Source organism: Equus caballus, chromosome 17 (assembly GCF_041296265.1).
Source record: "Equus caballus isolate H_3958 breed thoroughbred chromosome 17, TB-T2T, whole genome shotgun sequence".
NCBI lineage: Eukaryota > Metazoa > Chordata > Mammalia > Perissodactyla > Equidae > Equus > Equus caballus.
The window spans coordinates 19,429,176-19,501,264 of record NC_091700.1 but is presented as its reverse complement, the minus strand read 5'-3'; the positions used below and the strand labels follow the sequence as shown (position 1 = coordinate 19,501,264).

Sequence of the window (72,089 nt, the reverse complement as noted above, 5' to 3'; positions counted from 1 at the left end):
GTTCTATTGAGGCAACTCTGGGTGGGCTCCTGGATGGCTCCTGGATGGGGGCTGGTCACCAGAAAGACAGAGCCATGACTAGAAGCTTGGAATTTTCAGCCCCAACCTTCATCCTCCAGAGAAGGGAGAGGGGCTGGAAATGGAGTTAATAATTATCACGCCTAAGTGAGGAAGCCTCCATAAAATCCAATAGGCAGTTCGGAGAGCTTGCAGGCTGGCAAACACATCCACACCGAGAGAGCAACACAGCCAACTCCACGGGGACGGAAGCTCCTGCACTCAGCACCCTCCCGGACCTCACCCTGTGTGTCTCTTCGTCTGGCTGTTCATCGGTATCCGTTATCCTTTAATAAACCGGCAAACAAATGTTCCCTTGAGTTTTGTGAGCCGCTCTAGTAAATTAATCAAACCTGAGGAGCGGGTTGTGGGAACCTGCAATTTGTAGCCAAATCAGACAAAAGTTATAGGTAACCTGGGGACCTGCTCCTTGCAATTGGCATCTGAAGTGGAGGGCAGTCTCGTGGGACTGAGCCCTTAACCTGGGGATCTGCCGCTGGCTCCAGTAGACAGCGTCAGGATTGAGTTGACTTGTAGGACATCCAGCTGGTGTTGCAGAGAATTGCTTGGTATGGGGAAAGACCTCCACACGTTTGGTGACAAGAAGTGTTCTATGTGAGTAGTAAAGTGGACACACAGGAGAGAAGTATGGAAGGGAACAACTGGGTTTTTCCCTATATGGAAAGAAAGAAAGCTGAGTTTTTTCCTAAACATAAGGCTAGTTGTCTGAGACTTTTTTCAAAGCAGTAAATAAGGAAAACCAATGTCCATCAATAGGAAATTGGCTAAATTCTGTTACTCTCATCTAGAGACTACAATGAAACCATTTAAAAGAAGGTTTTGTATAGCTATATTCATAAAAACTTGAAGTATCTCCACGGGAATTATCTTGAGGACATTAAGTGAAAAAAATCAAATTGCAGCAATCCACATAGATAGTATGATCCCACTTAGGGGTTAACAGTACATGTTTTGTATGTGTGTGTTAAAACAGCCTACTTATTGAGCACCTGCTCCAGAGGATGGGCGAGTGCTGCCACAGCCAGCCCTGCCTTCCAGGGCTGAGCCAGGAGTGAGGCAGCAGCTGCCCCTGACACTTCCAAGCCCCTGGGGGCACATGGGCACCCCCCCACCCCCAAGCTGAAATGGTGAGATAAAGTCCTCAGGCCCAACTTTGCCAGGCCCAGGCCACCCTTGAGAGAGCCCAGGACATCAGCAGGCCAACAGGGGCCTCTGGGTGTTCTTGGTACAGAGAGCAAAATCTCGGGCTTATGATGCGCCTCATTTGGCCACACGGAATGACGACCACCTGTTTGGAAGATGTACCAGCTATAAACCTGTGCATATAATATGGACAAGCCACTGTAAGCTTTTTCCTCAGCCTTTTAAAATAAACTTCAAGCCCTTGTTTGCAACATTTAGCCTTTCTAGATGCAGAGAAGTCAATGAATGCTAAAAGTACAATTAGAAAAACTACTTGTTTTGTAATCATCTTTCTGTTAAAATTCACTGGAGAGAAACATGATCTGGAAATGACTTGGAAATGCAATCTCTGCATCACTTCTTGGGCTCATGTCCACGTTTGTTTCCAGAGTTGGAGGGGAGGGCAGAAGGCAGTGAGGGAGGGGGACCCTTCCCAGAATGTGCATGTTAGGACCATTTTTCCATATGTGCATTGTTACTCAGGACTCCTGTATATGTAGTGTATATACTGATTAAACTGAAGTCCTTAATTAAAATATCTAGCTTTTCTAGACATTTAGACGTGCTCACCATATGTTAAAAGTAGATGTAGTAAAATACGGTTAATATTTTCAGTATTCTTAAAGAGGCTGTATTTCTAATATAAATGTTCAGCCGCTCTGAAAATACGTTTATCTGTACTTTTCACTGAGTAGATGAAGGAGAGAAGGGAATTATACACATTCACTCTAATGTTGCTGTATATGTAGTGTATATAATAGAAAAGTGCATGTCCTAATTTCATGACAAATATAGTTAGTAGATACATTTTTGTACACACTTTTGGTTAAATTCATAAGAAATAATTTTTTTTTTTTAGATTGGCTCTGAGCTAACATCTGTTGCCAATCTTTCTTTTTCTTCTTCTTCTTCTTCTCCCCAAAGCCCCCCAGTACATGGTTGTATATACTAGTTGTAGGTCCTTCTGGTTGTGTTCTGTGGAACGCCATCTCAGCGTGGCCTGATGAGCCGTGCTAAGTCCTCGCCCAGGATCTGAACCCGGCAAAACCCCGGGCTGCCAAAGTGGAGCATGTGAACTTAACCATTCAGCCACGGGGTCCCATGAGAAATAATTATAAACATTACTTTTAAGAAGTGAAATTCTTACTCTATCTCTGTAGTACAACCTGCCTCTATTTGTCCCTTAGGTAGGTGGGGAAGATAAAAAAGTAAGAAGGAAAGAGTTTGCCAAAATATTCATATTTAGGAGACACTTGCAGATTATAACCATTATCTACTATGCATTTTATTCCAAACAGCTGTGTGTGGAGTGAACATTTTAGGTCCATATTTTAACATCTAGTCTTTCTAGAGGCTTTGAAGATATTTGTTACAAATAGTAAAATAACGTTTTTTTATACTTTTTGGGGGTTGTTAAATTCAAAACCTAGTGTCCTTTGGTGGGGTTTATAGAAAAGGACTGTCTTCTGGACCTGATGTTGTTAATCCGTCTCTTTGAGCTACATCACATTTATGAACTCTTTACTGGAAAAGTTACAACAGAAAGTATAAAAGGAAAGGTTCTATGCCAGTCTGTGCGTTTTTAGAAAATACTCCAAATTATACTTAGTTCCATATGTGTATTTTCCTTAACATGCTTTTGTTTGTAGTGGATGAAATTAATTTCCTTGTTTTGAAACATCTGGGGATTTTAGATGTTTTGAGGTGAAGACGTGTTATAGATAGTAGAATAACATTTTATAAATATTTTTGTTTAATTTTATATGAAATTGGAAAAACATTTTATAGGTGGAATAGTTAGACCACCTTTGAGAAGTGCACATTCAGTGCCTGTCCACTGGTCTGTGGGTGAGGGAAGAGACGGCATGGGGGCAGAGTTATGCAGTGCGATCAGGTTAGATTGTAGCTGCAGATCGAGCTATGCCCGCATTTTATACACTGTACTATGTAGAGACATCATGAAACAGTGAAATGGAAAACACGCTTTATTGCTAATACTCTAGTAGTATAGATTAAATAATGATGTCTTACAAGCATTCAGTTATATATTCTGTGCTTTATTGCTTAATGTCTTTTTTATACTGATTATTAAGAGAGAAGCTTATTTTTGAGGAAGACTGGTCCTGAGCTAACATCTGTGCCCATCTTCCTCTACTTTATATGTGGGACGCCTACCACAGCATGGCTTGCCAAGTGGTGCCATGTCCACACCCGGGATCCGAACTGGCAAACCCCAGGCCGCCAAAGCAGAACCTGCGCACTTAACCACTGTGCCACCGGGCCGGCCTCAAGAGAAGCTTTTTTAATTGAAATATTTCCATAGGCCTGATGCTGTTTTCTGTTTTTAAGATGAAATGTTTTGCCTCCAGAGACTGCTAGACTCCCTTTCTTTAGTGACTGGGGGTAATGCTAACTCAAACTAACAGAAATACCAGTGCTTTTGGACTTTGACGTAGGGAATTATGCATGATAAATGAAAAAGCAGGTGCAAACCCACATGTATGATCTCAGTCATATAAGGAGTATCCTGGATACTGTGCTCTGGTTTTGTGATTTTAAGTGGATTTGTTTTATCTTTTTTTTTTCTATGATAAGCACATATTATTCTAAAAATTGAGGATAAAAATAAACATTATAAAAGCATTGAAGGAGACTGCAAGGAAACACCAACATGGTGGGAGAAGGGGGAGTGGTAAGTGGACTGGTGGCGAAGGGATCTTTCATGTTTTGCCTGTATGTTATATATTACATGAATATTTCTATTCATATATTCATATGTGTATTCATATACATAAAAATAAAAACCAGACAAGAAGCAAAAAGACCAAGTTCTTTGTGGGAAAAGCTTGTAACACTCTCTCATTTACCATTATACCCCAGTGCCTATAATAGAGCCAGACCTGTAGTAGATGCTCAGTAAATAGTTTCGGAACGAATACTGTAATTCCCTACATGTGAAACAATAACTATGCAGACATAGAAATTTGGAGGGATGTATACCAAAATATTAACAGTAGTACTTTCTGGATGGTAGACCTTAGGGTAATTTACTTTCTCTTATTGTTTAAATTTTCTACTGCAACCACATATTATCAAAGATAATCTTTGTTTACAAGGAGAGTAAACAGGAAAAAAAAAGTTCAGTAGTACGTTCTAAGAGCGTGAGTGTGGTGGTGTAAATTGGTACAGTCTTACTGGAAAGTATTTTGGCAATACCAGTGCCTACCCATTGACCCCAGTTCCACTTGGAGGAATACAGATATAGATACAGAGAGAGAGATAGGGCTGTACACAGATACACATGGCAGCATTATTTGGGACTGGACAAAGAAACAAACTAAATGTCCACAATTAAAAGATGTTAAATAATTAATGGATAAATCCATTCTCTGCAATCTCATGCATCTTCTAAATAAAAAGAAGTAGATCTACATAAACTGACGAGGAAGATCCATGATAGATTGCTGAGTGAAGAAAAGCAAGTTCAGACTATTGACACATGCGACAACTCAAATGGATCTCAAGAGAATTATGCTGAGTGAAATAAGCCAATATAAATAATTCCATTTATATAACATTCTTGGAATAACAAAATTATAGACATGGAGAATAGATTAGTGGTTGCCAGGGGGTGGGAAGTGGGGAATATAGTTGTAAAGGGGAATATAGTTATGAGTGAGCCTTGTGGCGATAGCACGGTTCTGTACCTTAATTGTGGTGGTGGTTACACAATTCCATGCATGTGACAAAATTGCACAGAAAACTATATATACACACAAGTGAGTGCATGTAAAACTGTAAAATTGAAATAAGCTCTGTAGATTGTACCAAGGTCAATTTCCTGCTTTTGATATTGTACTATAGTTAAGCAAGAAAGCAAGATGTTACCATTGGGGGAAACGGTGAAAGATACACTGGATCTCCCTGTACTTTTTTTGTTTGCAACTTCCTGTGGATCTATATTTGAAAATAAAAAGTTGGGGGGGAAAAGCAAATTGCAGAATAAAGTGTATAGTATGATTCCATTTTTTAAAAGTATATGTTATACACACGTGCATATGTGTAAATATATGTATGTATGTAATTTTTATATACATAGAAAACTATCTAGAAGGATACCAAATTGTTAGTGCTGCTTACCCTGGGTGCAAGGAGGGCGAGTGGAAGTGGGCAGACGGGGGGGAAACCTTAGTTCTTTCTCCACATGTTTGTACACTGTTTAGAATTTTTTTCTCAGTGAGCATGTGCTACTTTTATATTATTTTAGTGACCAATAAGTGCTTGTCAGTAGTGGTTTTTAAACAGCTGGAATAGAGGCTGTAAGAATTCATGTAAGATTCACTACCATGAATTTGTCACCTCCCTTTCTAAATAATGAAATCTCAGCATCACAGCAGTCAGCTCAATTAAATTCCTACGGCTTTAAAATAAATACAGAGTAACATCTGCTTCTCAGAAATTTTAACAAACTTTAGTTGTCAAAATAAATGAAGAGCACAGTCAATAAAAAACCTCCCTCAAGAGTGGAGATAAAGCTGCCTGGCAGGAATCAGCCCCACGTGTCCTGAGGCTGTCAAGATCGTACTAACACCACAGATGAGTCTTTGATTTCAGTCAGGGATAATTTATTGAACATAATTTAAAAGTAATTTAAGATTGTGATTAAAAATAAAGTTAACACGAAACATTTAATAATATGTGTGATCTTTATTGTGCTGCTCCTACAGATTACTTTCACATGGGCAAACTGTCCATTTTCAAGCTAAGGTATGAAGAAGGAAAAAGAATTGTTAACCCAAAAGAAGTTAAGAAAAGAACTGACACGCACACACAAAAAATGAGGCTAATAGAGAACAAATAGCAGACCTTACTCCTAACTTAAATGTAAATGTATAAACACTACAATTCAAAGGCAGTGGATGTCAGATCAAATTATTTAAAGAGAAGTAAGACCCCATTATATAACTATATGCTGTCTCTAAGAAATCCATTTTAAACGCAAAGACACAAACAAGTTAAAAGTAAAAGGATGAAAAAAATATAATGCAAATATTAGCCATCAGAAAAAAATACTTTCATAATGATAAAGGATCAGTACTTCAGGAAGGAATAACACTTGTATATTTGCCTAATTACAAAGCTTCAAAATACATGTAAAAAGAGAACTAAAAGGAGAAACAGACAAACCTTGAGTCAAAGTTGGAACATTTAAAATCCCCCTCTTTATAATTGATAAAACAGCTGTATCAAAAATCAGTAAGAATGTAAAAACATTTGAATGACATTATCAACCATCTTGACCTAACTGACACCCGGCAAACCCAACACCCATTAACTGCAGAATGCACAGTCTTTTCATTAACACGTGGGACACTTTTAGGACAGACCACATGGTGGACCATTAAACAAATTTCAGCAAATTTCAAAAGACTGAAATATTTTTAAGTGTTTTTTGACCACAACAGAATAAAATTAGAAGTCAACAGCAATAAAATATCTAGAAAAGCCTAAATTATTGGAAATTAATAGACACGCTTGTTAAGTGAAGGGTCTAAGATGCTAATCTACTTGCACAGTTACATATTTATATAGAGGAATTAGCAGAAACAACAGTCACCTTGGCCAGAGATCAGACTAATTCACATCAAGAAGAGCCAGAGTAACATTACAGTGTCAGTCCTCCATGCCTACACCTTGCAGACAATGCAGTAAAAGCCAGACTCCATAAACTTACACATGTATGGTGGGATTGTACTGTTGGAAAGGAATCCCAGAATATGAATTTGTCCACTTATATAGAAGTAGGAATATCCACCCCTCCGCCTAAGAAAGGAGAAAGGATCCTGTGTCCTTACTCTTTGGAATGTAAATAAATCTCTCTGGAGAGGAAGACTAGTGCCTGAGTTTATAATTCAGGATTTTCTCTCTGAAATATAAACACATAGGAAGATAATGCTCAAAATCACTCCTGAGGTCTCTGGGTTACTCAGTCACCCTTGTCATTAGCCTAGGTCCCTCCTTTGGAATGTAACCATTTGGCTCCCAGGGATATAACAGAAGATGTATTATTCTTCGGATGGCAGTAATTAGCTCTACCTTTAGAGGACAAATGGCTGCAAAGTGATATTGAAAATCTAGTGTTTTTAGGGGAATTAAAAGCAAGCATCTTAACAGATCATTTTCACAGCTCAGGAAGCCAAGACTTTGCAAGAACACTGAGAAATTCAGGAAGGATTTGTCTTTTCATAGCACTTCTAAGTATTAATGGGTCAAAAAAGAAATCACAAAGGAAATCAGAAAATATTTTGAACTGAACAATAATGAAAACACAAAATACCAAAATTCGTCTTGTGCAGCAAATGCAGAACTAAACATGTAGAACTCTGACCACCATCCAAGGATAATGAAACTGCCTTCACCCCGTCCACAGTTACATGAGAGACTATGGGGGAGCAATAATGAGGCAACAACCAGAGGTGTTGTCAGCGAAGACATACTGGTGATTTCAAAATACCACCTCTGCCCAACAGTAATGAGGTACCTTCTCTCCCCACTGGAGTCTCAGAGGAGGCCAAATGCAAAACCTGGACTTTCACACCCATTTGGCAGAAATGAGATAGCCACCCCCCCGACCCCCGTGGGGACAGTCTCAGAGGAGGGCTGCTAAAACAGAAGATTTAAATAAGACCCAAGTTTTCATAATACCTAAACTGTCCAGGATACAATAAAAAATCAATCATCATACCAAGAACCAGGAAAAGCCCAAATTGAATGAGAAAATACAATAGGCACCAACACTGAGATGTTGGAATTATCTGACAAGAATTTTAAAGCAGCCATCATAAAAATGTTTCAATGAGAAACTACAAACATGCTTGAAACAAATGAAAAACAGAAAGTCTCAGCAAAGAAACAGAAGATATAATTAAGAGCCAAATGGAAGTTATGGAACTGAAAAATACAATAACCAAAATTAAAAACTTACAGATGGGCTCAACAGTAAAATGGAAGGAACAGAAGAAACATTCAGTGAGGTTGACGATAGAGCAATAGAAATTAGCCAATCTGAACAACAGAAAGAAAACAAACCAGAGGCAGTGGGGGAGAACAGAGCCTCGAGGACCTGTGGGACTACAACAAAAGGTCTAACATTCTTGTCATTGGACTTCAAGAAGGTGAAGAGAAAAAGTGTGAGGCTGAAAAAGTATTTGAAGAAACATGGCTGAAAATTTCCCATATTTGGCAAAAGACATAAACCTACAGATTCAAGAAGCTATGTCAACCCCAAACAGAATAAATACAAAGAAATCAAAGCCAAGACCCAGTTAGTTCTGAAAATTAAAGACAAAGGAAAAAATTCCTGAAAGCAGTGAAAGAAATGACACCCTACCTACAGGAGAAAACCATTTGAATGACAGTGGATTTCTCATCTGAAAACACCAGGTCAAAAGGAAGTGGCAAAACACTTTTCAAGCACTGAAAGAAAAGAACTGTCAATGGAAAATCCTATATCTGGTGAAAATATTGTCCAGGAAAGAAAGGGAAATCAAAACTTTCTCAGACAAAGGAAAATTAAGTAAATTCATTATCACAGACCTACCCCAAAAGAATGGCTAGACAGAAAAGAAATGATACAATAAGAATTCCTACAACATCAGAAAGAAAGAATAGGGGCTGGCCCCATGGCTGAGTGTTTAAGTTTACGCACTCCACCTCGGCGGCCCGGAGTTCGCCAGTTTGGATCCTGGGCTCAGACCTACACACCACTCATCAAGCCATGCTCTGGTGGCATCCTGCACAGAAGAACTAGAATGACCTACTACTAGGATATACAGCTATGTAGTGGGGGTTTGGGGAGAAAAAAAAAAAGAGGAAGATTGGCAACAGATGTTAGCTCAGGGCCAATCTTCCTCACCAGAAAAAAAAGGCAAGGAGAGTAAGTGAAATGCGTAAAGAATAGAAAAAGTAAAACTGCCCCTATTTCCAGATGATGATTCATTAGAAAATTCCAAGGAATCAGTAACAATGAAAACTACTATAACTAATAAGCAAAGATTAGCCAGGGCTCAGAGGACAAGGTCAATATAAAAATGAATTGTTAGGGGGCTGGCCCCGTAGCCGGGTGGTTAAGTTTGTGTGCTCTGCTTTGGTGGCCCAGGGTTTCACCTGTTCTGATCCTGGGCACAGACATGGCACCGCTCATCAAGCCATGCTGGCATGGCATCCCACATGCCACAACTAGAAGGACCCACAACTAAAAATACACAACTATGTCCCAGGGGGCTTTGGGAGAAAAAGGAAAAATAAAATCTTTAAATAAATAAATAATAAAATAAAAATGAATTGTATGTCTATATTCTAGTAACAAACAAAAAAATTTTATATAGATATTTACAATAGTATCAAATGCATATAATAGCTATACTAAGTTGAACAAAAGAAATGAAAGTTTTCTACACAGAAAACTACAAAACATTGCTGAGACAAAGATTAAACAAATGAACAGATATATTAGTGGAGTGGAAGACTCCGTATTTTCAAGATGTCAATTCTCCCCCATATTTATTTATAGGTTCAATACAACACCAATTGTAATCAGCAGGCTTTTTTATTTTTAAGAAACTAAGAAGCTGATTCTAAAATTTATATGGAAACACAAAGGACCTAGAAGAGCCAAAACAACTTTGAAAAAGAACAAAGCTGTAGCAGTTACACTATCTGACTTCAAAATTTACTCTAAAGCTAAAATAATTGAGACAGTGTGATATAAGCTTAAGGATAAACAAACGAATGGAACAGAATAGAGTCCAGAAATATACCCACACTCACATAGTCTATTTTCAACAAAGATGCAAAATCAATTCAATGGGGATATTTTCAACAAACCGTACTGAACCAACAGAGTATCCAAACGCAAAACAAAAATGAACTTTGATCCCTATCTCATACTAACCCCAAAGGACTAGGAGACAAACCCTGGAGCTAAATATACAAGCTAAAGCTAAAAAGCTTTTAGAGGAAAACATAGAAGAATGGCTTCATTATTTGGGTTCAGGTAAAGATTTTTTAGGATATAAAGCAATACCTCCCACCCAAAACAAATGATAGACTGTCAAAATTGACAAATTCTAACCAAAAAACTGAAGAAAATGAATTGACAAGCCTCAGTCTATGAGAAAATAGTCACAAAATCATTCTAAGAAAGGATTTGTATCCAGAATATATACTTTAAAAACTATAACTTATCAACATTTAAACAGGCAAAAGACTTGAATAGATACTTCAGAAAAGAAGCTACACAAATAGCCAAGATGTGTGTTGACATGCTGAACATCATTAGTCATCGGAGAAGCACAAAGTAAAACCACAAATAGATACTAGCACCCAACCCGCCAAATTGCTAAATGAAAGAGACTGATAACTCCAAGTGTTGTCAAAAAAGCATAAGCAACAGTAACTCTGATACATTGCTGGTAGGAATGTAAATTGCTTTAAAACACTTTAGGAAATATCTGGCAATTTTTAAAATTTTATTAGGGAAAAATTGACATACCATAGAATGAGCATACATAAAAATGTGCATTCTGATACGTTTTGACATATATATACAGCCATGAAATCACCACATCAATATAACAAAAATATCCATCACCTGTAAAAGTTCCTCATGCCAGTGTGTGCGCCCTCCCTCCTGCATCTCCCTGCCCATGCCTCCCTAAACCCAGGCAACCACTCATCTGCCACTATAGCTTATTTTGCATTTTCTAGAATTTTATGTAAATAGAATGTACTTTAGTGGGTCATCTGACTTTCACTCAGCATAATTATTTTGAGATTCTCTCGTTACTGTGTTTATCAGATCATTCATTTTTATTCATTTGCATAGATATACCACAAATTGTTTATCCACTCATCAGTTGAAAGTTACTTGACTTGTTTCCAGTTTTTTACTATTACAATTGACCTGATATGAACATTTAGGTATAGGTCTTTTTGATGGACACAGGCTTTCATTTGTCTTAGGTAAATACCCAGGAGTAGAATGGCTGAGTCATATGATAATTGTGTGTTTAACTTTTTAGGGAACTTCCAAACTGTTTCCAAAGTGGTTGCACCATTTTACATTCCCATCAGTGGTATATAAGAGTTCCAGGTGCTCCATATCCTTCATAACACTTGGTATTGTCAGTCATTTAAATTTTTAGACATTCCAATGGATATGTAGTGGTATTTCATGGTTGTTTTAATTGGCATTTCCCTGATGACTAATGGTGTTGAGCACTTTTTCATATGCTTTTTTGCAATCCATTTATTTTCTTTGATGAAGTATTTGTTCAAATATTTTACTCATTTAAAAAAAATTAGGTTATCTTATTATTGCATTTTAAGAATGATTTATATATTCTGGATATGAGTCCTTTATTAGATATTTTTCTTCCAGTCTTTGGCTTTTCTTTTCATTCTCTTAACAGAGTGTCTTTCAAAGAACAGAAGTTCTGAATTTTGATGAAGTCTAACTTATCATATTTTAGTTTTATAAATCATGATCTTGGTACATATTTAAGAAATCTTTGCCTAACCCAAAGTCACAAAGATTCCCCCCCCCCATCTTTTCTATGAGAATTTTTATATATGTTTTAGGTTTTACAATTAGTCCATGATCCATTTTGAGCTAATTTTGTATATGGCATGAGATACAGATCAAAGTTCATTTTTTTTTTTTTGCATGTGAATACCCATCTGTTCCAGCACCATGTTTTGGAAAAGATTATCCCTTCTCCACTGAATTACCTGTGTGTTTCTGTTGAAAATTGATGAACTGTTCATGTGTGGGTCTGTTTATGGACTCTCCATTTTATTCAACTGATCTATTTGTCTATCTTTGTGTCAACACCACACTCTGTTGATTACCGTAGCTTTACAATGTCTTCAAATCAGGTAGTGTAAATCCCCCAATTTGGTTTCCTATTTCAAAGTTGTTTTGTCAATTCTAGTCCTTTGAATTTCCACATGAATTTTAAAATTGGCTAGTCAATTTCTGGGGAAAAAAATGCCTGTTGGGATTTTAATTGGGATTGCATTGAAACTACATTGAAATTAGCTTTGGTAGAATTGGCATAGTTATCATATTGAGTCTTCTGACGGATGTACACAGAATCTCTCTCCATTTTTTTAAGATTTCTTTCTCTCAGAAACATTTTGTAGTTTTCACTGTCCTAGTATTGCACATCTGTTTTCAGAATTATCTCTAAGTATTTCATATTTTTAATGCTACTGGAAATGGCATTTTAAATTTCAATTTGATTGTTCATTGATAGTATATAAAAATACAATTGCAACCTTACTATTTTTGTCATTTTCTACATAGACAAATTTTCATCTGTTAATGGACTATTTTCTTTCTCACTTTCCAATCTGGATGAATTTTATTTCTTTTTAGTGCTTTATTACACTGACTATAACATCCAGTACAATACTGAATAGAACTGGTGACAGCAGATGTCCTAACCTTGTTCCTGATCTTAATGAGAAATAATTAGGGCTTTCAGAATTAAGTAAGATGTTAGCAGTAGGTTTTCCACAGATGTACATTGTTAAGTCAAGGGTTTCCTTCTAACCATACTTTTTGGAGAATTTTTGTCAGAGTTGGATGTTAGATGTTGTCAAGTGCTTTTATCTATGTCTAATGAGATGATCACAATGTTGATGTGGTAAATTAGAGTGATTTGTAAATGCTAAACCCAGCTTGCATTCAAGGGATAACCCTTTGGTCTTGAGGTATTAATGTTTTTATACACTGCAGGGTTTATTAAAATTTTCTTCAGAATTTTTTCATCTATGTTCATGAGGGATATTATTCTGTAGATTTACTTTCTTGTAAAGTCTTCATGGTGTTGTTCTCAGGGGAATACTGGCTTCATACAATGAGCTGGGAAGTAGTCCCTCCTCTTCAATTTCTTTGAGTTTGTGAAGAACTGGTGTTATCTCTTCCAAAAATGTTTGGTAAAATTCACCAATGAAAACTGTTCGGGTCTGGATTTTTCTTTGTGGAAAGGTTTTTAACTACAAATTCTATTACTCAACAGATAGAAGGCCACTCAGGTTATCTATTTCTTTTTTTAAGCGAGCTTGGTAGTTTGTGTCTTTCAAGGAATTTGTCTATTTCAGGTGAGTTATCCAATTTATTGGCGTAAAGTTGTTCATAATATTTATTATCTTTTTTAAATTTGTAGAAACTCTCTGGTGTCATCTTGCTAATTCTTGATGATGGTAACTTGTGTCTTCTCTTTTTTCCTGGTCAGTCTGGCCAGAGGATTATCAATTTTAATGATTTTTAAAAAGATCCATTTTCTCCATTGTTTTTCTGTTTCCTATCATTGATTTTTGCTTACTTTAGGGATGACAGCTCTTTTTTTTAACTTTCAGTACTTTAAAAGTGACATTGCACTGTCTTCTAGCTTGCATTGTTTCCAACAAGAAGTCTACTGTATTCTTATCTTTAATTCTCTGTACATTTACCCTTTTTTCTGACTTCTTTTAAAATTTTCTCGTGATCGGTTTTAACCAGTTTGATTATGATGTGCTTAGTCTAGTTTTCTTAATATTTTTTGTTTGTTGGGAGTGTAGGTTTATAGAATTCATTACATTTTTGTTTTTATTTTTTGCCACTATTTTATAAATATTTCTTGTGTACCTGCTTCTCTCTCTCTTCCTTTGAGGTCTCCAATTAAATGTATAATAGGCCACTTGAAGTTGTTCCACAGATGACTTATTCCTTTTTAATTTATTTTCATCTTTTTTTTTTCATTGTTTCATTTTACATTTTGGGTAGTCTCTGATTCTGCGTCAAGTTCACTAATTTTTTCTTCTGCTATTTCTAATGAAGCTATTGATTCCACGCAGTGTATTTTTCATCTCACACATTGTCATTTTCATTTCTAAACATTCAACATATATTTGACAAAGGACTTGTATCCAAAGTAAAGAACTTTTATCACTCATTAATAAAAAGACAAACAACCCAATATAGAATAGGTAAAAAAAACTTCAACAGACACTTCAGAAAAGAAGATACAGAATAGGTGATAAACATGTGAAAACATCAACAGTCATCAGGGAAATGCAAATTAAAACCACAATCAAGTACTGTTACATAATCATTCAAATGGCTAAAATTTAAGAGACTGACAATATCAAGTATTGGAGAGGATTCAAAACAACTGGAAAGGCGGTATAGCTCAGGGGCAGAGCATTTGACTGCAAAACAACTGGAACTTTCATACATTGCTAGTGGAACTAAGAAAGGATAAAACCTCTTTGCAAAACAGTTTGTCAATTTCTTCAAAAGTTAAATATACACTTTCTATCCAACACAGAAATTGAACTCCTGGGTTTTTACCAGGAAAAACGAACACATATGCCCATACAATGACTTGTACAGGAACGTTCATTAACAGCCTTATTCATAAAAACAAAAAACTGAAAGCAATCCAAATATCCATCAATGGGACATTGTTAGATAAACAAATTGTGACATATTCATATATTGAACTACTTCTTGGAAAAAAAGAAAAAAGAATAACTACTATTACACAGGAACAGGGATGAATCTCAAAGTCATTATGCGGAGAGAAGCTACATATAAAAATATACATATCTTATTATTCAATTTATATAAAAATCCAAAAAAGACATCTAAGGTATAATATCAAAAAGCAATGAATAGTTGGGACCAAGGTTTTTTAAATATATATATTTTTTGCAGGAGTGGGGCAATGAGGTTGAGGAGGGATATAATTGACTAAGAAAAGGCAAAAGAAACCTTCTTAAGTGATGGGCGTTTCCTATACCAGGATTATGATGGTTACATATTTGAGGTCTCACTGAATTGTACAAGATAATAAGTGAATTTGATAGTATATAAATTATACCTCAATAAGGTAAGGTTGATTTAAAAATCTATTCCAGCATTTTTAGTTGTTTTCAGTGAGTAGGCCTTGTCTGTCATAATTCCAGAAACAGAACATCCAACATAATTTTTTCATTTCTTTTATTATGTATGATACTACTTCCTGATTTATCTGTTTTAGACCTTATTCATGCGTTTTCCACCATGGTAGTTACCCCCATACAGCTACCTTTTCACTTCCCGTCCCCCATCTCAACATAACTATCGCAATTTAAAAAATCAAATAGTGTTTACACCATTTATGACTATGCAAATGTTGTTCAATGCTACAAAATAGAGTACTATTATCACAGCTTCTTTCTTATGCAATGTAATTGTTTTTCCTCCTGTTAATACTTGCCTTTCATTTTCATTAGCCTGGTTTTCCATGTATCTAAGAATTATTTTTCTCCAAAGTTTGGACATTTCTGCCATATGTATATCATTGATATTCTCCATAAACTCAAACACATAATTTCTACTATTTTCCTGGAGACCTCCCTTCCTGAATCCTTCATCTTTCTGCTCCAGTCTGGACCCATTGACTTGGAGACTTCAAAGCAGTCGTGTTGGTACTTCCCTTCTCTGCTCTCCTATCTTTAGTTCCATGCCTTTCTCATTCTTGTTTTACTCTTCAGCTTTGGGGGAGTTCATCATCCAGGTGCCTCCCATTGGAGCTTTTTGGGGGGCTCTTTGTCTCTCTTCTATATTTAGACTACAACTTTCTTCCCTTTATTACGTCAGACATCTCTCTTTTTTTCTTCCAAAATATTCATTGAAATCTCGTCTATTGTTTTCTCTCCCTTTCTTGTCAAGGGTTAGTAATTTAAAAAATCTTTTTACTGTCATCTGACCAAGGTTTCAGGAGAGGGAAGAGAAACCTATGTTCTCAATTCATCATTGTAAACTGGAACCCAGGCATGACATTTGAAATGAAGGACACATTCTTGATTTTAACAAAGGAGAGAAAATGAGTACATATACAGTAGATTTGGTGCTATGAAGATGAAGGGATTCATATCAATGGGCTTCAGTTTTATCAGTGAAAGATGAGGCTAGGTCACTAGCTCAGGGTGATGATGAAGGAGGGCCTGTAGGCAGAAAGCTTCTGGAGAGAAGAAAATGTAAGAGTCATCTTACTGAACAGAAAATTACACCCATCAGAGAAACATATTATGAGCTAAATTGTGTTCTCCCCAAATTCATATGTTGAAGTCCTAACCCCCAGTACCTCAAAATGTAACCATATTTGGAGATAAGGTCTTTAAAGAGGTAATTAAAACGAGGCTGTGGGAGTGGGCCCTAATACAATATAACTGGTGTCCCTATAAGAAAAATTGATACCACGTATGTGCAAGCACAGCAGGACAACCAGGTGAAGACACAGTGAGAAGGCAGCCATCTGAAGCAGGAAAAAGAGGCCCGGAACAGATCCTTCCTATGACCCTCAGAGAAAACTCACCTGCCAACACATTGATCTTAGACTTCTAGCCTCCAGAGCGGTGAGAAAATAAATATCTCTTGTTGAAGCCACCCAGCCTGTGGCATTTTGTTACGGCAGCCCTAGCAAACCAATACACACAGTAATGTTGCTGTGCAGTGTTGAGTTCTGAATTGGGGTTGTGGCCAGAACTTTAAACAGAAACTAACAACCCTAACAATGTGCTTTTCTACAGCAATATTCAGCAGTTAAGTGGGTTTCAAACAAGAAAAGGCAAATGGTAGAGTTCATCCAGAGGATTTTCCAGTGAATACATGGGAGACAAAGACACTGAAGGTGAATGCATTATCCTAAATAAATCATAAAGCACCCTCCACCCAGACATCCAAGGCTGAAAATTAGGAGTCATACAAACGGTCACAAACCTCTGTTGATTCTACCCGTTAAACTCTCTCCACCCCCACCATCCAAATTCAATACCTAGCTGGATTACTATAATAGCCACCAGGTCTCTCCATTCCCAGTCTCTTCCTCTACCAAGCCATTCTCCACAATGTTTGTTTTGTTTGTGAGGAAGATGGTCCCTGAGCTAACATCTGTTCCCAATCTTCCTCTACTTTGTCTATCAGACACCACCACAGCATGGCTTGATAAGTGGCATGTAGGTCCACGCCTGGGATCTGAACCTCTGAACCCAGGGCTGCTGAAGCAGAGTGCACCAACTTAACCACTATGCCACTTGGCCAGCCCAACACAGTGTTTTCCATTATTCAACTAATTAAAAGTTTTCAATGGCTCCCCGTTACTTATGTGACAAAAGCCAAACTTAGTGTCACACAAGATCTTTCATGTTCTGGTCCCTGCCTACCTCTTGAGCCTCATCATCTATCACTTCTCTTCCCCACTCCCAAGTACCCTACACTGCAACTAAACAACTGGCAATTCCATGAATTATCACTAGACTGTTACTTCCGCCTGCAATTCCTGCCACCCATTTGCTTGACAAACAAAGAATCTGCTCAAGGATCACTTCTTCTGAAGCTTCTCTTGCCTCCTCAGGCAAGGGTGATAAACGGCCCTTTCCCTGGATTCTTTTTACAACCTGTACTTATATCCATGAAGTCAATCATCACACTGTATTACTTATGCTGCATGTTTTATTCAGTGAAACAGTGAACTCCTTGAGGTTAACACCAATAGCATCAGGTCTCACTGAAGATAGACCCTCTATAAATATTTGAGAAGTGGACAACTGCTTGAAACAGAGCCCCAGGAGCTGTATTACAGATATAAGTCAAGGACCGTTCATAATGCAAGGTTGGCACAGATATATTTTATTACACATGTGATTATTAACAGTTCTGTGGCAATGAGCTTTGCTTGTTGGTGAAAAAAAGATTAACTGTATGATGGCTGTGGTGGTAACAGTTGCAGAGTTTTAAGGAGAAAAGTCAAATGTTTCAACAGTGTTGCCTTGGCCAAGAAGTGACTGAAACAAAGCTACAATCTTTTATTTATAGTAGTTAGTGTGCTATATTGAAATGAATATGGTCTTCAAATAAACCTAGTCCTGAATTCTGTCTTTACAGAGTTTATTAGCTGTGTGAACGTGGAAACGTTGCTGACATTTCTGAGCTTGCTTCTAGTTTGTACAGTGGGGATATCTATTTCGCAAGATTGTTTTAAAAATTAAATATGATTAACTGTGCATTAAAACACCTGTCTCCTCATGAATTGCCTTCCATTTCTTCAGATTCAAGGTTTTAATATCCTTCTGCTTCTCTGAGATTCAAGTTACCATTATTTTATCAAACTCCAAAGTCAGACAGCTTCTGAGTTATACAGAGATCAGAGCAATAGAAGTAGTTGTGGTATTAAGCACGTCCCCTGTGCCTTCTTTCCTCATCTTTCTCCTAAACAGTGTTGGCGCTCACCATTTCCAGGTATGAAAATAAAAGTTCAGAGATACTAAGTTGCCCATATGCACCAGAGACATTTCTGTGAGCTATAAAAAGCATTCACCAGGTACTTAAACAAGAATATGACCTACCAACAACATAGTTCAGCTTGGTTAGTCAACTGTCATGTGTCAGGAACTGTTAGGTGCAACAAATAAAAAAAATCAATGTCTGCACCAAAGCCTACACATACCAGTGGGAGATACTCAAAATGTGAACCCTGTAACTAACAAAACATGGTATTTTTTGTCAATGAAAAGAACATTCAATGAAAACATTCAGTGTAGGCAAATGAGATTGGCACTCATACATCAGTCTTGCTGTTTTACTACCTTCGTGGAAAGCCATTTGGCAACGTGCACCACGAGCTTTAAATGGGGAGCTTTGGGCACTAAATTCTACTTATCCATGTGACCTCAATGTATTTTCAAAAAGTATATGACTAAAAGAAAAAATATACGTGAATGAGGATTATCTCTGGGTAAGGGATTGAATTTTTTCTTCTACATAGTTTGAAAATTTTCTCTTAAAAGCGTTTAAGTTACGATTTCTGGACTATACAGTAATTCAAACCCAAGTCGCTCTCATTACTGGGAGTGGGGTTTTAGACAAGTTCCTGAAATGTTTCCTCACATGTAAAATAGTCCCAAGCGATAAGATTACTGTATTTGGTAACAAATGTAAAGCGCTTGACTATTTTTACTATCTTCAGAAAAAGGTTATTTGAAAAAACAAACAATTTTCAACTGATGAATTGTATGGTCTGTTTATTATATCTGAATAAAGATTTCTTAGAAAACACCTTCATGTAGCAATTCTGTCCACTTTAAGTAGCAAATCCCAGAAAACCCCGCTATTTTTAGGAGTAAGTTTAACTGGAAAAGCTCAGTTTTTCATTTACATGAGGCCATCATTGTCGACAGATGGAAAGCAAACTAACATTGCAAGACGAAGCTCCCAGCAGCAGGCCCGCTCTGAGGCTCGGGGCTCGGGGCTCGGGGCTCGGGGCTCGGGGCCCGGGGCCCGCAGCCCGCAGCGCTCCGCGCGGCCGCCGCCAGGACGCCCAACTCCCGCCGAGCGGCGCCGCGCACGCGCACGCGCTTCCGGAGGCTCCGCGCTCGGCTCCAAGCCGGGGACAGAGGGGCAGCCCCGACGGGCAGAGCCGAAGGGGGCTGACCGGGCTTAGGACCATTTCTTGGTGACGTTGAGGTGGCTGAGCTGGTCGACGACAAGTCTGTGCGGGGGGAACCTGGACACGCCGGCCGCCTTGATGGCCTCGAAGGCCGCCGCCCTGCGGCCCGCGGCGTGGCCGAACTCCTGCTCCGCCGTGAGGTAGGGCGCGCTCAGCCAGTAATGGTTCTCCGCCTCCGTCTCCAGGCGACGGCGCATGTTCTGTTTCGCGTGGAAAGACACAGCCCGCGGCCGCCGGTGCTTCCCGATCCACTGCCGCCCAGGAATGCGATTGCGGCGGAGCAGGGCGGTCAGGAACATGGCGCCTGTCGAAGGGGACAGAAGCCGGGAACGGCTGGCGACGAGCCGGCCGCGGCACCTGGCAGCAGGCGCGCGAACTCCGCTCGCTGCCACGCGCCATCCCGAGAACGCGCACCGCCCCCGACCCCCGACTCCCGACCCCCAACCCAGAAGGCCGCGGTCAGCCCACCCAGGGTGGACTGCCGAAGGAGCGGACGCCAGCAGCGCCGAAATACACCCACTCACTCACCACGCGCGGTCCTGAGGAGCCCCGCGGCGCCCCGCACGCCGGCCCACACGACGCCGGAAGTGCGGCCGGTGCGCGGAGCCTCTTGGCTCCTTCGCGCGAGACTTCAGCTATCGCGAGAGAGGATTTGTGCGATTCTGCGGGACCAATGACGCTTCCAGCGCCAAGAGTTCAAACGACTGGCGGGCCCTGAATCCGAGTGGCGGTGTTTCCTCACGCCCGGGGTCCTGCTGAACAGTCCTCATCCATGGAGCTGATCCGAAGCTTCCATGGGAAGCTGCGGTCTCTGGCCATCACCCTAGACCGCGAGACGGCCTGGCTGCAGCGAGCGCTGCACGGAGAGGAAAGCGGTGAGTGAGGCAGGCGGGCGTTGGGTGGGCTTGCGGGCGTTGGGTGCACTTGCGCGCGAGGGGCCCTCACGCTGTCCGCAGCCGTCCGGGGTGCGCGTGTCAGAGGGCACTAACAAGGGACAGTGCACGCACAGGAAACGTGACTTGCCTGCAGTGGGAGGAGCGCTTCGGAAGAGCTGTGGGGTGAGGTGGTACACCTATCAAGATGCTCGACCTCTCGTTAGCGCAGCTGCCAGGGGCCGCAAGTGCCGCCTTTTCGTTGCTTACTCGTATGACCCCGCAAGTATGACTGTTTTAGTTCTGTGTGCAACCACAGTACTCTCCTTGAATAGTGAAAGTAGCACGTTATTATGTTGCGAAGAGGAACAGCGGCATTTAGGAAGAAAAATCTAAATTAACAGACTGAGCTCATAATGCATACACTAATTTAGACATGATATGCTTTCAAGTCACATATAATGTGTGTTTATCAATAAAAATACAGTATAAGCAAAATTACACTTTCTTTTTAAAATGCAGCTATTTAGCAATGTTCTTTACATGTGTAGTGACTTTTGTTTCACCCAAATGGTCCATAGTTGCAATAAAAGTCTATATTTTTCCCAACAAACCATATTTTCAACACAAACACTAGTACTTACTACTGGGGGGAGGGGGTTTGTTGTTTTTTGTTTTTTAAATAAATGAAGCAAAATTCTCTACTACAGACCTTTGTATTTTGTGGTCTAGCGGTTAAAATCTGGTGCCCTCACCGCCGCGGGTTGGTTCCTGGTCAGGGAACCACACACCCGTCTGTCTGTCTGTTGTCACATTGTGGTGGCTGCTGTTGCCATGATGCTGAAAGCTGTGCACCAGTATTTCAAATACCAGGAGGGTCACCCATGGTGGACAGGTTTCGGCGGAGCTTCCAAACTAAGACAGACTAGAAAGAAGGACCTGGACACCCACTTTCGAAAAAATAGGCCATGAAAACCCTGTGAATAGCAGCGGAGCATCGTCTGATAGATCGTGGGAAGGGGAGAGGACGGCGCAGAAAGACCAGGTTCTGCTCTCCTGTCCCACAGGGTCGCTAGGAGTTGGAATATCCACTCTACGGCACTAACAACAAAACTTTCGTTTTATAGGTTTTTAAAAATTATTGCAAGAGTAGTTCAGATTTTGAGATTATTTTATAAATGTCATAATTGTAATGTGCCTTAAAATAGTTTACCCTATAGACACAGACTCCTTACTATAATTATATTGTGATTAGTGTTCCAGCCATTTAAAAATGTTTACTCTTGTGACTGTAAAAACAATGTATGTACATGGCAAAAAATTTGAAATATGGAAAAGTAGAAAGAAGAAAATAAATATGTCCTGTAACTCTGCCTTCAGAAGATACCTCTATTAATATTTTAGTAGCTTTTCTACCATTCTTCTTTTTAGAGTTGCTTTGTTTTTGTTTGATTTTGTTTATATAGTTAAGATAATGCAATAAGACACAAAATTGTGTTAACATTTTTGGATTCTTGCTATATAGGTGAATTGCTTTCCGCAAAGCTTGTGCTAACTTACCTTCTTACCAACGTATTACCTGTGTACACAAATTCTGCATTTTCTTTTAGCTTTACAAGAAAAAGTTGGAATAATTTTCAATTCTTGGCCCATATATATTACAGAAAATATGGAATTGTGACAATTAGAGAAAATTATCACAAAAAATTTCACCTTTTATGATTATAGTGATGAATCATTAAATTGGTTGACTTTTTAAAAACATCTTTATTGAGGTATAATTCACAAAACATAAAATTCACTGTTCAAAGGATACAATTCAATGGTTTTTAGTATATTCACAGAATTGCACAACTGTCATCACAATAAGTTTGAATTTTCATCACCCCTAAAGGAAACTTTTCCTGTGTGACTGTTAACAACCATTCCCCATAATCCCACCCTCACCTATCGCACTAGCCTTATGCAACTACTAATCTACTTTCTGTCAATAGATTTGCCTATTCGAGACATTTCATATAAATGAAATCATACAGTATGTCGTCTTTTGTGACCGACATTTCACTTAGCATAATGTTACAGAGTTCATCCATGTCTTAGCATATATCGGTACTTCATTCCATTTTATTGCTGAATAATGTTCCCTCGTATGGATATATCACATTTTGTTTGTTCATCAGTTGATGAACATTTGGATTGTTTCCACTTTTTGGCTATTATGAACAGTGTTGCTGTAAACATTTGTGTGCAAGTTTTTGTGTGAACATAATGTTTTCAGTTCTCTTGGCTACACAATTAGAAGTGGAATTGCTGGGTCATATGGTAACCCTATGTTTAACTGTTTGAGTAACTGCCAAAGTGGTTGCACCATTATACATTTCCACCAGCAATGAATGAGGGTTGAAATTTCTCCACATCCTTATCAACATTTGTTGTTGTCTGTCTTTTTGATTATAGCTATTCTAGTGTGTATAAAATAGGATATCATTGGGTTAGGTTTGCATTTTCCTAGTGAAAATTGGTCAACTTTTAACAGGTAGAAAGAGAAGATCTTCAAAACAAGCATGTTTTAGAAAAGAGAAATATAATCCTTTTTTAAAAACTGCTTTTACATTATATATATGACCAACTGATAAATAAGAAAGGTGACAGTGCAGTGGGTAAAGAATGTCTTTTCAGTAAATGGTGCCAGGTTAATTGGACACTAATAGGGAAAAAAAGAAGGGATCTTGATCCTTACCACATGCCATATACAAAAATCAATTGATTGTAGTTCTAAATGCAAAAAGCAAAACAATAAAGCTTTTAGAAGAAAACATAAGTGTTGCCATTGGCAAAGATTTTAAAAATAGGACCAAAAGTTTCTCACCAGAAAGGAAAAAATTGCTGAGTAGGACTAAAGTTTTAAAGAAAGGCCTAACACTTTTCTTTGTGATTGACAGGATATAAATTATAAGTAAATACCTATAAGGATTTTATAATTCTAAGAAACTATACTAAATCATATTTTCTATTCTTTTTCCTTATTGTACTTTTTCCTTTCATTATTCATATCGAAGACTTTGAAGATTATCCACTGAGAATTTTACATGACCTTCATTCAGAAGTCCGGACTCTAAAGGTATCACTCCTATAATAATAATTTATCATTTATATGTGGCACTTTTTAAAATCTAAACAGATTGTCAAAAGTTAGAGAAATTATAATGTACTTTCTTCTCTCATAAAAGGGTGATGTCAGTATTCTTCTTGATAAAGCAAGTTTGGAAACTCAAGAAAGCATTGGTTTCATAAAGGCAACAAAAGTACTGATGAAAAAAAATTCAATGGATATCATGAAAATAAGAGAGTTTTTCCAGAAGTATGGATATAATCCGCGTGCCAAGAAAAATTCAGGTGTGAATAACTTGAGTTTTATAGCATTTGTTTCAGTATTAAAGAAAGAAGGCAGCATGATTAAGTGAAACTACTGTAGGCTTGGCCATGGTTTCTAGTTCTGGCTCTGCCGTTATATGACCATCATTTGATCATCTTTTATTCAACACTCACTGTGTGCTGGATGCAGTGCTGATCAGTGGGCAATATAAAGACAGTCCTTGCTGTCCTTTCCAAAATGATAGATGAGCGCTAACACAGTGCCAGGTGAAAGAAGAGTATAAGATAAATCTATGTGACTTGAGGATAGTTGGTTTCTAATCAGCTCTGCCAATAAATAGCTGAGAGACCAACCTTCAGGCATGCTATTTCATTGTTCTTGTTCTCAGTTTCCTCTTCTGTAGAACAAGAGATTTTTGGCTATATAAATTGATAGCCCTTTTTAGTTTTAAAATTCTAATGAAGGGTAGTGTAGGACGGTGATTTAGAATTTAGAACCAAACTGCCTGAGTTCACGTCTGATTCCACCACTTACTAGCTGTGTTATTTTTGACCAGTTACTTAACCTTGTGCCTCAGTTTCTCATTTGTAAAGTGGAGATATTTAATAGTATCTACCTCTGAGGTTGTATAAGGCTTAAATGAGATAGAATTTGCTTAGAATAGTACTTGGCATCTTAATTACCCAGTGTTAAATATTGTTATTGTTATGTCCATACTAACAGTATGCTTCCGTGTCTTCATTTCTATTATGAGAATGATCTTTGTACATAAATAAAATATTAATTGAATTCAACAAATATGTATTGAGGATATGTATGAAAGATATATTAAACAGTCCACATGGTATAAGGGACAGAACTCATTTGACTTTGGTGTGAATAAGCCATGGATTCAATTATTGGCCCCACCAGTTACTACATGTGCGACCGTTGGTATCTTCTCTAAATTGCTTTTTCCTCACTTGTGAAATGGGGATGATAATACATTCCTATGGGGTAGTGATAATGGTGATGATTTTATTTATATCCTTTTCCTTTGGACCCAAAAGATTCTGACAGGGATCTATAGCAATGTCTGATAGACCCCATTTCAACTCCAGACTTTCCTTTAAAAGATGGAGTAAACAGAAACAAAAAAGGTCATTGTCAGACATATAAAAATGCATTTCAATTTATAACAAGAAAAGTACAAATATTTTCTTCTTAGAATGCAACAAACAGGAAATTTTAGAAAAAATTTTTCCCGTTTCTTTCAGTAAATATGTATGATTGTTACAATTAATATTTCTAATTTAGCAACCAAATGACATTTTTTCAATATCATTTAAAACAAATCTTTTTGTTAACTCCCTCCCTCCTAAAGCCTAAACATGGCAGCATTTGGAAGCAAAAGACATGGGCTCAAGCCTTGGCTCTTTAAATTTTATCAACTGAGTGTTCTCCAAAATGTTGTTTAGTACCCTCATATAAAAATGAGGAAAAAATATCCTAAGATAATTTGTGCTTGGAGCAGTTAATATGAAAACTAAATGGAGTGAAACATATAAAAATGCCTATCCCATGGGAGATTCCAAATACATTTTGTGTCTCTTCCTTCATTTCACCCTCTCCTTTCTCTTTTCCTTCTTTCCATCACCCCTTTCCAACTACTGATTCATACATTTCTTTTCTTTTCTTTTTTCTTTAAAGATTTTATTTTTCCTTTTTCTCCCAAAGCCCCCCGGTACATAGTTGTATATTTTTAGTTGTGGGTCCTTCTAGTTGTGGCATGTGGGACGCCACGTCAGCATGGCTTGATTAGCGGTGCTATGTCTGCACCCAGGATCCAAACAGTGAAACCCTGGGCCACCAAAGAGGAGCATAGAAACTTAACAAGTCGGCCCACGGGGCTGGCCCCCATACAACATTTCTTTAACATACATGTTACATTTGTCCTTCTGCATTTTCCTACACCCATTGCATTCTCTACTTTATTACCTTGCTGTCTCACTGAAGCCCTATCATTTGTTAAGTTAATCTCTGCCCAGATCCTGACCAAATCCACTTATCTTCTTTCTAGTTATCTTTTTGATTTTCTGTTGTCTCTTATACCAAAAGCTAGTATTTCTTCCTCTTGAACTCTTTCTTGGTGCTGTAGGTGCTATCCTGGATGTTTTAACTCCAACTTAAGTTTCACACCAAATTCATTAACCAGTGGTGTACCCAGGAAATGGCAAAGGACTGTGGGAAAAAGTATAGTTGTTAGTAAATTATTTAGTCTTAAATGTCCAGTGTAGTGTTTAAGGGTATGGGGTCTGGAGCCATATGTAACCTATAGAAGGTGAGAAGCTACAGGTCTGTCTAATGCTCTCCTATTAGTTCTCTCAACTAGGCTTTTGATACAGGTATTCCAGACTGACTGAGGATAAAAATTTATCTCTGTGTAACAGTCTTTCCTTTTTAACTTAGGCATCTGTAAGTTAAAAATCTAAAGTTATAATGTTATACTTTGTGTTAAATCCAGATCATACTTAATTCCACACACTGTAATTAATGTCATTAAATGATAAAATAGTTTCATAATATATTAAGAAAGACTGATAAGTCACATTAACTGGGGAAGAAGTAAGGAAAATGGACTTTTATTTGTGGGTATTGATTTTTCAGTTTTTAACACTTTAGTGTATTTCCCTTCTCTACTGTGTCATCAAAATGGTATATGGGTAGACAAGAGGTACATGTCAGAAATTTACTAAACGGACAATTGAAATAAAACTTTTAGAGACTAAGGAGAGAATCAGGACTTCTGCTGATTTAGAACGTTTCAAATGAAGCTATTTTATGTGCTTTTAGTACATGAGATTTCCTGGTTTGATGTTTGACCAGAATATGACCTCCTTGGTTTTTCCTCCCAGTGGATGAGCAGGAAGTCATTGAGTCTAAACCAGAGTCTGCTAAGCATGAAAATCTTCAAAAGCCTGATGTGAAGGATGATTTGTCTGACCCTGCTGTTCCAAGCGGTTCTGTTTCTGAGAAGTCTCCACGTAGTCCACAACTTTCAGATTTTGGACTTGAGCGGTACATGATATCCCAAGTTCTACCAAACCCTCCACAGGCAGTAAACAGCCATAAGGAAGAGCCAAAGATCATAACTCCATCTTCCAAACAGTCACCAGTTAAGGTAATAAAGACTCCAAAATGCGCACTCAAGATGGATGATTTTGAGTGTGTGACTCCTAAATTAGAACACTTCGGTATCTCTGAATATACTATGTGTTTAAATGAAGACTACACAATGGGACTTAAAAATGTGAAGAAGAATAAAAGGTAAGCAGCTTCCTTACAAGGCACACTTTATGTAACTTTCTAAATCTTTTGCATTTATTGATTTTTCCTAGAAGAAATATGATGTTTCAGACAATATCTTTCCTTCAAAAGGTTTTCAGATACTTCTTATTTCAAACTTTGCTGAATCGCCAATTCTGTCGGTAAAGTGAGCTATTGGTTTCCTCAGGTTACATGAGGGCCTGAAAAAAGATGGCATTTGGTGGGATAGAGAATAAAATTTAAGGGGTAAAATTAGTAAGAATTTGTGACTTATTTTGTATGGAGACCTGGGAAGAGAAGCAGATCCAGGATGAATCACAGATTTCTGCTTTCTTGCCCGGGGTGATGCTCAGGGAAACAGCTAAGATAAGAGTGCCTTCCGGCTGGAGGTAAGGTGATGGATTTACATGTCGATTTTGGATTTTGGGGTGCCTGTAGAGGTGCTCTTAAGCCTAGGTTTTGTAACGTGAATTTGAAGCTCAGTGATGAATTTCATGCTACACTAAAGAGATTGGGGGTGATTTGTATGGAAATGGTAATTAAAGACTTACATTGAAAATGAAAATACCACGTTATCAGAGTAGCCAAGCAATGTCTAAAGATAAATCCATAGCTTTCTGAACTGTAATTATTAAAGAAGGAAAATAACCATTCAACTCAAAGAGTCAGGAAAAAACCACACAATTCTGGGGAAAAGAGAAGAGAATAAACACTAAAGATAAAATGTGATTATAAAAGATTTTTAGAAGAGTAGAATTGATAAATCTAAGACTGGTTCTTAGTTAAACATAAATATAAATGACAAAATTAGGAACTAAGGCCTATATTTTTTATTTTTTTAAGCTATTAGAAATACTGCAGGATATAGTATTGGGAAATTTGGAAGGTTTAGATAAATGAAAGTTTTTTGAAAACAATACAAAATTATCAAAGCCGACTTGAAGTAGAAAACCAGGATAGAACAAAAGTCAGAGAAAAACTGAAAAAAGTTGTCAGAGAACTACCTCCAAAAAATTCTGGGCACAGATGGTTTTCTGGATTAATCCTTGCACAATTTCAGAGAACATATATGTTCTGTCTTACATAAGAAGTTCTTTTTCTAAGAAGGAGTTTTATGTTCTAGTGCAGGTGCCAACACCTCACCTGGGGGGCTGCAGACCCACAAAACCTCTCCATGTTCCATTTCCTCACTAGTAAAATGGATGTACCATACCCATCCTGCTTACCACAAAGTCAGTGGGGGTATAATGTATACAAAATTATAAAACTGCCTTAAGAATGAGATACTATGAAAATAGTGATCTTTAAAAAGAACTGTCTGTCTCAGGGGTCTACAAACTGTGGCCACAGGCCAAATCCAGCCTGCTGCCTATTTTTATAAATAAATTGTATTGGAACATAGACTCAAAAAAATGTTATTTTTCTAAAATAGAATAAGACAGAAAACTCTGCAGTGTAGTTTATGAGATTGGTATACCCTGATACAAACACTGAGAAAGCACACAAAAGGCAACTGGCCCAATCTAATTTGTGAATACAGATGTAAAAATCCTAATTAAAATACTCACAAATTGAATTCAACAGAATGTTAAAAGTATAATGGGCAACTTCCAAATTAAGCTTATCCCAGGAATGCAAAGATAGTTAATATTTGGGAACTTATAAAATACATTATTTCTATGACTCAATAATGAAAAAAAGGTACAATAATCTCAATAGATGCCAATAAGGAATAGGAGAAAATTTGACACCTGTTCTTCATTTAAAATGCTTGGTCAAACTCTAAATGAAAGGATGCTTTATTAACATCATAAACCATATAGAGATCTAACTCAGTAGTGAAGCTGTCTGTCACCATCATTCAACATCGTTCTTGATGCTCTTGCCAATGTAATGAGATAGGAAATAGAACTAAGAAAGATTTCTAGGCCATTATTTTGTATCTGGGTAACTCAAGAAAGTCACATCTAAAACATCTAGAAATAATAAAAGTTCAAGAAAGAGGCTGACATAAGATATGTTTTATATGAAATAACTATTTAAAATAATATGCTTTCCTATATTTTATTAATAACTAGTTGGTAACTATAGTGGAAAAAGGCCATTCAAATTTAGAGCAAAAAAGTAAAATACCCATGCCTGTTGTAGGTGAAAGGCCTATATGATTAAAACCTTAAGACATTTCTGAGTTATATAAAGGGGAAGTTAGGACGAAGAAAGATATATTCCCGAAGAGAATGACTGGATATTATTAAGATGTTTAATCATATCAAATTAATCTATAGATGTCATACAATTACAACAAAGCCTCCGTAGGATCAATAGAATTTTTTTTTAAGTTGGAGAAAGAGGGATATTTGACAAAATGATTCTAAAGTTTATTTGGAAGAATAAAAAGTAAGGATAGCTAAGAAAATAATGAAAAATAATAGTAATGAGGGGACTTGACCTACTAGATACTAAAATATATAAAGCTATAGTATGTAAAATTGTATAAAACTGTCACAGAATGGACCTATAACTGGAACAGAATAGCCCAGAAGCACACTCTAATTTACATAAGAATGTAGTATTTCCTGAAGGTGTTTTTGAAGTAAAGATTATTCAGTGAGTTAGGCGAGGACAGTTGGTTGACTGAACCATCTTGAACTAGTCAGTGATACTCCTCAACTATATTTTAGACATCTGGGTAATTGCCTAAAACACCCTAAATAAGATGAGTCCAGAAAAATGCCAAGGGTTTAATCTGTATTTGTGTACTCGTAAAATTCCACTTTATGATTTTGAAGCCATGGGCTATACAATTCCCATATTGGAACTGAGTTGAACTTACAACTTTCCTTTAAGTCAGAGATTCTCAACCAACTTCTAAGTCAAAACTATCAATACAAAATGATTCTTAACCTTTTTTGGGCCATGGATGTACATTAAAAAATAAATAAATATATATATATTTGTTCCATGGGATTTCTGTTCAATAAACAGAACTGAATGTTCATCCAGATTTGATGAAATATAATAAGATTAAATTTTTTCCCAGAGATTTAATACTAACTTTTTTTTTTTTACCTTATAATTTCCCTGTGAGTCATGCCAATGAGGAGGCCATAGACACAGAACCAGTGACCAATGATAATTTCTTTGCCACTCCTGGCCTCGTAATCCAGCAGGTGGGAAAAAATGGTAAGTGTAAAAATCAAGTTACTTCTCAGCTATACTCCTTCTAGACTATCTTTGTACAAAAATGGTTTTGTCGCCTTGCAGATGCAGCCTTCTGCATCTTCTCAGTTCATAATGTTGGATTATATTAAGTACCATTCCCTTCAGGTTCAGCATGATTTCATACACAAGGAAGATATAATTTTCTGGTATGTTTTTCATACTCTTGCTGATTATTTTAGTATTTGTCAGCTTGTTTTTAACATTTTAACTTAAAACATATAAATATATATAAATTCACCAATCTTTTGATATAGGGCCATTAGTACCTTTAAGTTTAGCTTCAGCCTGTTGATTAGAGTTCTACATTATCTTTCTTATGTAAACCACGCTCAGATTACCTCAGCTACCATTTCAAATTTTGTGTTTTTTTAAGTAGTACAAGAACTTAAAGAAAATTTTCATTTGTGTTTTCATATTTGTCCCAGCAAACATGAAAACATTGGTTTCCATGAAAATAAAAAATAAAAAAATCCTGGAGTTTTATGATTTCTTTGAATAATTATTTATAATTGTTTGAGCTATACCAAATTCATTTGCAAGTTTTTTAAAGTAACTTGTCTTTATCAGGTCTTTACAAAGTTTTGGACATATTTTCAGAAAACTTCTCTTTTTCTTCTAATTTCAGTGACATTAAATTAACAAGTATTGCTAGCATAAACAGGAAAAAATACAACTGACTCATAGTAAGGTTACAGCTCGACTTATAAGTTAAAACATGATCATATTAAAGAGTAACCTATTTAAAAAAAGAGAGAGAGATTGGACCACTGCCTCACACTATACTCAGAAATTAATTCCCAGTGAACTGTAAACTTTTTAGAAAATGATAAAGGAGAATATCTTTATGACTTCTGAAGTGGAATGGATTTTTTAAAGAATAGTTGCTAGCTGAAATCCTTCAGGATGTTTTAGAATGTTATGCTTCAGCCTCCTCCCTTTGATGTTTTCCTTCCCTCTCTCTATGCTACTTTGTGCTTTTGTTAGTTTTCTTCCACTTTCCTATTTCTCTTTTACAGAGTCTAAATTATTGTTTTAATCCATTGATTGAATTTTTACTCCAATGAATACATTTTCTGTTTTCTAAGTTTTTTCTTTCAAATGTAACTGTTTCTTTTTTTTCCTTCCATTATATCATTCTCTTGCTTAGGATTTCTGTGCCATCATTTATCTCTGAATGTTTTAAACACATGTATCTGAAAGACTCTTGAAGGTGTTCATTCTCGTTTACTGCTCTGATTCTCTTTCTTGGGTGGTGCTTTCCTCACATGCTTTTAGTTTTTAACTGTGAACGCATCTTCAAATCAGGTTGTTTTCATTGGAAGTTCTGTGTGCCATTGTCAGGTCCCAGGTCGCCCCTGTGGAGCTGTTTCATGCTTACCCTAGCCCAGGCCCCTTGGGTTTACCAATTGCAGACAAGCTTTGAGGTTAACTGCTTGGCTCAGAATACGAGCTCTGGACACAGGGTGAACTCGGATCCCACAACTGTACACTGTATGGACTTGATATTCTGATTTTTCAATATTTTTCCAAAGAATTTCTACCTTTAGCTTAGCTTGCTTTCATCTTGTTCCCCTGGAGCCAGTATCCGTGGGCAGATATTTTCTAGTCCCTGGTTCACAGCCTTTACTGCTCTTCTGGGCTTTCAGCTTTATGCATCATGCTGTGTTTCAGTTCCTCACACATCAGAGCCTGTGCTCTTAACTCCTGTCTGTGCTTGTCTTAGAATCCCAGGTGTTTAGATATATGCGGTTATCAACTACATGGCAACATTTTGGCCAACAATGGACTGCATATATGACAGTGGTCCCATACTGTTAGTACCACATAGCCTAGGTCTGTACTAGGCTATACCATCTGGGTTTGTGTCAGTGCACTCTGTGATGGTCGCACACTGATGAAACCACCTGAGGGTGCATTTCTTAGAACGTATCCCCATTGTTAAGCAATGTATGACTGTACTTGGAAATATCAGATTAAATAGATGTTAACATCTTGGTATATTTGCTTCAAATCTTTTTTTTAATTAAAGTTATACATAAGGCTAAATCCCCAGCCCCACTCCATTATTCTCCTTACCTTCCTCCCCAAAAGTAATGATTATTCTATAGTTACATTGTTTTAAAATTTCATAAGTGGCAAGATCCAATTCATACTTTCATATCTTGCTTTTTTCACTCAAGGTTATGTTATTTATATTAATCCATGTAAGTCCAGTTCATCTATTTTAATTGTTAAGCAGTATTCTATTGTATGAATTTTTAAATTTTATTGATTCACTTTATTCATTTGCTTATTAAGGGATAGTTAAGTTGTTTCTATTTTTTACTATTACAGGCAGTGCTCTAATGAATTGTCCCCCGTGCACGTGTTTCTCATATCTAGGAGTAGATTTCTAGATCAAAGGGGATGCGCATCTTCACTTATTCTAGAAAATGCTAACTTGCTGCCTAAGAGTGGCTGTTTTGATTTATTCTCACCGGCAGCAGTATTTGAGTTCCTGTTTCTCCACCTTTTCTAACACTTGATTTTTAGACTTAATAAAATTTTGTCAATCTGATCATTTTTCTAATATGTTTACTTTTTCTATTTGATTTTTTTTAAAGATTGCTTTCATGATACTATAGATATCAAATGTCTGTACAGTAGTCCCCCTTATCCGTGGTTGCAGTTACCTGCAGTCAATCGTGGTTCAAAAGTATTAAATGGAAAATTCCAGAAATAATTTATAAGTTTTAAATTGCTCACCATTCTGAGTAGTGTGATGAAATCTCAACTGTTTTGCTCGCCCAGGATGTGAATCATCCCTTTGTCCAGCGTACCCACGCTGTATGTACTACCCACCTGTTAGTCACTTAGTAGCCATCTCTGTTATCAGATGGCGGTCACGGTATTGCAGTGCTTGTGTTTAAGTAGACCCTTACTTTACTTAATAATGGTCCCAAAGCACAAGAGTAGTGATGCTGGCAATTCAGATTTGCCAAAGAGAAGCCGTGAGGTGCTTCCTTTAAGTGAAAAGGTGAAAGTTCTTGACTGAATAAGAAAAAAAATCCTATGCTGAGATTGCTAAGATCTACAGTAACTTTTATTATAGTGAACTACTATAATTGTTCTATTTTGTTATTATTGTTGTTAATCTCTTACTGTGCCTGATTTATAAATTAAACTTTATCATGGGTGTGTATGTATAGGGAAAAACATAGCATGTATATGTATGGTTTGGTGCTATCCCAGTTTTCAGGCATCCTCAGGGATCTTGGAACGTACCCCCTGTGGACCAGGGTGGGCTATTGTGTGTGCATGGTGCTGTTTCTAGGATCTCTTTTTTTGTTCCAATAGTCAGTTTTTCCATCCCTGTCTAATGTTACTCTATTTATAATTACTATAGCTTTAGAGTAAGTCCACTATCTTGGAAGGCAAGTGACCTCCTCACTCTCTTCCTCCTCCTTTTTCTTCTTCAGAAATTTGATTTTCTCCATAAGGTCTTACACAGTTTTTAATAGATTTATATGTAAGTATTCTTTTTTGTTGCTATTGTGAAAATATCTTTTTTCAAATTATTTTTGTTTGTTTCTCTTACACTAGAACTATTCATTGTTGTATATTGTACTTATACCTTGCAACCTTGCTGAACTGTTACTAGTGCTAATGATAATTAGATATATGAATATGACAGTTTTTTTTCCTGTCCAATCAAGCACACACTATAATTTCTTAAATTAGTAAAAATAAAGTACACAGATTATATTGACACAGATTATGACTTAAAAGTTGAAATCTTTATTTCAACTTTATTTTAAAATATTTATTTTCAACCATTGTATGTGTCTTCTAGATGCTGAGTATACAGATTCTCCTTTGGCACCCACATTCTGCACTCCTGGTTTGAAAATTCCTTCTACAGGGAACAGTACAGCTTTGGTAATATCTCCATAAAAATGAAAGGTCTACTCAGATATACTACTTTTTCAGACTCAAACAATCTGTTTAAAAAACTTAGACTAATGCAGCCTTGTAATATATTTCTGGAGAATAATTCAGCAGCATATATCAACAGCTTTAAGAATTTTTCATACCCTTGAACAATGTCTCAGAATTTATTCTAAGGCACATTGGGACAAAGAAGTTAGAGGAAGGAACAGCATTATTTTTAAGAGCAAAACATGGGAAATAATCTAAATGTCAAATAAGTGAGGAGAGGCAAAATACATTAAGCTATACCCATAAGATCTGGCATTATGTAACTATCATATGTTTTGAAAAACATGTGAACATAGAATGTTTTCAAGAAATATTTAATGATATGGAAAATGACATTTGTGTATGTATACACACACACTTATATACACATACACATGTATTTTATTTTAAGGAAAAAGAATGGATGGAGACAAACCAAAATGTGGTTATCCATGGGTGATACATTTATGGGTAATTTTTATGCTATTTTTTTCCCAGATTTTTCCCAGTGAACAAATTTACTATAATCAAAACTTCATCCGTTTTTAAAGTTGGTGTGAACACTTAAGACAACCAATACAGTAGATTGGGCTGTCCGATAGAACTTTCTACAATGAGGAATGTTCCATAATCTATGCTGTCCAGTATGGTAGCTACTAGTCCCGTGTAGCTAGCTACTGAGCACATAAAACATGATGAGTGCATCTGAGGAACGACTTTTTAATTTTTTAAAATTTTATTAATTTAAAATTAAAATTTAAATAGTCCCATGTAGCCTTGTAGCTACTATAGTGGACAGTGTAGCTATAGATAAACAAAATGCCAAAGCTATCAACTGAAGTATCAGGTTATCTGCCTGCCGCCTGCCATTTACAGTTAACCCACTTCTGATGTTCCTGTTGATGTGGAAGGCACTCTACTGATGTGACTCCCTCTTTATTAGCTTTATTAACTCTGACCCTACGGAGATGGAGTGACTTACCTGACTGCTCAAATCTAGCATGAGTGACTGCATGCTAAGCTTCCCTCAGGGCTGCTTTCTTCCTCTAGGGAGTGAGAGCGTGTGGTAACACTTCTGCTCTTCCATGCTGTCTGGCCCAGTTTAGTGTTGCCTGAACCTGGATGGGTGAATCTGTTTAAATCTGGGGTTCAGTCAGCAAGTCCATTTAGTTTTCATATTAAGCTCTAGCTCAGCCTTTGTTAGTAATGAAGATGGTACTTTGTCATCTATGTGCCATTGCTTTGTTTTCTTGATTTTATTTATTACTCATTCAGGGAAGAAGGGGTCATTTTTGGGCCTACTTAGAGACCCCAAAAGAACTAATAATTTTTATTTACTATATTACTTTATACCATCATAATTTAATGGTTTATTTTTATTCAACAGGTGTCCACAGATTATCCATTATCAAAAACAAATAGTTTAACAGATGATTTGGAAATGAAAGACTGTGCATCATTAGTTTTAAATTCAGACGAGTGCTTTGAGAATTTTGCAAATCCCTCTTCTCCTACGATTTCTTCTTATGAGAATCTGCTCAGAACACCTACACCTCCAGAAGTAACTACAATTCCAGAAGATATTCTCCAGGTTATTTTCCCAGGCTGTTTTTTTTTTTTTCTGATATTTTCTTTTCAAACTAGGATATTTATATTAAAGACCTGAAACTTATATAAACTGTATTATTTATCATTGGGCTAATATGCTGGTTTGGGTATCAAGAACATCTAAATTCTGAGCTTTTAGGCCCAAGCTAGTGACATCATCATACTTTTATGCCCTCTTGGGGCATTTTCTCTTTACCTTTAACTTCATGTTCGGAAATGTATCCTTACAATATTTTCTAATAGTTGTTCAACAATGGCCATGTTGACCGTTGTCTCCATTGGAGATGTTGCTGGCAAAGTCAGAAATGTCATTTACCCTTAGTATTTCAGAGTGGGTTACGATGAATAACTAGATCAGTATTTCTTTTTTTTTTTTTTTTAAGATTTTATTTTTTTCCTTTTTCTCCCCAAGCTCCCCGGTTCATAGTTGTGTATTTTTGGTTGTAGGTCCCTCTGGTTGTGGCATGTGGGATGCTGCCTCAGCATGGCCTGATGAGCGGTGCTGTGTGTCCACGCCCAGGATTTTAACTGGCGAAACCCTGGGCCGCCAAAGCAGAGTGTGCAAACTCAACCACTCAGCCACAGAGCCGGCCCCCATATCAGTGTTTCTTGAACTTGAGACATCCTGGACCTTAGTTTGAGAAATACTGATTTAAATATATTGGGATATTTGATTCTTTAGGACAACATCATTTACCACTTGTCTACTACTGATTTATAATAACTGCCAACCCTAGAACCAGTCTGATTCTTTGAGCATCCCCTCCCTTAACAGAAGTTACAGTGTCTGGCAGTTATTGCTTGGGCAAATGAATTCTTTTTTTTTTTTTTTAAGATTTTTATTTTTCCTTTTTCTCCCCAAAGGCCCCTGCTACATAGTTGTATATTTTTAGTTGTGGGTCTTTCTAGTTGTGGCACCTGGGACACCACCTCAGCATGGCCTGATGAGTGGTGCCATGTCCACGCCCAGGATCCGAACCGGCAAAGCCCTGGGCCGCCGAAGCACAGCGCATAAACTCAACCACTTGGCGACGGGGCTAGCCCTAAATGGAATTCTTAATAACCATTCTAGAAACCTTCCTAGCTTATGGAGAGCTATGAGAAAGATAAAACTACTTGGGAAAATACCCAAATGCCATTAGAATGGACTCATCCTAGGAGATCAGTAAAGTATTTGTTATCCTCCTTCCTCTGTCTTCTCTGCTTTCCTGGGCATTATAATAAACTAAATGAGGAAGGAGTATCTTCTGTCTGCTTCACTGTGGGTGATCCTGCTTTTTATTTCTACATTAAAGCAGAGAAACCTTGTATTTAATGTATCACATTATGTATGAAAAAAATCATAGCTGACATTTCAGATTCTTCTTTTTTCTAATCCTTATTGCTGATGATCTTTGTTTTCAGTATTTATTTCACCTCTTTCCTACATATATTTTCTTTGTAAAGGCTTAATTTGCTCTCAGGGATGCACTGCTACCTGTTTCCATTAACCTTAGAGTACATTTTATTAGAAGGCTTTAGAAATCAAGACTCCACATCCCAGTTACATTTCTAATATCTTCATCTTTTTCTGTGCTATTGAACTGTCTGTGCAGCTAAAAAATTCTGTACGTAACCCATATCCTCAAATTTTCTATGGCTTTTATTGAATGTTTTATAACAAGTTATATGTATGTTGTTCATATGACCTGATAAGGAATTTGCTTTGTTTTAGATTTTATCGAAATACAACTCAAACCTAGCTACTCCAGTAGCAGTTAAAGCTGTGCCACCCAGCAGAGTATTTCTTACTAAATATGAAGGACAGAACATCCAAGATGTTGGCAACAAAGAAAACTGGTGAAAGTGAGTATATTACCATTCTAAAGAAAGTACATATGTTATTTAAGGAGAACATTTAAAAATTAACAGTTGATTGGTAGTAAAAACTTTTTAGTTGACATTTGCCAGCTTAGGTTAACAGCCTCTCTCTTTTTCTTGATGTGTAACTTATGATCCCTGTAACTGAAACTCCCACACTAGCAACTTTGATGATATCATTGGGAATCTATTCCCAACTATTTTATAAGTGTAAAAATACATGGTCACAACATTGTCTCATTTGTTTTGTTGATGGCTACTAATTATACTTGATATTTTTTATTTGTACTTTTTGCAGAAATTCTAGTGGATCCATCCATCCAGAATAGAAATGGAACAGAATGAGATGAAAGCAAAGCTGGACTTATTTTGTAATCACATTCCTACATCTTTCTCCCTTTTTAAAAACCAACCCATATTAAAGATGAACATGGACACTGATGTCATATATGCTTTTTCTTAAGTTTTGATTTAGTTTAACCTCAGTCTAATTGACATGTTGCTCATTCATTCAGTTTTTAAAGATCATTACTATTTCATTGATTTCAAGTTTATGCTGCCTAATTTAATGAATGGTTTAAGTAATATTAAGAAGCAGGATAAATAATTTTTAAAATTCAAATGTTACTGTTTGCTACTCAAATAAGGCCACTTCCAGTATTCTCAGAGCTTAATGGTTATTATTGTCTGCTAGAGCCAGGCTTCTTCCCCGATTCTAGCTCTGCCCTTCTCCTGTCTCCTCTCCTGACTGTCCCACAGTCTTTTACACCTTTTATTTCAACAAGGTTCTTTTAAGACACTGTTGTTACAAATGACAGCTTAAATTAATTTAGGAAAAGAGGAATTCACAGGCCTAGGTAACTGCACTATAGTAGGTCTCAAGTGGAATCAGGGACTTACCTGCTGTCAGGATGTGTTTTTCCTCTTTCTCCTCTCAGCTTTTTATTTCATGTCAGCTCTTTCCAGCACATGGCTGCTGACCTCTCCAGGTTCCCCTTTCCAGCTTGGCTACCCAACAAAGCCTGAGCCTCACTTTCTCTGGAAGGTCCTGATTCATTCTGGGCCAGGTGCCCTTCTCTGAACTGTCAGCTGTCGCCACAGGAGACAGGAACCGGATGCTTCTAGAGCTGATAGCTCCAGACTGCCCTGGGAGACCGGATGCCTCTAGAGCTGATAGCTCCAGACTGCCCTGGGGGACCGAATGCCTCTAGAGCTATCTGATAGCTCTGGACTGCCTTGTTCATCAAGCCTAAGATCCTTCCTTCCAATTTAAGTACAACTGGAAAGTAATTTTATCTAATTAAATTCATGAAAGTACTGTTGGCAAACTTCAGATTACAGCCAATGGAAAAATACAGGCCTGGCATATTGTGGAGACGAGTTAAAAATCCGAGAAGAAATAATTGACAAGTAAAATGACAAGATGCTTCAGAGGCTTAGCTTTCAGGACAGTAAAGATTACCCTCTTTTATGATTGTGCCTTGCAAGTCAAATATGAAGACTTCACATTGTGCTCTCATTTTAAAATTGTCACTAAAACAAAACTTTGTTTATTCTTTGTTCTAGGAATTACTGTGTAGTTATAATTTCTGCTAAATATGGTGTAAAATAAGTTATTTTTAAGATCTTTAGTTTTATTTTTCAAGGTAAAGCTATAGTCACCCTTATATATGATGATGACTCTCAAATGTCTGTCAACTTTGTTTCCCTATTTAAAATACCACAGTTATATGTATGTAAATCCACAGAATGGATGTGACTGCTTGAGGAGGGAGGGGGTGTATTCAAAGAGTACTAAGGGCTGAATCCAGAAGTTCCGCTAACTTTAGAAGATGGAAAGAGGCAGAGCAGTCTAGCAAAGGAGACTGAGAAGAGGCCAATGAAGTAGGAAAAAAAATATTTCAAGAAGAGTGATCAATTCTGTCAGTATTGCTGAGAATCCAAGTAAAAGGACAGAACTGACCACTGGGCTTGGCAAAAATGATGTTATTGACAGCACTGATTTTGATGGACTGCTAGGGATAGAAGTCTGAAGTGGACTGAAGAGAATAAAGCTGAGGAAGCAAAGAATGGATTGAGACAGCTCTTGTGATGAATTTTGCTGAAGGGAGGAAATGGTGTTGCAGCTAGAGAAGGATATGGAGCAAAAATGGCTTTTTTAAAAAAAAAAAGATGGGAAATGTTACATTAAGCATTTCTGATTGCCTGTTAGCGCTCTCCACTTGTTTTGTGATGGCCTCTCAAATTCAGTTTATCCAAAATTTCTCTTTCCCTGACCCTTACCACTTTCCTATGATCTTAAGTTTCTGTTACTTAGAACTGTTTCTAGCTTATCAAGTTCAAATGTTAGGATCTTTCAAGCATGTCTCTCCTTGCTTAAAATCCTTCAGTGTCTTCCCATTGCTCCTCAAATGAAATCCGAGATCCATAAGAGGACCTACATAACTCTGTATAATTTGTCCCTGGGTTACTTCCCCCTCTTTTCTTCTAACTTGTGCTGTAGCACACTAGTCATCTTTTTCTTCCTTTCTTTCCTGCCTCAGGGCTTCACGCGTACTGCTCTCTGCCTAGAGTACTTTTTCCCACCCACTCTGCTTAAGTAACTCTCCCTCTCATCTTTATGCTGTAGATAGACATTTTTGTCTGCCCACCACTATTGCCCCTTTAAAGGAAAACAATATTCTGATTTGCCTTGAAGAAGTCATAGTCCAGCTCCCAGCTTAACCAAGCAGCATCAGTCCCTGACGACACCAGTCAGTCAAGTCAGTGAAAGCCAATGCTGGGACTCTGGGAGCAGCACTTCCCTGGATATACAGAGACGTACACCTGGAGCTGCTGGCTACCCTCTTGCCACCTCCAAGGGAGAACCTGCTTGAGAATGGAGCCAGCACACAGAAGCCCTATCGAGAGCAAGTGAGTTGAGCTGTGAGAACTTTCAGCCCAGTGATCCAGACGGGCCTGAAGCCAGCTGGCTCTAACTCGAGACCTTTCAATTAAATGATTCATGATTTTTGAAATCATTCAAAGAATGATTCATTAATGTGCTTAAGCTAGCTGGAGCTTTCTTGTTATTTGAAACTCTTAAGAGTCTTGGTTTATCCCCTTCAGGTCTGAGATTCATCATTTTATCAGACTTTACCTGTTTTCCCAGGCTAAAAGAAGTCCTCTCTCTCAGTTCTTTCTCAGCACCCTATTCTCATCCTTCATATAACATGGTAGAATTTGTAATAAAATATTCGAATGTACATTAGTGTTTGTCTCCCCCACCGGACCATAAGTTCATTGAGGGCAGGGATCTTCTTGGTTCTTTACGCTGGTACCTAGCAATTTAAAATATTTATTGAATGATTTAGTGATAACATCACACACTTACTGAGGTCTTACTATGCTAGGCACAGTTATAAAAACATTTACTGACTTATTTCTTAGTACCTACTTTGTAAGAGTTAAGCTATCATCCCAGTTTTTCAGATTAGGAGATTGTGGCTTTAATGATTGATTTTCCTCTCCCACGTCCCATTTCCCACCCCAAATCTTACTGATGGCCTCTAACATCTCTGGGATGTGTCCCCTCCCCTCTACCACCATCTCAATTCTCACCTAGATTATTCCAACAGCATCTGACATTCCTCTTTCTCCTGAACTCCAGGCAAAATTAGTACATAATAAGTGCTCCCTTGATTGTATGAGTTCCCATTTCCACTTCCATGCCTTTGTTCATGCTGTACCCTTTATCAGGAGTATAAACCCAACCCCTCTTTTAGGAGTTGAAGCAGGCCAAACGCCATCTTCAGTAGCAACCGTTTCTCGCAACACTTTCCTAACTACCTTTTATCATCAGTATTTACACCTTCTTTCATTACTAGACATTGTAGGACTGAGGAAGGATCTATATTTGTGTCAGATTTCTCTGTGTATCACCAGGCCCATAGTACCTGCTGAGAGGCAGTCATTAAATCTATTTTATTCTCTGGCAAAGTACTGGAAAGTGTGAGAAGAGTTCGAGTAATTGGGCGCACTACAAATTCTGACAATTTCCAATAATTACTCTGGAATTTACACACATTTTGGAAATGTTTCAGGAGGTTCACCTTATTCATAATTTAAACTGCTTAAACTTCATCAAATACCATCTGAAGTTTTGTTAGGAGTTGGTTGTAACTGGGCTGGCCTGCCAGCCTGGGTAGGGTAGAAAATTCTGAACAACTAAAGGCACAAAGTGAGGGGCTACAAATGCCTTTTTTCTTCTTTTAAAATAGCTATTTATTGAACATTCACTATCCACCAGGCATTCCTCTAAGCACCATTTCATTGGCTTCTCCCAACAGTCTGATGAGGTAGGTATGTAGTAACACCTTTATACAATAAATTCTGCCTAACATTCCCAGGCTGAAGGGAATTTTTAGCATTAGAATTATTAGTATTTAGGTAGTATTAACTAGTACTAAGTATTAAAATTGCTTTTTAGGTTTTAGCTTATGGGGGGAAAAACCCATGACTTTGTCTTTATAGACTAGTTACCCAGTCATGATGAATCCCTTCTAACAGAATAAACATACTTCCTTCAACTTTACTCCATTTCAGACTCCAAGAAATTACAGCTATTGGCAAAACCTGTATCTAAGCAATAAAGTACAAATCAGAACATGAAGACATCATTTGGCTGCTCTAATACTCAGTCTGGAAACCATGACCATATCATTTCTTTAAAAGGAGGTGTTTTGGTTTGTACAAAAACAAACAGGTCCACGTACTGTACCTTGACTGTACCTTGTCAGAAATTTACAATGCACAGGATAACTTCACTGCAAGAGCTGTAACAGTGTAGTGTGGGTTGAGGTCAAAAGAAACTATGAAAGAATTATTTTTGGAAACGTATGTTCCCACTAATCTACTGTCGGCTATCTAGGTTCATATGCCTCACTTGTGAGCTGCTGTTTAAAGCAGGTCTCAATTTCAACTGTAAGTGGAAACTATAGTCATAGTATCTCAGTTGTAAAGGTCAAATGAGAGAATGCCTGGTAAAGATCCTTAGCATGGTATTTGGCACAACTAAGCACTCAAATTATAATTATTATGATAACCTTAGTTTTAGGGTGTTGACTTCTCAGTTTCACAAAAACCAAGTTTGGAATTTGTGTTTGAATAGAAAGAGGTAGGCTGAGTTCAGCTTTTTATTTAACAGTTTAAATTTTAGAGAATTTTAGACCTAGCCTAACAGTTTAATAGCTTTCCCTTCCCTTCTCACCCGCCCCTCACATGCACAAAATTGATATATGAGACATTACCTGAAGAGCTGGGCCTGTGGCCGAGTGGTTAAGTTCGTGCGCTCTGCTTCAGCAGCCCAGGGTTTCACTGGTTTCAATCCTGGGCGCTGACATGGCACCGCTCATCAGGCCATGCTGAGGTGGCGTCCCACATGCCACAACTAGAAGGACCCACAACTAAAAATACACAACTATGTACCAGGGGGCTTTTGGAGAAAAAAGAAAAAAAAAAGAAACATCACCTGGGCCAATGATTACTATGGGTATGAGAGTTCCAGTCATGTTTTGTAAAATTTAAGTATAAACTTAACGTTGAGACTCCCTATTAAGGATGTGGTAAAAAAACGAAAATACCAAGTTCACGTATGCTGTGAGAAAAATGAAAAGATACTACAGGCAATGCATATGCTATTAACTCACATACTCCAAAGGGAAAATTTCAACTCCAAAATACCTTACAAGCAAGTGAGGCAGTCAGGATACTAAAGCACTGAGCGTGGTAACCATTTATTTCTATTTTATATTTGAGGAGACAGCTCAGTTACTCCAAAGCCATACTTCCCAAAGTCAGAGGTAAATAAGGACCAAGTATAAGTCTTTTGATTCTTAACATTATATTCAGTAATAAATTCACTAGGTATTGTTTAACTGTACTTTTGGTGGAAGACTGAAATCTTTAAAAGGAAAAGTTCCAGGTTGGAACCAAGCAAATAAACCACTTTATTTCAACTAGGAGAATAACCTGGAATTACAGGAGAGCCCTCACTGTATGAGTTCACACCATTATGAAAAATTGGCCTACGAAGGTCCTGTATTTAGTTCCTGCCTTCTTGATCTGCATAGTAAATCAATTACTTTCCCACAAATAGGAAGGTAATCATGGCTCCTCTTCTCTAAAATATTAGGTATAAATTAATTTTAAGACTTAAAGAACTCAAGTTTATCTAGTCTGAATGAATAAAGAATCTAAGGGTTTGGAGTAAACCACAGGGTACGAGGCACTAGGCGAGATTCCAGGCTTGTCTCTGCCACCTGCTGACTGACTTTGCAACAGGGACCCAATTCCACAGAATCATTTTAGATTTTAAAAGGCTACTTTTGTAAGATAAAACTGCAATTTTGCTTTGAAAATCACTGCTAGAACATACATATTATTACATTTTGGAATACACATTTTTAATTTTCTACTGTAATAGACTAAAGGTAATTAGGTCTATCACATACTGTCATACTCTACAAACTTCAAAATGAGAATGTAATAGTGCCACGCAAGATATGGTCCCAGTTTTGACTGAACTCCACTTTACGGCTAATAGCTAACATTTGTTTCTTACACGTCAGGCACTATTCTAAGCCCTTTGCAAATATTTAATCCTCACAATCCTAAGGACTGCTATCTCCATTTTACAAATTAAAAAAACAAACAGATTCAAGTAACTTGTCCATGGTTGAAGAGATACAGGTGCAACCGGATTTCAACGTTTGGCCTAACTGGTTTTAACCGCTACGCATACTGCCTCTCAAATCAGATGTCAGATACAAACCAGACCCTGCACTTAACGGGAGGGGTGCATATCCCCTACTGACTCACCTTGACCTCATCCCAGGCTCTTCTCCCTTGGTCTTAAGTTCCTCTTTCGTCCCTCCCTCCATTTTCAGATCTTCTTCAAGGTCAACTTTCCACCCTCACCCTAAGTTCTAACCCTTGTTTCCTCTATACTGCTTCCTGTCCTCAAGATGCCATGTTCTCTCCATTTTTGAAACCTAAAAAGCCCTCCCTGTGGCAGCAGTTCTCCTCTTCTCTTTTTATGTCACTGCACTTTGATTCAGGCAGGCCAATCTCTTCAAACAGACAGCTTCTTCAACCTGCCTTGGCTCACAGTATTCTAAAATGCCTCTGCTGCCACGCTACCTCACTCATACAGGTCCTTTTTCTAACTGCATACAATCGTCGGGGTCACGAACTCTATTTAATATAATCCCCATGGCTTTCTTGTTCTGCCCCATTTGGGCTTAAACATACCATCCTCCACTACTCAGCTACCCCAAATACTAAATGAAACCCTGGTCCCATGCATCCATTAATTTTCACACTCAGGTGAATTGCACACATATATTTAACAATACAGTTTTACATAGAAGGCTAAGAGCACTTTTCTTCATATTTTACAGAAGGACTTGAAACATATGGACTTTCTATTAATTTTCATACCATAGCACAGCCAAATCTAACTCCTAAATAGATGCATTACAATTTGTTTAAAGGCTTAATGGCAACAATGAGGGGAAGAAAAAAGCATAAGTTTATTTTACATAACTGAATGAAAAATAAATTCAAGAAATAGTAAATAAAATTTAATATGGTCTCATGCGCCCTGAAGGAGGTGGTGCCCGATTTGGAGGGGTAATTGCTATGTCCAAATAATCTCCTATTTGGAACTTCTGCGACTGCAGGGTCATGGAATCGTCAGTCCCCTTTCTCCCAGACATGGTGCTGCCAATCTCCTTTACTCTGCAGAAAAGGAGATCAACTATTAATGGATCACAAATCAATGCAACTTAATATGTACTACAAAGTGAATATGGGACTGGATTTGCTCCATTATCTTATGGGACAGTTAAAAATTTAAGTACTATATAAAGCCAAACCAGATATTAATACAAATCTATATTCCCCCCACTAAAGAGATTCATTAAAGGGGTTATCCCTATCAGTTAAAACATATCAAAACCAAAAAGAGATTATAGGAATTAAAAACAAAAAGTTACCTACCGATAGCCAGGTCTTTTAAGATCCGTAAAAACAATTGCAAAATTGAAGTGTGTGCCCTTCTTTCTAGCTTCTGGGTAGACTTCTTTTACTAAACTAGTCAGTTCTTTCAAGGTTGCATCCATCCTGAATTTTTTTTAAAAAAGATAGTACATTTGATTAATCAGCAATAATATAACAAGGATATTGACATACAACGAGTTATTTATATGTGTCTGAACTGCAACTTATGTTAGAAACTGTCAAGGTCTTATACTTGAGTTAAGTTTAAAGCACCTAATATTACTATTTGCCCTCAAATACTCCCCCCCTTACCAGCCTCAATGTCTGAAATTGTGATGAATTTAAAGTTTAGCATGTCAGTATGTTAAAAGGGACTTCAGAATTACATATGCTATCTTTTGTTGCTATGTAACATCTTATCGGCCTAGTCATTTACCCCTTCAAAGTTAACTAGTCCAAACACTTAAAAGAACTGTATTTCATTATTTCTAAGACACGTACTTTTCCACATTTTAGCTTCTCTGAAATTAGAATGCATCTTAGAATCAATGTGATAGGAAAGCATTTTCATAAAGATGTGCCGTATCTTTCCTTTCTAAGATGGAATCTTATGATGAGTTTCACAATAGATGGGTGTCCTAAAGCTAACGAAACATTAAATTTTCTCAAGACCAAACACAGTCTCCTTTCAAAATATATATTCCTGCCCTGCAAATACTTATTTGAACTCAGAACTTAAGATAGTCCTTTGAGCTAATATGGCACAATCTGGAAAAATCTTTTAAAAGATAAGCATCTTGGAAACAGTAACAAACCAGTATAAATTTTTACATTGATTTCTTTTATGACAACAGGGAAAAAGAAATAGATGACTTGGAACTTGAAGGAGCACTGCCTATAAGGTGCTACAATATGACACAAGGATACCAGGCACTCATGAAGAATGAGAACTCCACTGTATACCATCGAGCAGGGAATCAAATGCCCAAGAGGCCATTTAGTTTTAACTCTGCACCCCATATACAAATCTCCACCAAATCATACTCAAGTAAAACTAGGGCTTCAACTGCTACCACCATTTTACTGAGAGTAAAAATATCCAGGACGACCACATCATCATCCGTTCCCTACTGCTGCTGAATCTTTCTAAATATGCTGGTAACAGATTCAACAGTATTCCCCCCAAAACATGCCCTTCCTCTCCTATTACCATCAAAACTACCATCACCCACTTAGTTGCCCACGTCATAAACCTAAGCATTGTTAACTTCCTTCCACCTCCATCCCGTCGTTTCTACCTCCCATACAGATCAAATCTTTTTTTCTCCATCCCCTCCATCACTGCTTTATTTTAGCCTCTTATTTAACTGTATATGTTGCCTTCAACTCATCTCCATCTCAGTTTTTTAAAGTTCCTGTTTTTGCACAAAACAAATATGCCAAGTAATACCTGTTACCACCTCCCAGGGAGGAGTCCAACTGTGTAGAGGATAGCAAAGAACAATGCCTCCTACCAGGAGCAGCAGTCCCAGGATGCCAGCCTACTGCATGGTTGCAGGTGCTGGGGTTGCCAAGAAAGACATGACTCACTCGGGCACTGGATGGAACAATGCTTTACTTGCACAGAGCAGGGTCAGCTTCAACAGTGAGTGTGGGTCCCCCACTGCCAGCAGGCCTCACCCTGCAGCTGATGCACAGACATGTCTGCACTCATTCCCGTTGTGCTGCAGGCGAAAGACCCCCCTTCCCTCCCCACTAGGAATGGATATAGCAGTGGGGTTGGTGAGGTGCCACATGACGCACATGTTTAAGGAAAACAAGAACATATCAAGCCCAGAACAGGGAAAGATACTCCCAAAGAGCAATGCCCAGCAGAGGCAGTCAGGATTCTCTCTCTCTGTTTTCAAGGAAAAGTTCCAGGCCCAAGGCCACTCAGGTGGGCATGAAAAGGGCAAGAAACTGCACATGACTGTCTTTCTCAACTTGATACGTATTCATTACTTAAACAAGGGAAAAGCCATATCCAAGAATTCAACAAATTATTTCACCAACCAGAAATAACCAGTGATGCTAACATCCCTCTAGGCATCTTTTAATGCATACACAGTGCTACAGAAGAAAATAGTCTTAATATTATCAAGCATGTTATACATGCTGAGACTATAATACAAAAATGTAACTCACGCTTCAAACATTATACATATTTTTAACAAAAATTAATTTTACTTGAAATTTAACAGAAGAAAAACTAAAGTGAAATTGAAGGAATTGTTAAAATTTCAGATATTCACGTTGTTTCTCTTCCTCTCACCTAGTTTTGCAGCTTATTTTTACTTTGTCAGAGTTCATATTCTGTTCTGTAACAATTACCCTGGTTATTTTAACTTTGTCCCCACTCATCTCCAGTGTTGGCATGAGGTCTGAGGCCAGAATGATTTTTTAAATCTGTTTGGAGGTGTTTTTTTTCACCTGATATTCTGAGATGTTTATTCTGTATCAATTATTCCTTCGTACACAGTATAGACTTATGAGGTGTACCAGAAAGGATTTTTTCTTCCTCTCTAAACAAATTGCCAAGTGTTGCTTTCTGACAACTAGTCTAAAGCTTGAGTACACAGGTGAACAACACAAGAGCTCCCTTCAGGCTGAACTCTTTTCTGGGTGACTGTTAGGGTCAGTTTTGTGTCAATTTGGCAAAGCTACAGCCCCTGGTTATTCAATCAAATGCTAAGGCAGGTATTGTGTATGGTATTTTGTGGGTGGGATTAAACTCTATAATCAGTTGACTTTAAATTAAGGAGATTATCCTAGATAACAAGTAAACCTCATCCAATCAATTTGAGTCAGTCTGATTCAATCAGTTGAAAAGGCTTCAAGAGCACAGCTGAGCCTTTCCTGAAGAAATTCTGGCTATAGCCAGCAGCTTTAGCTCATGCTTGAGAGTTCCAGCCTGCCCTTCCTGATAGCCTGCCCTACAGATTAGGGACTTAGGTGCCTAGGCAGCCCCACAATTGTGTAAACCAATTCTCTGCAATAAATCTCTTATAATATATATCTCCTACTGGTTCTTTTTTTCTGGTTGAACCTTGCTACATACAGTGACCTATGTCATTATCTTCCAGGAACCTGTTTAATGACCACCCAAGTGCAGGAGATATACCATTCCTGTGGTATTTGGCTTGTTCCCCCAACTGCACACAGTGCCTTGGACTTTGGCAAACTGACTTTGCTTCTGCTGGGCTGGACTTCCACTCCTTTTCCCTGACTTGTCTTGGGGCTGCCTACTTTAGCCCCTCAGGCTACTTCTACAAATTGAGAATTCACAAGATTTGTTCACTAATCTTCCCTCATCACTGCTTCTGGGAGTGGGAGCAGGGCTCTGTGCTACCCCCACACCAACCATCAAGTCTTTCAGAGTCTTTGTCTTCTTTAGCCACCATTCCGAGGTACAACATAAGGCTGTCTTTCCTTGTTTGCTTGCAGTTTATGGACAGCACAGTTTAGGAGAGGATTTTTTTGTAATTTTTTTTTTCTTGATTGGGAGTAAAGGGTCTGTGGAACAATCTCACCCTGCCATCTTCACTCTAAAGTCTTAGTATTTATTCATCTGCTTCCTCCATTCAACTGAGCTTACTACAGTATAGGAAGGGGCAGTGCCCTCTCTACTTTGTACTTTCAGGGTCTTAAGCACAGCACCTGGCAAATAGGAACTCTCATTTGTTGGAAGAAATATACACCTTAATCTCTGAACAGAGGTGTTCCCATCAATCCATTAACAACATTCTTCCCTATAAGTTAAATCAACCTTCCTGGAACTTTTATCCCGGAATGATACTGAATTAGAATCTTACTATTACATACATTTAACAAGCACCTCCAGAAAGACAAATAAGGTCCCAATCTTTAAAGAACTGAGTTCGAGTATACTGGGCTTCCAGTTTAAAATCACACACCTTTTTGGGAACGTAAAATGCTGTGTGAAAATAGCGGTTCCTTGAAAAGTTAAACAGAATGACGGTAGAATTCAGCAATCCCACTTCTGGGAATATACCCAAAAGAAGTGAAAGCAGGGACTCAGACACATGTACACCCACGTTCATAGCAGCATTCTTCACAATAGCCCAAAGGTGGCAACAACCCCCAAGTGCCCATCAACAGATTCGTGGACGAACAAAATGTGCTATGTCCATACAATGAACTATTATTCAGCCATAAAAAAGAACGAAGTTCTGACACATGCTACAACATGGATGAAGCTTGGAAACATCATACTCAATGAAACAGGCCAGACACAAAAGGACAGAAAATTCATAGGAATGGGGAGTTACTGTGCAACAGAATTTCTGTTGTGGAGGGGAATGAAAAAGTTTTGGAAATAGATAATGGCAATGGTTGCACAATGTGAATATATTTAATACCACCAAATCGTACAGTTAAAAAGGCAAATGTTATATATATATTTTACCACGACAGACATATTTTAAAAAATTATACACCTTTTCCTGCTACTAAAACGACATTATGATGTCAAACCAAGGCATTACATGCAGCTTGCTGCACCTAACGGTCCTGCTCAGACTTGAGGGTAGGGAAGGTACACATAAGACAGACATTCGGGGGCAGGTCTTCACTAAACACACATCAAAAGCTTATCCATTAAGCACCAGATCAGAAATCACTCGGTTTTTGTTTCTGATGCTATAGCACCGAAGGCGTCATATTACGTGGAAATGCTCTTCAAGGATAACTACTACCACTCAACAGCATCACTCCCCCCACCATGTTATTCTAGTACCATTTATCCAACCAGGCGCCCCTTAAGGGCGGCTACCGCATTTTAATTACCTACCTATCACTTTTGTACCCAGCAGCCGTAACAGTGATAGCAATCTTGGGTCTGTCAGTTCTTTACAACCCAAAAGTTTAAATACTAAACGTTAAAAGAATTACAAAGTAGGCAAATCCCCGTCTACCTAACAGCTAAAACCTCTAACTTTCTGAGAGCTGCCGCAAAGGCCCCGAGCGGGAGAGACAGTGAAGACGAGGACAAGCGTCCCCGGCAAGGGCAGCGGCCCGCCCGCGGCCTCACCAAGTGTAGATCTGCAGCTCGCTGGACGGCACGTTTCCGCGGGAGAACTCGTCCATTCGGTGGTGGCGGCCGTTATTGGTGGTGAACACACGCAGCAGCAGCGGGCATGTCTGGCGGAGAGAAGAGGAAGGGAAAGGGCAGGAGTTAAAGAAAGCGAGTCCGGAGCTCGCTTCCCTTCCGGAGGCGTCGCGGCCTCCGAGCCGCCCTGGGAGCAAAAAGCCCTCCGCCTTCCGCGCACCGGCCCCATCGGGCCCACCACCATCTCCTTCCGGACCCCACACCTTCTCCCGATCGATCGGCTTTTCCGGCTCCTTCTTAATTTCCTCCTGAGTAACGCGCGACTCCACCGCCATCTTCCTCCTACGGCCCGCGAGACGCTCGCTCTGACCTCCGACCCCCGCAGCTAACATGAGAACGAAGCCTCTCGCGAGGAGAAACTCGAGGCTTTATAGAGGACCAAGGGTGGGGGCGGGGCGTTCCCTAGCGCAGGCGCAATTCATTGTCTGGCGCGTGGGCCCTGGCCCGGCCGCGCCTGCGTGTTGCGTCCTCAGGGAAAAGGCGGGCACTGGCGCCCACGGGGCGGAGCCTCAGAGGGAGGTGCCTGCTGTCGTTCGGTGGTCCCTGTTGCCGCGGTGTTTATTCCCTGAAACATTCACAGGCCAGATTAGGTTACAGTGGCGTGTTCACACGAAATGATGAAAACTTAATGAACACAAAACAGTACGGAAGGTGAGTGACCAAGCAAAACCATGCCTTTTCAGCAAGATAGCCGCCTCTTCTCTGGTGAAGGAGTGAGAAGCGGTGGCGGACGCGTGCGGACCGCCGCGTTCTGGCGGAAGCGGCCCTGCAGAGCCGACGGCGGGAGGACGCTTTTCCGCGCGCGGCCGCGGCCACCGGCCGTCTGGTCGGGAGAAGGGGGAGGGGACTCTGCACACCACACACGATTGCAGGCGCCTCAGGGACGGAAGGGCCACCGGCAAAGCTGGGACTGCCCGGAACTAACTCACGGAACTGTCTTCGCGACGGCTGGGTCGGAATGCCTGAAACGAAAAGCGCTAACTAGAAAAGAGTGATAAAGTTGATATGTTAAAATTGAAGAGAAAAGCTGACCTTCAAAATACCATCATAAAGAGAGAAAAAAGTAAACCACAGACTGGGAGAAGAGATCTGTGATGCGTGTCATGGGCAAAAGCTAGTGTCCAGGATATACCAGAACTTCCAAAGAAAAAGGCGGACAGCCCAACAGAAAAATGGGGAAGAGAGGTGAACAGGTGCTTGTGAAACGAAGAAATCCAAATAGCCAATAAACGCGTATGTGCCCAGGCTCGGTACTAGCCAGGGAACACGTTTAAATCACAGTGATTGGCTTTAACCAAACCACACCCGCTAGCTTGGCAAAAATTAGAAACTCTGACATCAACAATTGTTGGTAGACGAATGGGAATTCTCTAATACTCGTGGGGAGAGCACAAATTGGTATACCCACTTCGGAAAGTAGTTTTGGATTATTTAGCAAAGTTAAAGATATGTATAATTTGGACTTAACACTTCTACTCCTCTAGAGAAAATCTTGCTCAGGTATATCCAGAGAGGTTACAAGAATGTTCTCAACAGTATTGTTCATAAGAACAGAAATCTGGAAACAACGCGAGTGTCCATCAAGGGTACAATCGTTCAGTGAATTGTGGTATACTATACAGCAACAAGTCTACCAAACAGCTGTGGAATACTATACAGTGACAGAAATGAACAAACTACAGATATGTGAAACCACAACCAGGTGAAACAACATGAAGTTCACAAACATGATGTGTGTAAGAAACCAAAGACAAAAGAATATATAGCATGTGAATCCATTTTTATAACATTCAAAAGCAGGCAATGCTAAACTATATTGTTCAGGATACATTTCCAGGTGATAAAACTATAAAAAGCAAAATGATGAAGTAATTACCAAAAAAGTCAGAATGGTAATTTCCTCTGAGAACAGAATGGGATGGAGAACAGGGGGGGGCAAAGGAGGTGCTTCTGGAGTGTTGGCAGCATTGTGTTTTTTGACCTAGTTGGTGGTTACACAGTCTTTGACTTTAAATTATTTTGACAATAAATTTATGTTTTACACACTCTTCTGTGTGAATACTGTATCTTCCTATTTTAAAAACTAGCACCTGAAAGAAAAAAAGAATGCCTATGAATCAATACCAGCCCTCATGGTCTAGTGGTTAAGATCTGGTGCTCTCATCACTGTGGCCCAGCTTTGTTTTCCCAGACAGGGAACCACACCACCGGTCTGTCATGGTGCAGAGGCCGCGTGTTGCTGTGATGTTGAAAGTTAGGCCACTGGTATTTCAAATACCAGAAGGGTCACCCATGGTGGACACCTTTCAGTTTCCACCCACTTATGAAAAATCTGGCCATGAAAACCCTATAAATAGCAGTGGAATATTGCTGATAGAGCAATGGAGGGTGAGAGGATAGCACAAAAAGACCAGGCAGGGTTCTGCTCTGCTGTCCACAGGGTCGCTGGGGTTGAAGTGGACATGATGGCACTACCAACAACAAATGAATCAATAAGAAAAAGGCAAACAACCCAATAGAAAAATGAAAAGGCACAATAGGCATTTCACAGAGGAAAAACTACAAGTTACGTGTAAACAGGAAGGATACCAAACCTCACGAATAATCCTAGAAATGCACTTTTAAACCATGTTAGATAACATTTCACTCTACAGTACTAGATTGGCCAAAACACAAAAGTCTGACAACCAAGTGCTGGCAAGGATATGGAGAACAGAGACTTCTTACAGATTACTCTCATCCACTTTGGAAAAATTGGCATTACGCAGAAAAACTGGATATATGTGCACACCTTAAGACCTAGCTATTCCACTCCTATTTGTATTCCTCTGAGAAACTGTTACACATGAGCACCAGGCAACAGGTTGAGTAATGTTCTAACATCTTTATTCATAATACCTAGAAACAACCTGAATGTCTACCAAGAGTATATTCATAAAAAGAAACACCCTGAAGACATGGACGCAAAGACTAAAATATGTTTTTTTTTTTTTTTAAAGATTTTATGTTTTTCCTTTTTCTCCCCAAAGCACCCTGGTACATAGTTGTATACTCTTAGTTGTGGGTCCTTCTAGAAGGTTTGATGAGCAGTGCCATGTCCGCACCCAGGATTCAAACTGATGAAACACTGGGTCGCCTGCAGCGGAGCACGGGCACTTAACCACTGGGCCACGGGGCCAGCCCCTAAAATATGGGTTTTTTTAAAGCTAGAATTAAAAAAACAAGTCATAGAAGAATGCATACAAGAGGATTCAACTTATGGAAAGTTCAAAAATAGGAACCTGCAAACCCTCCTGCCTCAAATACTGTTTAGGGAAACAAACACAAGCAGCAAAACTATAAAGAGAAGCAAGGGAATGATTAACATAAATTCATGGTAGTGTTACCTTTAAAAGTAATCTTGGGTGATGAAATTCAGGGAGAGCATTTAGAGAGCTTCTAAGGTACTAGTACTGTACTCGTTCTCACTAAGAGGGCTGTGGGTTTTCATTGTTTACAGGCATACCTCAGAGACGTTACAAGTTCTGTTCCAGACCACCACAATAAAGCAAATATTGCAATAAAGTGAGTCACACGAATTTTTTGGTTTCCCAGTGTATGTAAAAGTTATGTTTCCACTATACTATAGTCTAAGTGTGCAATAGCATTATGTCTAAAAAACCAATGTAGTATCTTAATTAAAAAATACGTTATTGCTAAAAAATGCTAGCCATCATCTGAGCCTACAGTGAGTTGTAATCTTTTTGCTCGTGAAGGGTCTTGTAAAAAATGCAATATCTGCAAAGCGCAATAAAATGAGGTATGCCTGTACACTGTAGATACATTTTAGATACTCTCTCATGTGTGTGATTTAGATCACTGTTAAAAAAAAGTTTTTAACTGCTTGGGGATGGGAGCTTGCATGTCGTCAATATTCAATTTTTTAAAAAGATGATATTTAAATTTTCCGCACAGTTCTATGATCCTAATAAGTCTTTTCCAAAACCTCCATAGTGTAAAAATGCAGACACATGAGGGCACTCTAATCAACCAATTCAAGGGAAAACATTGAAACTGAAAATGAAGAACCTCACAACCTTTTATTGGTTATATTGGGGAGGTTTAGTTTCTTATATGTAAGCTGTCGTTTCAGACGTTTCCAAATGACAAGCTCTCATCAAAACTGAATTTTCCAATACCTTGAGGCAGTGGAACTGCAGTATGTTTTAGAATAATGGTTAAGGTAGCTTTTTTACCTCCTTCAATCCACCTACTTAGCCTTCTAGGTCCAGGTCTGAACACAAGTTATAATATTTAAGCATATGCATCCTTTCTCTTTCTCTTTAAAATTTACACAAACAAGTATTACACTTCTAGGTATATACCCAAAAGAATTGAAAACAAGAACTGAAATAGATATTTGAACACCAATATTCATAGCATCATTATTCACAATAGCCAAAAAGTGGAAACAACCCAAGTGTCTGTCAACGTATGAATAGATATAAATACAGTGGAATATTATTCAGCCTTAAAAAGGAATGAAGAACTGAAACATGCCAACACAGGGAGGAACCTTGAAAACATTATTCCAAGTGAAATAAGCCAGACACAAAAGAGCAAATATTATATGATTCCACTCATGAGGCACCTATGATAGGCAGATTTATAGAGGCAGAAAGTAGAATAGAGGTTACCTGGTCTGGGGGCGGGGGGGGGGGGGGGGTTGTGATAGGAGTGGGGAGTTATTGTTTAATGGTACGGAGTTTCTGTTTGGGACAATGAAGAAATTCTGGAGATGGATGGTGGTGATGGTTGCACAACACTCTGAATATACCTACTGCCACTGAATTGTGCACCTAAAAATAGTTAAAATCATAAATTTTGTTATGCATATTTCACCATAATGCAATTTTTTTAAAAGAGTGAACATTTGAGGTATGTTAAAATAAATCATCAAACTTTCTCCACCTTTCTTTTTCTCTTTTTTATATGTTCTGGCATTTTGAATTGAGGGAAAGGTAGATTATCCCAATTAAAATCAGAAATATGTAACGGGAAATTTTACAGAATATGCCTCAGTCAGTCACTACAGTTCCGTAGCTTTTTCTGCTGCTGAGAGTAAGGACAGCTTTCTGATGGCAGGAAAATAGATATTCCTGAACATGTACAAAATGTGTTTCTGGAAGAGATTAAATAAAATATGTTTTTCGTAGGATTTTCTGACTCTTTTTATAAAAGTTGTGGATTGTAAATTTGAACCTCTCTGGGGGTTTATTAAAGCTTTTCAAATTCCTAAAATGAGCTTCTTTCCTTTAGGTGCATCTGTGGGAGACCGGGCATATGGCATTTATAAGCACAATATTTATTTCTGTGGTTCTATTTCTGAAAGAAGTGTATGTAAATACTCAGTAAAGCATCTACTTGTTACCAAGAATAGAAAAAATATATAACTTTCCATAACCATTCCTAGAAGAATTAAGCCTGGAGACAGTATAATTATTACTTAGAAGATAGGTTGTTTTATATTACCCTAAAAACTGTATTTTTACAAATAAGCATATATGTGTGTTTGGTATTAGCAGTACAAGCATTAGTGAACCAGTGCTGCCATGAACCAGTCTTGATACTCCTAACTGGTCTTGCTGTGTCACCCTACAGTCGGTCTTCACATTACAGCTGGAGGGGTCGTGTTTTTAAAGGCTGCTCCCGCTGAAATTCGCTGTGAGGTAAGGGGTCTGGGAGGCCATTTTTTAACTAGCTTCTCCAGTTGTTCTGAGAACCATCTCATTTAGAGTACATATTAAGCCAATGGGACAGAATGAGGGATCACATTGGCTTTTCAGAGAGTTGAAATATCTCTCATTTTACCCCCTATTTTAAGCATTTGAATGATTAAATTGAAAGTGGTCTTTTTCTGTGTGTATGTGAGGAAGATAGGCCCTGAGCTAACATCTGTGCCAATCCTCTTCTATTTTGTGTGTGGGATGCCTTCACAGCATGGCTTGATGAGCAGTGTGTAGGTCCGTGCCCAGGATCCAAACCTCCTTAAGAGGAGCGTGGGAACTTAACCACGATGCCACCAGGCCAGCCCCTGAAAATGTTTTTTAAACAGACATCTTCTTCCTCAAGAGTCTGCAGAATGTCAACACATATTTACCAGAAGCAAGTTGTAGAAGGCTACTAAAAAGCTTAACTGACGGTTAAAAGCTTAGGCTTTGAAGTTAGATAGATCTTAAATTTAAACTTTAGCTCCATCACTTGCTAACTGGTTAATCTTGAAGCTTTTAACAGCTCTAAGTCACAGATTCCTGATCCATAAGTTAGGTAACGAAATAGTGAATAGCCTGTTATGAGGAGTAAATGCATCTAAAATAGCTGGCACAGTGTCTGCTATATACTAAGCACTCAACAAATGTGAGCCATTATAATCATCATCATCACCAGAATCGTGTAGATTTGATCTCCTTTCGCAATGAGGCAAGGGGTGAGAATTAAGAGGCTAATTTCCTGTCAATTTTCTCTATTGCCCAAGGATAGCTGATTCCATGAAAACTTCATGAAAAAAATAGCATTGCTGTATAATTATTTAATTATAAATCTTCATCAATTTATTATCATGCACATTCAAATAAAGATGCACTAATCTTCAACCACTGCAGAATACTAAGAGCATGTTTATTCAATTGGGAAAAGAAAAAAGCAGCTGTGGGAATTATTTGGTTTAGGTATTGAACCATAAAATCTGTAAGGAGTGCTTTTTTAGGAGACTTGGGGTGGCTCTTCTGGCCCTGATTCTAAGGTTGCACATGAAGAAAGATCGCCAACAATTTATTAGTTCTTTGGCATTAGACAATGTATGTGGATAGATGTCTTTGTGGTATTGATGTCCACCATGGCATAAATAAAATTTAAGGCCCTGCTTTATATATACCTAACACTAAAATATGTATTAAATGATTAAACACATTTTAAAGTGCTTAGGTAACTATCTCAGTATCATATTCTCACCTTTTAGATTTATGGGTAATAACAATATTAGTTAATATTCATTGATCACTGTATTGATTATCTTTTTATTGCTGTGTAACAATCACCTGAAAACATAGAAGCTTAAGACAACAGACATCTTATTTGGGCCAGGCTCAGCTAGCAGTTCTACCCGTCTCACCTCACTTCCCTCATACAACTGTTGCTACCTGATAGCTCGACCTGAGGGCAGGGGGATTCGATGATCCAAGATGACTTCACTTCCCTGTCTGGATGTTGGTGCTGGCTGTTGGCTGGGCCAGGTGTCTTTAACAGGCTACTCCAGGCTTCTTTACCTCCTAGTATCAGGGTTCCAATAGAGTGAGAGCAGAAGCTGCAAGGCATCTTGAGGACTGGGCTCATTAGCAACACAACTTCATTTTTGCCACATTCTTTTGGTCAAAGCAAGTCACAAGGCCATGCCAAGGATCAAGAAAGTGGAGAAATAGACTTCACTTCTTGGTCAGAGTTGCAGCTAAGACACACTGCAAAGGGACATGTGCACAGGGATGGGAGGAATTTGTGGCCATTTTTTTACTATGTACATGCTAGGCACTTTGCTACACATTTTGTATACATTATATCATTTAGTTTTCACAACTATCCTATGAGATGTGTATATTATGAAACCTATTTTACAGATGAGAAAACTGAAACACAGAGACATTATGTAACTTAAAATTTCTAATGAGGGAAATGTTTATTAAGAGTTCTTAATGAAGGGCTGGCCCCGTGGTGGAGTGGTTAAGTTCTCACACTCCACTTCCGCAGCCCAGGGTTTCGCTGGTTCGGATGGTGGGCGCATAAATGGCACCGCTTATGAAGCCATGTTGAGGCAGCGTCCCACATGCCACAACTAGAAGGACCACAACTAAAAATATACAACTATGTACTCGGCTTTGGTGAGAGAAAGGAAAAATAAAATCTTTAAAAAAAAAGTTCTTAATGAGTAAAACTATGCTAACGTCAAGTTTAAAAGGATAAAAATATAAATATATATATAAATATAATAAATATAAAAATATATAAAGTAATTCAATTATGTTTTTAAAATATGTACACCCATATACACAAACATCCTAGAAGAAATATTCAAAAATATTAACAAATTCCTCTGAGTTGGAACATAATGGATATTTGTGATTTCCCTCTTTTTCGTATTTTCCACATTCTTCATAATGAGTATATATTTACTTCTAGAAATTAAAAAGTAATGTTTTAAAACGTAAATCTCTACCAAAGCTCACATCAGAAGAAATAGATTATCTGAGTAGACCAATATCAAAGGAATTGAATTCAATAATTAATAACTTTCCAAAACAGAAAGCACCAGGCCCATATGGGTTCACTGGTAAATTCTACCAAACATTTAAGGAAGAAATTATACCAATTCTTTACAATCTCTTCCAGAAAATAGAAGCAGAAAGAATACTGCTTAACTCATTCCATGAGGCCAGCATTACTCTAATACCCAAACCAGAAAAAGACATTACAAGTAAGTAAAACTATAAACCAATATTTCTCATGAACATAGATGTAAAAATCATCAAAAAATATTAGCAAATCAAACCAAATAATGTATAAAAAGAATTACACACTATGACCAAATGGGATTTAATCCCTGGTAGGCAAGGCTGGTTCAGCTTTCATAAATTAATTAATGTAATCCATCACATCAACAGGCTAAAGAAGGAAGATCATATGATCATATCAATAGATGCAGGAAGAGTATTTGCCAAAATCCAATACCCATTTACGATAAAAACCCTTAGCAAACTAGGAATAGAGGGAAATTTATCAGTTTGATAAATAACATCTACAAAAAACCTACAGCTAATATCATATTTAATGGTGAGAAACTTGAAGCTTTCCCACTAAGATCAGGACAAGGGAAGAATGTCCCCTCTCATCACCTCTATACAATTTTGTACTGGAATTCCTTGCTGATGAAATAAGGAAATTATAGGAATATAGTTTGGGAAGGAAGAAATAAAACTGTCTTAGTTTGTAGATGACGTGATTGTGTATGTAGATAAATCCAAAATACTGACACTACCAAATGCTGGCAAGGATTCTTGTGGAGCAATAAGAGCTCTCATTCATTGCACATGGGAATGCAAATAGTACAGCCACTTTGGAAGACAGTTTGGCAATTTCTTACAAAACTAAACATACTCTTTCCATAGGATCCAGCAATCATACTCCTTGATATTTACTCAAAGGAGTTGAAAACTTATGTCCACACAAAAACCTGCAGACACAGATGTTTATAGCAGTTTTATTCATAACTGCCAAAATTTGGAAGCAGCCAAGGCATCCTTCTGTAGATGAATAGATAAATAAACTATGGTTCATTCAGGCAATGGAATATTATTCAGCACTATAAAGAAATGAGCTATCAATCCATGGAGGACCCTTAAATGCATATTACTAAGTGAAAGAAGCCAATCCAAAAAAAGCTACATGTTGTATGATTTCAACTATATGACGTTCTAGAAAAGGCAAAACTATGGAGACAGAAAACGTTCAATGGTTGCCAGGGGTTGGGAGGAGGAAGTGATGAACAGGGAGATCACAAGGACATTTAGGGCAGTGAAACTATTCTGTATGATACTGTAATGGTGGATACATCCTATTATACATTTGTCCAAACCCATAGAATGTACAACACCAAGAGTGAACCCTAATGTAAACTACGGACTTTAAGTGACGGTGACTTGTCAATGTAGGTTCACCGATTCTAACAAATGTATCACTCTGGTGGGGGATGTTGATAGTGGAGGAGGCTGTGCACGTAGGGAGACAAGGGTTATATGGAAACTCTCTATACTTTCTGCTCAATTTTGCAGTGAACCTAAAACTACTCTAAAAAATAAAGTCTATTAAAAAATGTTTAGAGAGTTTCAAAATCATGAATCTCATCCAGTGAAAAGTCGCTATTTACATTATTCCCTTGAAGTCTTATTCTCATTTATATTTTCATCATTGTGTATATCTAATAATTTTCATATCTCAACATTTTTTGCCATTTTTCACCATTCTAATGTTGAAGGTCTCAGAACTTACCCTGGTAATTTCATTAATAGTAAGTTTAATAAAAATGGCCTGCAAATTGGTGAGGGCCGCTTGTATGAAATTGTATATTTGGTCACTAATTGTTTCTTAAATTGATGTCTATTGCATTCAGAAAAAGAGTTCTTAATCCTGAAAAAACTAAAATATGTTAATTTTTAAAATGTAATTATGTTTTTACAAAAGTGAATCTCAAATAATTTTTACAGTTTTATTTTGTTCTGCTTTCAAACACCCTCAGTTAACTAAGTTCTACTTAGTATCCGATCCGGTTGAGATCTCTAGGCAAACATCTCAATGTTTCAGCTTTAGACGGTTTACTGAATGGTTCCTAAATAATCTCCAACGGCCTGAAGAAGTTCAATGCACTAACTGCCTCATTTACTAAGGGAGAACCTCCGGCCTGGCAACTTTAAAGTCCATTGAAGGCAGATTCAGTATCATACCTTAAAATCACGTGGTCAAGCATGCCAAACTTTTGAGCAATTTTTCCCAGCAGCCTGAAAAACCAAGAACTACAAAATTATAAAATTAAGAATTGCTGCCAGAATTTGAAACTGGAATTCATTAATATGGATTGTCATTTCTCTATAAAAATATACCTGCTTGAGTGTTGCAGATATTTTTAGGTATTCCATAGACTAACAAAATTTTTTTATAACAGGGAAAATTCTGCTAACTAAATATTGTTTTTCTCATTTTTAGCATTAAATCACATAGGTTTGATCATTATATTACTTCCCCTTAGTAAATAAAATTTTCTTCTACCAAGTGAAATATTATGTTAGAATGATTCCATAAAATTATTTAATTATTGGGCAAAAAAATTCATAAGAAAGGTCAAATTTTTCATAAAGTGTATAAAAAATACTGAAAAGAAACTGCTCATTTTACATCTTTACAAGCAGTTTCAATGTTATAAAAGTAAGAAACCATAAAAATAATTTAGATTATTCACCAGTATCCACGTGCTGGATCAAATTTCTTTACTAAATATTATGTGAAGTATAATTTACATTGCAAATTTCATTAAATAATTGGGAAATCAACTCCTAGTACTTATCATGATTTCACTTTTGGTTTTCAGACAAGAGTTGTACAAATAGGAAAATTAGGCATGTTTACTATGATTCATATGTATTTTTAAAATTTTAAAAATATCTCAAAATTTATTTTTTCTCCTATCTAAGCATAATACTAGTATCTGCATTTTTTTCTTTTTTTTGAGGAAGATTAGCCCTGAGCTAACTACTGCCAGTCCTCCTCTTTTTAGCTGAGGAAGCCTGGCCCTGAGCTCACATTGTGCCTGTCTTCCTCTACTTTATATGTAGGACGCCTACCACAGCATGGCGTGCCAAGCGGTGCCGTGTCCACACCCGGGATCCTAACCAGAGAACCCCGGGCCACCGAGAAGCCGAACGTGCAAACTTAACCGCTGCGCCACCGGGCCAGCCCCATAGTATCTGCATTTTATTAAGTGACACTCAATTTAAAATATGGTCAACACTACCACCACCATTAAAACCTGAGGTCATCAGGCAAAAATATTTCTTTCCTTAAAATGAAGCCTCCGCTTATCTGTTTTTGCAACTAAGCATTTAATATACGATCTCTCCTACTCTGCAAATATTAGGATCACAAAGGCAGAGCTGAGAGTTTTGATAGTCTTTATAATTTACCTGCTTTCATGAAAAACCAAAAACAAACACCAGGAGTAGGCCAAGGCTGACTCAGAACAAAGCCCCAAATTACTGTCAAGGAACAGGCTGACCTAGGGAGTGTAGCCTGCATGTCTCTCTTCCATCTTCGTATCTGACCCATCAGCAAGCATGTTGATCCTGCCCTTCACTTTCAAATCCCTTCACTTCTTTCTGTATCCACTGTCATTATTTTAATCTAATGAATGGGCTGGTCCCAAAAGATATGGCTTGTACAGTGGACACTGTTTTTATAGACATTTTGATGAGTAGATTTGGTCCTTAGGTATTTTGCTAAGAAGTTTTCGTTTTGAAGGAAAAAGTAAGATCTTTTTGCTTTGGGGTTTTTTTTTTAATACCTATAAAGTATGGTATGACATAAAGAGTATTTGATTTTTTTCCATAAGAGCATTAGGAAATAATGACATAGAAACTAGTCTGAGCCTGGCTCTTCCTGTTTTAGTTGCTGTCTAGAGGGAAGACGCATGTCCTCCCTGAAAAATGGAGATGATAAGAAAAGACACATTTACCTCACAGGATTATTGTGAAGATCAAATAAAGGTAGTGTGACACTGTAAACCAATTCACCTAATAAACAACCATTTACTGAACACCTACTCCATAGCATGCCCGGCACTATGTAGGTGCTGAGCGCAAGGTGGTGAAAAAGGACCAATTCCCTCTCTCTTGGACGGGGACATTAGGGTAGATGAGACAGTAAATAAAAAAGAACAACAAAGACACGTGTGTGTGTGTATGTGTGTGCGTGTGTGTGTGTGTAGTTTCAGATTGACAAATAGAAATGGCGAGCAATAGGATATATTGGAGTATATGAGGAAGACATTTAGTGTAAATCTAATTTGGCCTGACTTTGTTTTTCCAAAAAGGCCTGACATGGCCATTGACCGCTCATTGTATATCTGCCTTAAACATTTCCTAGGCAAGAACAAAGGCCCTTGAGATAAAGGTACAACTTCCCCCCACATTGGCATTTCCTTACGGATAAGCATCTTTCCTTAGACTAGGAACTGATTGCTGGGCTCACCTGTGACCACCTAGCTCGAGACAACAGACGTGCTTCCTGCTATGCCCACAGAGACAGCAGACCCGCTACCTGCTGTGTCCATCAATCGCTGTGCCCACAGGGCAAGTTTGTGACTATTGTAAGAGGGACTTTTTAATCATATGTGAAACATCCTCTTTGATGGTCTATAGCCACCCCGTGCACCCCCACTTCTTTGGAGTGCTCCGTTCCTTTGTGGAAGGACTCTCCTGAGCTATATGGTCCTCATATTTCAGCTCAGAATAAACTCACCCCAATTTTGATTTATAGATTGGTTATGGATTACTTGTGTCGACCACATCAAGGTACCTCGATAGAGGAACAAACAGGGCAATGTGATCTCAAGCAATACTCCTGAGGCAAAGCAGGCAGGCAGATGAAGGTCTGGAAAGTGGGGGTTCCAGGCCGGAGGGGAGCTCTGGGGTGAGGCTGACATGCCTCAGGCAGAGTGTGCTGGAGACTGAAAAGCAGCCAAGATGACTGAGGCAGCGAGAACAAAGGAAAGAAAGGAATCAGACGAGGCTGGGGAGGCCTCACCTATCGGAGGCCATGGCAGGAGTTTGAATTTTAATTGGAATAGGAAACTAGTGGCTGGGATGCTTATTGCAAGGAAAAAAAGACTGGCCAATTTAAGAAAAGGAATTGACTGAAAAGAAGTTGGAAAGTTCACAGGACCACCAAGAAGCCTGATGAATCAGGCTTGGAAACCGGGCAACTGCTCAGTGAAGTGGGCAGTGGGCAGAACAGGCAGAATCATGTTCCAGAACGAGTGTGGAGGAGATGGCTGCTGCCACCGAGTGCATTCCAGCAGGCCTGCCTCCACACCACCTGCTGCCCCCAGATAGCTGGAGTTCAGGAAAGTGCCTCCAATGGATCCTTTCCGCCTCTGAGGGAGAGAAAGATGGAAGAGGCTTCAAACACAGGGCTGCCAAAACATTAGTGTCTGCCCTAAAGGTGCTCCTGAGCATTTTAAGCACAACTACAACTGCACTAGGCCAGGCATTACTCACCGACCACCCGTGTCATTGATCCACTTTGCAGACAATGCCTGAAGAAGAAAGCAGATGGTTCTGGATGCCCTTGTTCATACTCACATCACACACGCTGATGGTCGTAACATTTTCTTATTCTAAGACCAAACATTATGACATATTTTAAAATATTAGATGTTGCAGAATTAAGACATAACTTATTTGAAAGAAAAGCATTTGCTTGCCTGTTGCAATGGTAATGTTTTCTGTTAAAGGAAATCTGAGCATTCATTGTAGGGAGAAAATTTTTCGCTGCTGAGAGTCTTCCTCATTGGGGATGTGATTCACTTACCTTCTTGGCAACCAGATGCAAGTCCAGAAGACTGTCTGCGTTAATCAGTCTCTTTCAAAATCCTAAATTCTGATCAAGGAACAGAGAGAAAAAGCCAATTTGAATAGGTTTGTATTGTATGCAGAAGACATTTCAAAATGGCTGGCCAAGAGAGTAGACAGTAACGAGTGTGCATACATGGTTTTGCCCAGGGAAAGTCATTGCTCTTCAGTAACAAAGATCAGCCTTAATACTAGGCTTCTGAAAGGAGGCATACAGGCTGGCAGTTATAGGCCAAGTGAAGACAACTTTAACTGGCATAAGTTCAAGACGATAACATTGCAGGACCGGAAATTGTGACCAGATTACTTCTGGGAGTAGTACAAGTGGTGGAGTAGTACAAGTGTTGGAGTAGTACAAGTAGTGGATTAGTACAAGTGGTGGAGTACAAGTGGTGGAGTAGTACAAGTGTTGGAGTAGTACAAGTAGTGGATTAGTACAAGTGGTGGAGTACAAGTGGTGGAGTAGTACAGTGGTGGAGCAGTATAAGTGGTGGAGTAGTACAAGTGATGGGGTAGTACAAGTAGTGAATTAGTCCAAGTGGTGGAGTAGTACAATGGTGGAGTAGTACAGTGGTGGAGTAGTACAGTGGTGGAGCAGTATAAGTGGTGGAGTACAAGTGGTGGAATAGTACAAGTAGTGAATTAGTACAAGTGGTAGAGTACAAGTGATGGAGTAGTACAAGTGGTGGAGTAGTACAAGTAGTGGAGTAGTACTGTGAAAACCATTGAGACATCCATGTCATTTAAACAATAGTCACTCGCTTTTGGGTTGTCAATCCTGGTTGCACATTAGAATCACCTGGGGAAAAAAAACCCCACAAAACTGAAACAAATGAAAAATTTCCAGGGAAAGGCCCGGGACTCTGCAGCTCTAAGAGCTCCCCAGGTGACTGCCATGTACAGCCAAGACTGGGAATCTCTACTAAACCTTCATGCTTGCTGACTTGGGAAAGCATGAGCTTTGAAATTCAAGAAGCTGGGCAGTTTCTGTGCAAAGCTATTAAGGTCTTGGATATCTTTGTTATTTATGTAGTTCTAAGTTCAAAGAATTTTTAAGAGTTAGGGCCAGATCTAATTTTTGCTTGATCTATCTTGGTGGGTAAAATAGCATGCCTCTGTTTTTTCTTGTTGTTGTTTTTTTTTTTTTAAAGATTTTATTTTTTCCTTTTTCTCCCCAAAGCCCCCCGGTACATAGTTGTGTATTCTTCGTTGTGGGTTCTTTTAGTTGTGGCATGTGGGACGCTGCCTCAGCGTGGTCTGATGAGCAGTGCCATGTCCGCGCCCAGGATTCGAACTAACGAAACACTGGGCCGCCTGTAGCGGAGCGCGCGAACTTAACCACTCGGCCACAGGGCCAGCCCCTTTCTTGTTGTTTTTTAAACATTTAAATTTTAATTGGCTGTACATAAAAAACTAATCGAAGCTTGGGAATTTGTAATAGATGTATTTCTCTTCATATCCATCATCTTTAGACTTTAAACACCTTCTGATTTGTAACTCAGCTTAATTTTTTTTCTCTGCTAAGGTATAAAGGCATGTAACTGTAAATTTGTACTTTTTACAGAGGGTATGAATTGCGTATGATTGGGTAGCACCTGGAACCCTACAGCAGACTAGTTGTCATTCTTCAGGAAGAAAGGGAACTTCCTGCTTTGTACTGGGACACACAGACTGGGACTTATGGGGAGGCTGGCGAAGTCTCGGGTGCCTCCGGTGAGTGGAACATCCCCACCTGCTCCTGACTACACAAGCTGCCACTCTGGGCAGAGCCAGTGCCCACGCTGGATGGGCAGGGTGCTGCTGGGACCTGAACCAGACACCTGCTCAGCGAGTGCTGTGAGCCTTACGACGTTATAAACTCCTGAAACCTTAGCTTCCTAGCTGGAAGAAAACGAAAAGCCTCTCAGAGAACAGCATGGGCTACCCATAGTGTTGGTACTAAATGTGCTTAAGGGTTCCAGTAAGTTCACCTGCGGAGTGCATGTTTTACGACGTCTGGAGTGAGACCCGGGGAGCTCGCCAGGGGACCAGAGGCAGCTGGCCTGTGGACCTGTCTCTGAGAAACACCAGCCATGGGCAGGGCAGGGGCTTGCCCAGGAAGAGCGAGTATAATTAAGAGAGCTGAATTCCTGATTATAAAAGATATTTTTGTTGTTGCTGCTGTTGTTTTTCATGCGGTGTGCTAGGCATGGTGATGCTTGCTTTCCCTTTTTTTAATCTTCCTTCGTTTGTCCACCGTTTATCTCCACTGTCTTCCACGGAAGCCTCAGACCTATATTTCCCAGAAACCCTTGCCGCCAGGGTTATAGGATTTACATTCTTCCCATAACAGCAACTTGTGCATTATTTGAAAGGCAAAAGGACACAGAAGCCGCTAGCAGTGGGCCGACGTGTGGAGCTGGCAGCAGGAGGGGTCCTCGGCGAGCCCGGCCGCTGCCCGTGGGCGGCGGTGCCTGACCCGAGGCTGCAGCGCCCGCCCCGAGGCTCTGTCCCGCAGCCGGGACGCGTCTGGAGACTAATACCTGCTTCCCTCGGCTTTTGCTCCCTTAGAGCTACCAACAGTTTTTTAAGCACCTGATTCCATAAATTAAATTCCTTTCTGCTTAAAGTATCTGGAATGGTTTCTGTTTTTTCCGTAGGACGCTGACTTATGAAGTATTTGGTGCCAGAATTGGCTCCGGGAAATGACCGTCAAAGGTGAGGCTCTAATTCTGATTGTCTGGGCTGAATGGGTTTGAAGGCAGTGACGGCCTCATTTCAGTGGAAATGGGATCCTGACGATGCACAGCACCCAGTGGCCGTACAGTTACTTCAGTTATTGTCTGTGGGTGCCAGCAATGAAGGTGACGCTTTGTGAGTACTGGTGGCCCCTGCAAGAGATAGTGATGGGAATGCGTTTGCAGGGATTGGGGAGTGGCTGCACGGAAAGCTTATAAAAAGAAAACTTCATGCTCAGGGCTTATCCTTTTCAACTCGAGGCATAGTTTGAAAATCAGGGATTTTCAATAACTGCCTTTTTAAGAACTTCTTGTTCCTTATGGCTGCAGAGCCGTAAACCTCCCCCAAAAGACCCTCAAAGGTTGAACTTGTGGATTACAGAATTATAATGTACCTTGAATTTACAGCCTTGCCAGCTGTCCTGACATTTGGGGCACTTGATGGGAAAACAGAGGGGCTCCATGAATTGTAATGAGGGCATTTGGAGGGATTTGGATGGATGCAAGTACCCTGAACCTCTAAACCTCACTGATTATTTCTTGCCAACAGAAGCAGCCTTTCCTATATGTCTGAGGCCCTGAAAAATCTGCCTTGCTTGAAGCCCTGAAAAATCTCTTCTCAGGATAATACATTTTAAGGAAATGTTGTTGTCCTCAAGATCTAATCCCACCTCCTTGTTTTTTTTAGACTGTAATCAAAGTCAACAGCCCCCAGGGACCAGGTTCAAATCTGACTCAGGGAGGCAGAGGAGTCTATATTATGTGCAGAAGAATGCAAAATGTTTCGGGAACTCGATGCCATTCACAACCTCCCAAGTCTTTCCTGGGAAGGCCTCCAACATTCCTGTGAGCAGGTCCACTCCACCTGCATCACCAATGCCGCTGAATACCCATGGGCCAAGGTGTAGGAAGGTCTGAGGCCAAGGGCAGCATGCTTCGTCCCCCGAGCGTCACACTATAGTATAAGGGAATCCAGTTCCTCTTGTGCCCAGTTGTTCCCTGGTACTTGGTGGGACAGCTCCTTCGTTTTTACTTTTTAGTCCCTCGTACTCCCCATCAAATTAAAAGTGAGTCCAGGCGAACTGAGCTGGGAGACAGCTGGAAGGGGTGAACCGAATGCTCTGGTGTCCATCACGCTCCCCTCAGGCGACCAAGACCTTCTTTTGCTTTTCACCAAATCCAAGACCTATCAGTTGTGAGATGCATGGTTACTGTATGTACCACTAAGAGGGCTTGGAAAGCATTGCGAACTGTAGTTGGAAGATGCCATCGATTAGAAGACACATCCTGATCCAGAAGTGTTAAAATGAGAAGGAAGAAAAAAGCATTTCTTCGAATGGGTGGAAAATAGTAAATCCAGCTCCTTGGGCCTGGCTCCTCTCCTCAGAATTCCTTGTTTCCCAGCACGTACCCTCTTTCTCATACGAATCATCTGGACATTCCTTCAGTTCACAAGACATGCCCCGACATGGCAGATTTCTGCTTCTATCAACTAGGAAGCCTTGATTTCAAAGATTTTTAAAAGACATGGAAACTGTCTATGGTCATGTTAAGCAAAAAAGTCTATAATATAGTATGTAAAATATATTATCAATAGTTTAAAAAATGCATGGAGAAAACTGGAGACAAATATTCTCAGAAAAAATATTTACAACCTATTAACAAAGGGCTAATATCTTACGAAAAGAATTCATAAGAAAAAAGATGAAAAATCCAATAGAAAAAGAAAACAACAAAGATTATCATTAAGTTCATGTATTCAATAAAAATTTATTGAACACATTATGTTTCAGGCTCTGTATAGGCTCTGGGGATGTTCAGTAAATCAGAAAAAAAAAACCCTCTGTCTCAGTGAAGTTCTAGTCTTCTGAAAGAAGACAGGCAATGAACAAATAAATAATACATTAGAAAGTGATCATTGCTATGAAAAAAGTAAAGCAGGGTAAGGGTATTGGGAGTGCTTGGGTGGGTGTGGGTGTTGCAATTTTAAATGGGTGGATGTGAAGGAGGAGAGCAAGTGAGCCACACAGATATCTGGGGAGGGACCTTCCAGGCGAAGAGAAGGGGCGGGAGGCACAGTGATTGTGCCCCAAAGATGCCCCCACCCTCATCCCTGGATCCTGTGAATATATGTTATATGGCAAAGGAGACTTTGCAGATGTAATTAAGCAAAGTCAAAAAAAAAAAATGACAAACCAGGAAAAAATATTGGAAACTATGCCACAGGCACAAGGCAACTCTCTCTAACTTACACAAAGAGTTCCTAGAAATATGTAAAAAAAAAAAAAAAAAGAAAAGAAAAGTAAAAAGGAGAATCTGGCTCAGCAAAAGAAACCATTAACAAAATGAAAAGATAACCTATGGAATGAGAGAAAATATTCGAAAACCATATATCTGATAAGGGGTTAATATCCAAAATATATAAAGAACTCATATATAAAGATATATGAAAGGCCAACAGGTACGTGAAAAAATGCTCAACATCACTGGTCATTAGGGAAATGAAAATTAACATCATGATAAGATATCACCTCACAACTGTTAAAATGGCCATCATCAAAAAGACAAGAGATAACAAATGCTGGTGAGGATGTGGAGAAAAGAGAATTCTTGTGCACTGTTGGTGGGATTGCAAACTGGTACAGCCTCTATGGAAAGCGGTATGGAGGATCCTCAAAAAATTACAAGTAGAACTACCATATGATCCAGCAATTCCATTTCTGGGAATAGATCCAAAGGAGACAAAACACTAACTCGAAAAGATACCTGTACCTCCTGTTCATAGCAGCACTATTTACAACAGAGAAGACATGGAAGCAACCTACGTGTCCGTGAATGAGTGGATAAAGAAGTTGTGGTATATATACACAATGGAATATTATTCAGCCACAAAAAATGAGAAAATTCTACCATTTGCCACAACATGAATGGACCCTGAGGGGATTATGCCAAGTGAAATAAGTCAGACGGGGAATGACAAATACTACATGATCTCACTTATATATGGAATCTGAACAAAAAATCAAACTCATGTGAAAAGAGATCAGACTTACGGTTACCAGAGGTGGAGGGTGTGGGGAGGGGGAATTGGAGGAAGGTGGTCAAAAGGTACAAACTTCCAGCTGTGAGCTAAATAAGTACTAGGGATGTACAACATGATGTACATGTATATAAGTACAACATGATGGCTGTAGTTAACACTGCTGTATGATATATAGGAAAGTTGTTAAGAGAGGAGATCCTCAGAGTTCTCATCACAATGAGAAAATTTCTTTCCTTTTTTCCTCTTTATTGTATCTATATGAGAAGATGGCTGTTAGCTGAACCTATTGTGGTAATCATTTCACAATATACGTAAACCAAACCCTCATGCTGTATACCTTAAACTTATACAGTGATGTATGTCAATTATTTCTCAATATAACTTGGGGGAGGGGGAAGAAAATGGGAATCCAAAAGAAAAGTGGGCAAAGGACATGAACAGTTTACAGAAGAAGGAACAAAAATGGCCTTAAATGAATGAAGAGATGCTTGACATCTCTCATATAAGAGAAAGGCAAGTTAAAACGTGGCCGAGATACAATTTTTTTACCTATTAGATTGGCAAAAATCCAAACGTTGACAAAATAGGCATTCTCATACGTGCTGGTGAGATTGCAAAATGGTACCACCTCTACGGAGGACACTTTGCCAATGTGATATTTAATCCAATTAAAAATACGTTTGACCCTTCAACCTCATTTCTGAGTGTCGACCATTTGGATACACATGTATGCATACAAAATGCTGTTTTTACAAGCTTATGAGAACAAAAGACTATAAACCAAAAAACCCAAATGATTATCAGTAAGGATTTGGTTAAATAAACTATGAACTACTCACAAAATGGAATATTATACAGCACTAAAAAAGAGAATTACAACACTATCATTGTCCAGGATATATTGTTAAATGAAAAAAG

The 72,089-nt window shown here is 38.6% G+C and overlaps 3 protein-coding genes across 4 annotated transcripts; 1 reads left to right on the top strand and 2 right to left on the bottom strand.

The window, feature by feature from the left end:
• Positions 1 to 17,962: 17,962 nt before the first annotated feature.
• MRPL57 (mitochondrial ribosomal protein L57) lies at positions 17,963 to 20,098 on the bottom strand. The gene has a single exon (XM_070240095.1). The coding sequence runs from the start codon at positions 20,096 to 20,098 to the stop codon at positions 19,790 to 19,792; it is 309 nt and encodes a 102-aa protein (XP_070096196.1). The 3' UTR covers positions 17,963 to 19,789.
• Positions 20,099 to 20,436: 338 nt separating this feature from the next.
• SKA3 (spindle and kinetochore associated complex subunit 3) lies at positions 20,437 to 38,441 on the top strand. The gene is made up of 9 exons (XM_005601088.4): positions 20,437 to 20,674; positions 23,731 to 23,792; positions 23,902 to 24,067; positions 26,942 to 27,353; positions 30,442 to 30,536; positions 34,408 to 34,493; positions 35,920 to 36,123; positions 37,855 to 37,985; positions 38,299 to 38,441. The coding sequence occupies exons 1-8, from the start codon at positions 20,572 to 20,574 to the stop codon at positions 37,981 to 37,983; spliced, it is 1,257 nt and encodes a 418-aa protein (XP_005601145.2). The 5' UTR covers positions 20,437 to 20,571; the 3' UTR covers positions 37,984 to 37,985; positions 38,299 to 38,441.
• Positions 38,442 to 43,758: 5,317 nt separating this feature from the next.
• Positions 43,759 to 52,406, bottom strand: SAP18 (Sin3A associated protein 18). Of its 2 annotated transcripts, XM_070240094.1 has the most exons (5): positions 51,883 to 52,406; positions 51,411 to 51,772; positions 51,130 to 51,239; positions 46,041 to 46,163; positions 43,759 to 45,779 (listed from the first exon to the last, which is right to left on the bottom strand). In XM_070240094.1, the coding sequence occupies exons 2-5, from the start codon at positions 51,537 to 51,539 to the stop codon at positions 45,623 to 45,625; spliced, it is 519 nt and encodes a 172-aa protein (XP_070096195.1). In that variant the 5' UTR covers positions 51,540 to 51,772; positions 51,883 to 52,406; the 3' UTR covers positions 43,759 to 45,622. The 2 variants fall into 2 exon arrangements, with proteins under 2 accessions (XP_070096195.1, XP_001489242.2); XM_001489192.7 differs by having other exon boundaries at positions 51,411 to 51,963.
• Positions 52,407 to 72,089: the final 19,683 nt, after the last annotated feature.

Excerpts from the sequence above, each read along its gene's own strand:
- MRPL57 (XM_070240095.1), bottom strand. The coding sequence starts at position 20,098 with ATGTTCCTGACCGCCCTGCTCCGCCGCAATCGCATTCCTGGGCGGCAG.
- SKA3 (XM_005601088.4), top strand. The coding sequence starts at position 20,572 with ATGGAGCTGATCCGAAGCTTCCATGGGAAGCTGCGGTCTCTGGCCATC. Across the intron at positions 23,793-23,901 it reads CAGAAGTCCGGACTCTAAAG|GGTGATGTCAGTATTCTTCT; the intron begins GTATCACTCCTA and ends CTCTCATAAAAG. Across the intron at positions 30,537-34,407 it reads CCAGCAGGTGGGAAAAAATG|ATGCTGAGTATACAGATTCT; the intron begins GTAAGTGTAAAA and ends TGTGTCTTCTAG.
- SAP18 (XM_070240094.1), bottom strand. The coding sequence starts at position 51,539 with ATGTTAGCTGCGGGGGTCGGAGGTCAGAGCGAGCGTCTCGCGGGCCGT. Across the intron at positions 46,164-51,129 it reads GAGCTGCAGATCTACACTTG|GATGGATGCAACCTTGAAAG; the intron begins GTGAGGCCGCGG and ends AAAAAAATTCAG. Across the intron at positions 45,780-46,040 it reads CTTAAAAGACCTGGCTATCG|AGTAAAGGAGATTGGCAGCA; the intron begins GTAGGTAACTTT and ends CCTTTTCTGCAG.